General features: G+C 37.1%; 1 non-coding gene across 1 annotated transcript; it reads right to left on the bottom strand.

The window, feature by feature from the left end:
* Positions 1-35,345: 35,345 nt before the first annotated feature.
* LOC125096580 (U6 spliceosomal RNA) lies at positions 35,346-35,449 on the bottom strand. The gene has a single exon (XR_007126261.1). It is a non-coding gene; the product is annotated as a U6 spliceosomal RNA (small nuclear RNA).
* Between the last annotated feature and the right edge of the window lie 36,640 nt (positions 35,450-72,089).

Raw genomic sequence — 72,089 nt, 5'->3', positions numbered from 1 at the left:
GCATTGTTAGTCAGCCATGACAAAATTGTACTTCTCTAAGTTGTGCAAAGCCAACTGTATCAATGCTATACAAATCCTATGAGTCAGATAACATAATCGCAATGGTTAATTTAGTGAGATCATCATGATTTCCATAGGACAAAATGCTATGTCAAATGGATAGACACCCAGCACATGTCATTTTTGTAATGTGAGTCTTAAAAAAAAAAAATTTGTTTCTTCCATAATATAGGATTTAGTGGCCTTTGAAAACATGTATTTGACTATGCATTTGTTAGGTTCTTTTTCATGAATCCCACTGTGTAGTCAAGAGATTGCTTGAGTGTGGACTTTGTCACATTGTTCTAAAACTAGATGAATTTTATAAATGAAGAACTGATACCTCCAAGCAACTTACATTTTCCTAGTAGGAGTGAAATAGTATGCATGCAATTGTATGGCAACACGATGGAGGTACTGGATATGGGGAGATTTGTATCTTGGTAAGATAAAAAAGAAGACTATGGATTTATGTTAGGTTTACCAATACATGAAATACTGCATAATGTAACATTAAGGAAATTTTGTTGCTTATTTGTTTTATACCAGTCACTGCTGAATATATTTTTCTGTGCATCCTTTTATATAATCTTCATACTAAACCATGGCATGGCCTACATTTCCTTCTGTTGAGCTCTAATTCCCTACAGGCCAGCAATGGAGGACTAAACAATCCGGTGATGTCCAGTTTGGCCTCTAGGTGGCAAACAAGTCTTTTCTGTTAACCAAGAGGATGTCACCATCCTGTTCCATCTCCTCTTTTTTAAGAGTAAAATTCCTCAGGAAATATTATAGGCTTCCAAGTTTCATAAAATTCTGTGAGTAGCAATACAACTTAGATATTAATTTGGAAGAGGAAGAGTACACGTGACTGGAAAATTAATGTTACCAGGAACTCTACAATAACTGAAATATTTTTATATAGAGAGGATGGGTCTAGGAGGAGATTACATGGAACTGGGATGTTGAAATGAATATGAGCTGAGTCTGGAAGGTAAGCTATAAAAGATCAAGGACCTTTATGTCTTTTCTCACTTCAATATTCCTTGCACCTAATATATAGTAAATGTTGGGAAATTATTTGGTTGATAATCTGCTGCCCCAACTTTTTAAGACTCCAAGAGTAAATATTTTGAGTTTGTTGGCCATACTGGGTTTGTCACACCTATTCAACTCTGTTGTCATAATATGAGAGCAGCCACATTCTCCCCCGCCAAAAAAAAGAATGAACATGTCTATGTTCCAGTTAAATTTACCAAAAAACCCCCAAACCAAAACCAAACCAAACAAAAAAACCCAGGTGTCCAGCTTATAGTCTAGGTTCCTTGGTTCCTGCTGCACATCTTCTTACTTATGCCTTGGATACTCAAGAGTTTCGAAAGTTCGTGGTTTCCTGACAAACCAGATACTCTGAGAATATAGAACAGTGCCTTAAAATTTACAATGGGATCTTTTTTATGGCCTAATTTTGTCTCTTCTGAAGGCAGTGATCATTTGTGAGCCCCTCTAACTGTATTGGACCAGCCTCCCCAAGCCCCCACATCATCAAGTCACTAGTAGCTCTGGAAATGAATAATAGTTACCTATCACACAGCAGATTAAAGCAGAGGTCCTTACTATCTGGTGTATTTTCAGTGTAAGTGTTTGTTTGCCCTATAATACTTCCTTTACAATAATCACTTGAAAAAATATTAAAAATCTGCCTCCAAACTCTCAATTTATATAGCACAGCAAGAAATATCAGCCAGGGAGCACACAATTCTTAAAGAACTAAGTTTAGTAGACAGAATTGTACAAATTCTGTTACTTTCATTCTCTATCCTCCATCTCTCCATATTCCCCATCAGATCTTTACTATGGTAAGTGTCAATGAAGAAAAGACACAACAACTAACCTAACAGAGGTATCCTTGAAAAGAGAATAAAAATACACTTAGCACATGTATTTCTAATTAATCTTTGGCATATGGTGATGGTAAATTTAATGTGTCAACTTGACTGGGTCATGGGCTATTCAAATATTTGCCCAAATAGAATTCTGGGTACATCTGTGAGGGTATTTTGGAATGAGATTAACATTTAAATCAATAGACCCAGTAAAAAATGGGTCCTGACTAATTTCTTTGAACTTGGAGGTGGTCTTTCTTCTTGCCTTTGAACTGGAGCTGAAACATAGATTCTTCCTGGATTTGGAGCTTACTGACACTTTAAATTGGAACTACACCATTCATTCTCTCAGTTCTTAAGCCTTCGAACTCAAACTGGAATTAAACCACTGGCTCTCTTGGGTCTTCAGCTTGGTGACTCAACATGAAGATCCTGGGACTTGCTAGCCTCCATAATCATTTGAGCCAATTACTTATAATAAATCTCTACATAAATATTTAACATATATACTACACACATGCCACACTGGTCCTCTGGAGAACCCTAGTATATACACACATATGTATGGTTTCACTGGTACCTAGCTCCCTGCTTTCACAGTCTAGATACTCTCCTATGCTCTGAATGCTTCATCTGTGAACACTGACTACAGACCAACCTTTTCTGTTTTGACTGGGAATTCAATGAACCTGTCACTTTTTTTTTTTTCTTGGCTGCCTGCTGCAGCTGGAATCTTGATATTCTTATTTCTACAATGAATGTTTCCACTATTAAAGTTGAGTATAGGAAGGGAGCATACTTCTTCCATAGCTGGGTATACACCAGGAGAGATGATGTGCTAATATCCCAAACTTGAACATCATTGTGTTTTCCTAATACACTCTGGTGAAGCTGAATTACAAATATGTCTTTTTTAACTCTTTAAGTTTTCATAGAAAATAAGCTTATGAAAACATCTTTTCAAAATATAAAGACATTCAATTTTCCACATAATTCTCAAATAACTCTTGAAACACAATATTGATGCAATTTAGAAACCAAGAAATGCCATCATTCTTTTTGGTTTGTTGCCTAATTTCTTAAGGCTTGGATTGATTTTTTTATAAGTCTCTGGCTTGTGAATATACACTGATTTGTTTAATTTATGCAATGGATTAAAAAAAAACCAGACATTAAAATGCACTGACATTAGTGATGAGGTTGGAGAAACCAAGGCATTTGGTTTACATAAAGTTCTATTGAAATGTCTGGAACCAGAGCAGCAGTCTGTATTTCAAGGCTGTTTAGAAAACAAGACATAAATCTTTACTTGATAAGAGGAACAAATCAATAGAAAACAAAACACATTTATATGTTCCTGATAGCACTACAAATGGGGAATAGAGCACTTAGGTTAACCTATTGTTCAAAAAGAGCCATTCAACTCTGTTGTGCACAGTGAATATAATTCAGGAATTTTGATACTTTTTGAAGTAAGGGCTTCTATTTTTTAAGTACCTCTAACCCCTCTTGTATGAGTTGAAAGTTTGATAAGTTTTCTTATTTTTATCACTGTTCTATTTCCCTGCAAAGTACAGAAACAAACAGAAAAAGAACACGGTGTCTCTTAGAACTGAAGAAAATCTACGTTGACATTCACAGTTGCTAGACAAAGTCATTGTTCTTTGTTTTGTTTTATGAAGAGCTAGAAAATATGGAATAGTAATGAAGAAAGAAAATAATTGTGATCTCATATATATTGAATATTAAATCAAATTAATAGGCAAAGATAGAATTATGACCCCAGAGGTTATATAATGAAGCAAATTTCTATCAGATCTGGAACTTGATTTATATCTGTTAGTGATGAAAATAATGAAGAATTATCTTTGTGTTATATTCTTTTAACCCTGACTAATGAAGAGGGTTTTTGTCTTTTTTTTATATGATTCTACTGAAAAATCCTAGTGATTCACTACTTGAAACAGAATCTAGCATTGTGAAAAATGAATTCCTCACTATAACTTCTTGTTTTATGCTCTCTATAGACGTAAGTCTGTGTTTCAGAAAGTGATCATGCATAAAAGCAGAGAGAGGAATCCTGGATTCCTCTTCTATGAGTGAGTAGAACTCAGCCATGCAAAGCCGGGTTTCATTGTCCCATTTTAAAATGGACTTTGGACATGCCATTTAGAGATGGATTTTGGACATCCCATATGTTCTTTACACATTATAATAAAAAAAATACACTTATTTCTGGTCACACAGCACAAACTTGCTGCTTCTGCTCTGACATTGGTAGATAGTGCACTAAAGGATAATTAGAAGTATTAAAAAGTGCTGAATGATGTGGCCATGGGTCACACCGATGTTGAGAAGTTTCCCCTGCTGCAGTTTAAAGCAGCGAGTGTGATTAAACTATAAAGTAAGGTTTCCAATCTAGTACCAAAAGAAAGGAACAAACACATGAACAAATAGTCAAAGAAAGAAAACGGAAGAAATCTTTTAATTCAAATTTTGCTAAATTTTTTTTTTTAAGATTTTATTTATTTATTTATTTGACAGAGAGAAATCACAAGTAGGCAGAGAGGCAGGTAGAGAGAGAGGAGGAAGCAGGCTCCCCGCTGAGCAGAGAGCCCGATGCGGGGCTCGATCCCAGGACCCTGAGATCATGACCTGAGCCGAAGGCAGCGGCTTAACCCACTGAGCCACCCAGGCGCCCCAAATTTTGCTAAATTTAAAACTTTTTGATTTCTACCTTGGTCTTGCGCTCTTTCACTTTCCTCTGTCTACACTAATATTTAAACTGGTTCCAATTAAATGAATTATTGGACTGCAAATTCTAATTTGTTTGAGCAAGTGTAAATATTCTTCTGATAATAAGGTATAGGTGTGTGGCACTGGTACAAGAGATGAATTCATGAGAAAATCTCTTCTTATAAGACAAAACTTACAAAACCATCAAAATAGTATGTCCACAAGCCCCTGGCCTTGATCCAACTCTTAAACGAACTCTCCAGAAATGTAAAGGCTAACTGAGAGATTGTCTACCTGACCCAGACTACATACACTTCGAGGGATATCTGAATTATCTCCAACACACCAACTTTGTAATATTATTCTAAGAACATTGCTTATGTATGGCTTTTTTTCCCAAGAGGGTGAAAAATATTTTTATTCAATTTTTAACCTATCTTTATAATTAATTGCTTATAATAGTTGATTTAATAAGATTCCCTATTTAATAGGTTAAATATGGAAGAGTAGGAGAACACACAGGCCACCACTTGGTGGTAAGAAACACAACATTCACAAGTCCTCTGATACATATTAACTGCTACATCCTACTAGGGTATATAGATACACAGCCAGGGTTCATAATACTATATGAGAATGCAGGTTTCCTTGTCCCCGGTACTGTTCTTTCCCAAAGCACACTATATGTATCTACATAATTATTCACATAGAGTCAATGAAGAGTTGATCATCATTTAATAATCTCAAAACAAAAGCAAAGTTGATGGATAGATAATGCATCACAGAGGATCTGGGGCATTTTCCTGAGCATCTAATGTTAGAAAGTGTCCATTTTGCTACAATTTTCAAGTGATCTTTGGTGATACAGCCTATTGTTTTTTCCTTTGAACTTCTCTTCCTTTCTCCACCACCTCCCAAAGCCACCATGGGCCTTCCTTTCTTTTTCAAGATGTGCTCCTTCTCCCTTTTTTTAGTCCTATCAATCCTTCAGGATTAATGAATTTAATTTCTGATCATTCTACGATTCTGGATGCTCTCACAATCTGACAATGGTCATGTTTTACTATTAAATTTATCATAAAGTATTGTAATTAACCTTACATTGAATATATTTCCTAAAATTGGCCAGGTACTTTTTAAGGGAAATGACCACATCTTAGATATTTGTAGACTTCCTTTGAATCACACAGTGGTTCAGTAGAAGATCAAAGAGTGTGTGAATGAACTTGTAGTTACTTAAAAACCTAAACCTGTTCTCTGTATCAATTCTATTTGCTTACTCCATTTCTCAGAGTGAGCATAAAATAATTGTTTTATATTTAGATTGAATTCATGAATTCTACTCTATAATGTTGGCATCAGTGGATCTCAGAATATTCAAGAAAATAATTTTTTTGCCCATTCTGATGCCCATTAAACTTTCAATTAATGATTATAATAACATTGAAATAAGTAACGGGTAAATAATTAGTTGATTGAGAAATTCCTAACTTCACATTTCTTGATAGTTTAAATTATTGATCTTACTTGCTAATGGTGCTGGCATTTGACCAAGTATCCTGCCAAGTTAGTAATTAAAATACAGATTGCTTTTATGAATCAAAGTGCTTCCTTTCTAGATAAATAAATCCTCTGAGACACTGGCAATTGATATCATACATACTTGTAATGTCAAACAAGAAAAGGTTAGTTGCAATTGTAGACAGAAAACCATTAGTAGAGTTCTGGTTTGTATTGACAGAATAATTCTAAACAGAGATTCCCAGTCTAAGCACTATCATTGTGATAAAACTTGCCAGAAAATCTGCACTATGAAGCATTTAGTTGATAATAATCCCCTTTAAAATGCAGATAACCCAATCTCATATGTGTCTGTGTTTATTTGTAAATCTATAATTTCAAACTCAGAAAAATAAACACCTCTCATGATGATTATGATCCCTTTCTATCCTTGACAGGCTTATTTCAAACATAAACCATTCCTGGGGAATGAACTACTTTACAAGCATTAGAAGCCTGAGCATCATGTTTAGGGGAATATTGCCTAAAAGTTTAATTTTACAAACTCAGTACACATGTTTCACTTATATTGGGATTTTCCACCCCACCCACACCTGTTAGACAGTGAAGAAGCATGAGTGCCTTAGAGGGAGAAACCAGGTCCTAGATGGGGAGTACTAAGGAATTAAACTTAGTGAGAGTCTGGGGATGTGAGGAAAAGGAAGAAGCTGTAAATATAAGAACTGATGTAGCATACTACCTTGTGGGTATTATTGTTTTATTTCCCCTTACATTGCTGTTCCTCTTAACCAAGAACAGAATGAGAAAAAGAGGATGTTACAGTAGTAGAAGGGGGGGTTTCCCTCATTTTCAAGGATATCCTTATTGAGGTTGATTTGGTTATGAGTCTTGTAAGATTAGTGCCACTTCTTGTGATCTAGATATTTTCCCTCAATGTATCATTTAGATCTTCCTCTTTTCCTGTGGATTTTCTGAAAACCAAAGAGATACTCCAGCTACTTTTCTATTTAAATAATGAGATTCAGACCCCTTCTCCTAGCCATATTCTCCGCTGTATTCCAGCATAAAAAGAAAGTGAGAAAGCCATAGCTGTAAATGCGACACGGTGTACAAAGCTGGGGTCCCCAGGCAGTGGTTCTCCATTTCTCTCTTGTTATTTAATCCTTTATCATGTAGGTAGGACAAGGGGGCTAGAATTAAAGTAGCCACTGTACATAGTTCCTTTAGTTCATGTACATTTTAAAAATACTTCTAAAATTGTTCAGTATAAGATAAAGTGATGGGGTTCAATATTCAGCTGACTTCAGAAAACAAGAAAGGGGGATCTTGGATGGGTTATTGTCATGGCCGCATTCGTTAGCATCCCAAGTGGACATAGGCGGTAAGACATCAAGAGTAAAGTATTAATCCAAAATGTTAATTAAAATAACACATTTCTGTAGGTATTGTATGTTCATATCTTGGTCCAAGATCCCTTTGGGTGGAAAATCACCCACCTTTTCCCAGGTTACACAAATTAAAGCAGTAAGATAAAAAGCTCCATGGCTAAGCCATTCCAAGCATTTAAAATGGCATATGCCATTGTTTATATATAGGGATGTATATATGTGCCTGTGCACATACAAGTAGGTTTTGTGCAATAAAAGGAAGAGAGAGGAAAAAAAGAGGGGGAGAGAAGGCAATGAGGGAAAACAGGGAGCAGCAGACCACACTACAAGGTGATCACAGCAGGGTGCTGAAGGAATCCAAATAGGACTAGTAGGGAGACCAATGCTTGTAGGATGAAGATTGCTCTCCCTTTTCCCTCTGCCAGTTTAAATATATCCTTCTAGCTACATGAATGTTATCATTTAATACTGGAGCTTGGTTTAAAAAAAAAGAGGGAAAGAGGACAGACAGACACTGATTGGGTCTGTGGTGTAGCAAAGGTAGCTCAGTGATTTGAACTGTAGGGCTGGTGGACAGCAGGTAATAAATCATTCCCCTACACACCCAGAGAGCAAAAACAGTTCTTGTAGACTCAGGGTATAGATGCCATTCTTAGGTAACATATGTACAGATGGATGGGGGAGATGACTTGTATTATCTGAATCACAAAGAGTTTTCAACAGGCCAAAACAATCTTATTTTTTCTAATTTTAAAAGCTGTATTTGCCATTAAAAATCTTTATTATTTATTAAAAAAAATTTGTGTTCCTCAGGAATCCTGTCAAAGTCATGATTATATTTTCTTAAAAAAAAAATAAGCTTTTTTAACTCACATCCTGTCATATTGAAACCCTCAGAGTCTCAAGCCAACAGAATCGTCACAGGTGAGGAAGTGGCAGACTTCACTGGTTCTTCCAGAAAGAAGGTTTGGGAGGAGGGGAAGGGGAAAAAAATTCTTGCCCAGTATGTGATGATGCCACCCTCACTTCTTTCAAAATTTTAGTAAAATTTATTCTTAAAGAATGTTTTAAGCAAGTCATTTTTTTGTGGGGAGAAGGATATGAAAGAGTTGGTCTTTAGTTACTATAGGAGACATTATGTCAGCAAATCTGGAACAGGAATCCATGGAAAAACAAGTAGAGAAGAAATTGTATAGAATTTGAAAAATTCCAAAAGCTGTGTGGAGGAGGTAATCTAGACTAGTATATGATGTGATATTAGGAGTTTAATCCAAATTTAATAAATCTACAGGGGGCCCTCATCTAACAGGTGGTTATTATAGAACATTTGAAGTCACTTTTGGGGGGTCCAAATATAGAGGTGTATAAATATAAACTTATATGCAGTTGAGATCTTACTATATTGAGACGTCTTTTCATTTTTGAGGCTATAATTTGTTCTAAAAAAACTAAAAATGTATAAATAAACATAATTTTTATAGTATTTAATAAAAGGAACGTTCCGTATTTTATTTTAAATTTCCATTGTTAAGATTTTTGGCTTTCAACTTACTTTGGAATTACATTTAATACTATAATAAACAACCACATACTTAAATAGTTTTAAATATGATTGTCTCCTTTGGAGAAATTCCTGAAGTTTTACAATATACAACATTTTTAAAGCTATTGATACTTATCGACAAATTGCTTTCCAGAAGCTTACCACATTCTACTGTCCTCAGAAATTAGAAAATCTTCTTTTTATCACCTTTCACTGGGATGGAGCTCTATCAAATTATGATAGTTGTCAGTTTGAAAGCTGAAAAGGTTCTATTTTTTATTTTTTTTTAAAAGATTTTATTTATTTGAGAGAGAGAGAGAGGGTAGGTGGGGGTGAGGGAGAGGGAGGAACAGACTCCCCACTGAACAGGGAACCTGATGCAGGGATTGATCCCAGAACTCCGGGATAATGACCTGAGCCAAAGGCAGATGCTTAAAAGGTTCTGTTTTTGAATTTAAATAGGAGTACTAATTAACAGTATCAGCTTGTTAATTTTTTGGAGGGTCTCGGTTTTCTAACAGAGTTGTATTATCTTTGTGTAAGAATATGAATGAATAGTAAAGGTTTCAGACATATTATCTGGAGATATATTAATATACGAATTTTTGAAAAGGTTTCTTTAAACTCTGAATGAATTAACTTTACGCCCCTTGGAAGAGTTCTTTGGGTTTAGAAAGTGCTGCATATATTAGTTTTTTACTATCATTAGTACTTCACTTGCAAATCATCATTTATAAAAGATCATTTATATATTATTACAGGTGAAGATATTTTAGCATCTATGGAGAAAATTGGTAATAGACATTTTTACGATTGGATAACATCCTCTAATTATAAAGCATGTTTTAGAGAAACAAGTATAACCACTTTGGGTCAAGTGGGTGGGGAGCGTGAAGTGCCACCAACTCAGCTTTTCCTTGTCTTCAGGGTGATCCATCTTCAAGACACTTCTTAAGAACTTCCAGTGTCATTGAATATCAAATATTGTTTGATCAAATCCCTTATTTAAAAATAAGACTCAGTCATCCCTGAGAAACAAATTAAGAGTCCTTGATCATACAAGTTAAAAGAGGCGCATCTCTTATATTTTTTCTTTGCAGTTGATATAGAATCAAAGAAAAATCAATCTACTATACTCTCCAAGAGTACAAAGTAAAACAGCCCTTATTTCAGAGTCAAGATGGCGGAGAAATAGCAGGCTGAGACCACTTCAGGTAGCGGGAGATCAGCTAGATAGCTTATCTAAAGATTGCAAACACCTACAAACCCAATGGGAGATTGAAGAGAAGAAGAAAAGCAATTCTAGAAACAGAAAATCAACCACTTTCTGAAAGGTAGGACTGGCGGAGAAGTGAATCCAAAGCGACGGGAAGATAGACTGCAGGGGGAGGGGCCGGCTCCCGGCAAGCGGCGGAGCAACGGAGCACAAAATCAGGACTTTTAAAAGTCTGTTCCGCTGAGGGACATCGCTCCAGAGGCTTAACTGGGGTGAAGCCCACGCGGGGTCAGTGTGGCCTTAGGTCCCGCAGGGTCACAGTAGGATCGGGGTTGTCTGAGTGTCGCAGAGCTTACAGGTATTAGAATGGTGAACACGGCTACAGAGACAGAGCCGAGGAGTGAGCTCGCACCTTGGGGTTACCTTGAACCAGTCGCACGCTCGGTCAGCGCGGAGCATGGCCGGAGGCCAGGGTGACGGGAGTCATTGGGCGCTGTTCTCTGAGGGCGCACTGAGGAGTGGGGCCCCGGGCTCTCGATTCCTCTGGGCCGGAGACCGGGAGGCCGCCATCTCCATTCCTGCCCTCCGGAACTCTACGGAAAGCTCTCAGGGAACAAAAGCTCCCGAAAGCAAACCAGAGCGGATTATTCAGACCGGCCCCGGGTAAGGGAGGTGCAACTCCGCCTGGGGCAAAGACACTTGAGAATCACTACAACAGGCCCCTCCCCCAGAAGATCAACAAGAAATCGAGCCAGGACCAAGTTTACCTACCAAGGAGTGCAGTTTCAATACCAAGGAGAACAGCGGAATTCCAGAGGAGGAGAAAGCAAAGCACGGAACTTTAATTTTTTTTTCTTTTTCAATTTTTTTTTCTCTTCTTCTGCTAAATTTTTTTTTAATTTTTACCCTTTTCTTTTTTAACTAGTTTATCTAATATATATATATATATTTCTTTTTTATATTTTTTCTTTATTCGTTTTCTTTTTTAATTGTTTCTTTTTTTTTTTCTTTCTGAACCTCTTTTTATCCCCTTTCTCCCCCCTCAAGATTTGGGATCTCTTCTGATTTGGCTAAAGCATATTTTCCTGGGGTTGTTGCCCCCCTTTTAGTATTTTACTTGCTCCTTCATATACTCTTATCTGGACAAAATGACAAGGTGGAAAAATTCACCACAAAAAAAAGAACAAGAGGCAGTACCAAAGGCTAGGGACCTAATCAATACAGGCATTGGTAATATGTCAGATCCAGAGTTCAGAATGACGATTCTCAAGGTTCTAGCCGGGCTCGAAAAAGGCATGGAAGATATTAGAGAAACCCTCTCGGGAGATATAAAAGCCATTTCTGGAGAAATAAAAGAACTGGGCGCCTGGGTGGCTCAGTGGGTTAAGCCGCTGCCTTCGGCTCAGGTCATGATCTCAGGGTCCTGGGATCGAGTCCCGCATCGGGCTCTCTGCTCAGCAGGGAGCCTGCTTCCCTCTCTCTCTCTCTCTGCCTGCCTCTCTGTCTACTTGTGATCTCTCTCTGTCAAATAAATAAATAAAATATTAAAAAAATGAGAAATAAAAGAACTAAAATCTAACCAAGTTGAAATCAAAAAAGCTATTAATGAGGTGCAAACAAAAATGGAGGCTCTGACGGCTAGGATAAATGAGGCAGAAGAAAGAATTAGCGATATAGAAGACCAAATGACAGAGAATAAAGAAGCTGAGCAAAAGAGGGACAAACAGCTACTGGACCACGAGGGCAGAATTCGAGAGATAAGTGACACCATAAGACGAAACATTAGAATAATTGGGATTCCAGAAGAAGAGGAAACAGAGAAGGGAGCAAAAGGTATATTGGAGAGAATTATTGGAGAGAATTTCCCCAATATGACAAAGGGAACAAGCATCAAAATCCAGGAGGTTTAGAGAACCCCCCTCAAAATCAATAAGAATAGGTCCACACCCTGTCACCTAGTAGTAAAATTTACAAGTCTTAGTGACAAAGAGAAGATCCTGAAAGCAGCCCAGGAAAAGAAGTCTGTAACATACAATGGTAAAAATATTAGATTGGCAGCAGACTTATCCACAGAGACCTGACAGGCCAGAAAGAGCTGGCATGATATATTCAGAGTACTAAATGAGAAAAACATGCAGCCAAGAATACTATAGCCAGCTAGGCTATCATTGAAAATAGGAGAGATTAAAAGCTTCCAGGACAAACAAAAACTGAAAGAATTTGCAAATACCAAACCAGCTCTACAGGAAATATTGAAAGGGGTCCTCTAAGCAAAGAGAGACCCTAAAAGTAGTAGATCAGAAAGAAACAGAGCCAATGCACAATAACAGTCACCTTACAGGCAATACAATGGCACTAAATTCATATCTCTCAATAGTTACCCTGAATGTTAATGCCCCAATCAAAAGACACAGGATATCAGAATGGATAAAAAAACAAAACCCATCTATATGTTGCCTACAAGAAACTCATCTTAAACCCGAAGACACCTCCAGATTTAAAGTGAGGGGGTGGAAAAGAATTTACCATGCTAATGGACATCAGAAGAAAGCAGGAGTGGCAATCCTTATATCAGATCAATTAGATTTTAAGCCAAAGACTATAATAAGAGATGAGGAAGGACACTATATCATACTCAAAGGAACTGTCCAACAAGAAGATCTAACAATTTTAAATATCTATGCCCCTAACGTGGGAGCAGCCAACTATATAAACCAATTAATAACAAAATCAAAGAAACACATCTACAATAATACAATAATCGTAGGGAACTTTAACACTCCCCTCACTGAAATGGACAGATCATCCAAGCAAAAGATCAACAAGGAAATCAAGGCCTTAAATGACACACTGAGCCAGATGGACATCACAGATATATTCAGAACATTTCATCCCAAAGCAACAGAATACACATTCTTCTCTAGTGCACATGGAACATTCTCCAGAATAGATCACATTCTTGGTCCTAAATCAAGTCTCAACCGGTATCAAAAGATTGGAATCATTCCCTGCATATTTTCAGACCACAATGCTCTGAAGCTAGAAATCAATCACAAGAGGAAATTTGGAAAGAACCCAAATACATGGAGACTAAACAGCATCCTTCTAAAGAATGAATGGGTCAACCAGGAAATTAAAGAAGAATTGAAAAAATTCATGGAAACAAATGATAATGAAAACACAACGGTTCAAAATCTGTGGGACACAACAAAGGCAGTCCTGAGAGGAAAATATATAGTGGTACAAGCCTTTCTCAAGAAACAAGAAAGGTATCAGGTACACAACCTAACCCTACACCTAAAGGAGCTGGAGAAAGAACAAGAAAGAAACCCTAAACCCAGCAGGAGAAGAGAAATCATAAAGATCAGAGCAGAAATCAATGAAATAGAAACCAAAAAAACAATAGAACAAATCAACGAAACTAGGAGCTTGTTCTTTGAAAGAATTAATAAGATTGATAAACCCCTGGCCAGACTTATCAAAAAGAAAAGAGAGAGGACCCAAATAAATAAAATCATGAATGAAAGAGGAGAGATCACAACGAACACCAAAGAAATACAGACAATTATAAGAACATACTATGAGCAAATCTACGCCAACAAATTTGACAATCTGGAAGAAATGGATGCATTCCTAGAGACATATAAACTACCACAACTGAACCAGGAAGAAATAGAAAGCCTGAACAGACCCATAACCAGTAAGGAGATTGAAACAGTCATCAAAAATCTCCAAACAAACAAAAGCCCAGGGCCAGACGGCTTCCCGGGGGAATTCTACCAAACATTTAAAGAAGAACTAATTCCTATTCTCCTGAAACTGTTCCAAAACATAGAAATGGAAGGAAAACTTCCAAACTCATTTTATGAGGCCAGCATCACCTTGATCCCAAAACCAGACAAGGATCCCATCAAAAAAGAGAACTATGGACCAATATCCTTGATGAACACAGATGCAAAAATTCTCGCCAAAATACTAGCCAATAGGATTCAACAGTACATTAAAAGGATTATTCACCACGACCAAGTGGGATTTATTCCAGGGCTGCAAGGCTGGTTCAACATCTGCAAATCAATCAATGTGATACAACACATTAATAAAAGAAAGAACAAGAATCATATGATACTCTCCATAGATGCTGAAAAAGCATTTGACAAAGTACAGCAACCCTTCCTGATCAAAACTCTTCAAAGTGTAGGGATAGAGGGCACATACCTCAATATTATCAAAGCCATCTATGAAAAACCCACCGCAAATATCATTCTCAATGGAGAAAAATTGAAAGCTTTTCCGCTAAGGTCAGGAACATGGCAGGGATGTCCGTTATCACCACTGCTATTCAACATAGTACTAGAAGTCCTAGCCTCAGCAATCAGACAACAAAAGGAAATTAAAGGCATCCAAATCGGCAAAGAAGAAGTCAAACTATCACTCTTTGCAGATGATATGATACTATATGTGGAAAACCCAAAAGACTCCAGTCCAAAACTGCTAGAACTTGTACAGGAATTCAGTAAAGTGTCAGGATATAAAATCAATGCACAGAAATCAGTTGCATTTCTCTACACCAACAACAAGACAGAAGAAAGAGAAATTAAGGAGTCCATCCCATTTACAATTGTACCCAAAACTATAAGATACCTAGGAATAAACCTAACCAAAGAGACTAAGAATCTATACACAGAAAACTATAAAGTTCTCATGAAAGAAATTGAGGAAGACACAAAGAAATGGAAAAATGTTCCATGCTCCTGGATTGGAAGAATAAATATTGTGAAAATGTCTATGCTACCTAAAGCAATCTACACATTTAATGCAATTCCTATCAAAGTACCATCCATTTTTTTTCAAAGAAATGGAACAAATAATCCTAAAATTTATATGGAACCAGAAAAGACCTCGAAAAGCCAAAGGAATATTGAAAAAGAAAGCCAAAGTTGGTGGCATCACAATCCCGGACTTCAAGCTCTATTACAAAGCTGTCATCATCAAGACAGCATGGTACTGGCACAAAAACAGACACATAGATCAATGGAACAGAATAGAGAGCCCAGAAATAGACCCTCAACTCTATGGTCAACTCATCTTCGACAAAGCAGGAAAGAATGTCCAATGGAAAAAAGACAGCCTCTTCAATAAATGGTGTTGGCAAAATTGGACAGCCACATGCAGAAAAATGAAATTGGATCATTTCCTTACACCACACACGAAAATAGACTCAAAGTGGATGAAGGACCTCTATTTGAGAAAGGAATCCATCAAAATCCTCAAGGAGAACACACACAGCAACCTCTTTGACCTCAGCTGCTGCAACATCTTCCTAGGAACATCGCCAAAGGCAAGGGAAGCAAGGGCAAAAATGAACTATTGGGATTTCATCAAGATCAAAAGCTTTTGCACAGCAAAGGAAACGGTTAACAAAACCAAAAGACAACTGACAGAATGGTAGAAGATATTTGCAAACTGTCGTTTGCAAATCAGATAAAGGGATAGTGTTCAAAATCTATAAAGATCTTAGCAAACTCAACACCTAAAGAACAAATAATCCAATCAAGAAATGGGCAGAGGACATGAACAGACATTTCTGCAAAAAAGACATCCAGATGGCCAACAGACACATGAAAAAGTGCTCCACATCACTCGGCATCAGGGAAATACAAATCAAAACCACAATGAGATATCACCTCACACCAGTCAGAATGGCTAAAATTAACAAGTCAGGAAATGACAGATGCTGGCGAGGATGCGGAGAAAGGGGAACCCTCCTACACTGTTGGTGGGAATGCAAGCTGGTGCAACCACTCTGGAAAACAGCATGGAGGTTCCTCAAAATGTTGAAAATAGAACTACCCTATGACCCAGCAATTGCACTGCTGGGTATTTACCCTAAAGATACAAACATAGTGATCCGAAGGAGCACGTGCACCCGAATGTTTATAGCAGCAATGTCTACAATAGCCAAACTATGGAAAGAACCTAGATGTCCATCTACAGACGAATGGATAAAGAAGATGTGGTATATATACACAATGGAATACTATGCAGCCATCAAAAGAAATGAAATCTTGCCCATTTGCGACGACGTGGATGGAACTAGAGGGTATCATGCTTAGCGAAATAAGTCAATGGGAGAAAGACAACTATCATATGATCTCCCTGATATGAGGGAGAGGAGATGCAACATGGGGGGTTAAGGGGTTGGAGAAGAGTAAATGAAACAAGATGGGATTGGGAGGGAGACAAACCATAAGTGACTCTTAATCTCACAAAACAACCTAGGGTTGATGGGGGGAGGGGGGTTGGGAGGGGGGGTGGGGTTATGGACACTTGGGAGGGTATGTGCTATGGTGAGTGCTGTGAAGTGTGTAAACCTGGCGATTCACAGACCTGTACCCCTGGGGATAAAAATATATGTTTATAAAAAATAAAATTAAAAAAAAATTTTGAAATGAGGAAAAAAAAAGCAGCCCTTATTTCAAAACATTTTGGAAAAACAGAAAATCAGAATTATTTGCCTGGTTATTGCTTTGTGATACCAGTGGTGAAACGTATGTTAACTTTCTAGAAACAGCTATATTTCAGCCATCCAAAATTTTTGACTAGAATCACACATCTAATTCTAATTGCATAAGTAAAATACTAGCTCAGCAGTGATTCGTATTTAAAACATACAAATCTTTCACAGAAGCATAAATTATATGAACTTGCACGGCACGCATATAAAAAAAGACATTTAAATATCAGAAGAAATCTCAAAGACACACCAATGAGAATATTTTTCTTTTCCTAAGAGACTAACGAACAAGTATTTTATTCTTCATTATTTTACTGCCTAACTTCATTATTTTCATTACCTACTTGAAGGGTTGGTTAAAAAATTACATTACTTCTACTTATTCTTCTCTTACCAAACCCCGTCTGCCAATAATGTTTATTTCCACATTTTTAAAAAGGATGTTTAGGTGATAAGCATTTGTTTTAAGGTTGCATGCAATATACAAGAAACTAAATGCTAATGCCCCCAGTTTAATACGCTTTCTTTCTGCTTCTCTTCAGGTTGCTTTGTGAGATTATTATATCAGTTATACTTTTTGAGTGCTTGGGAATCCAAGGAGTAGTTTATTCCTTCCTTTGGATCTGGGAGTTTACTATGTGCACATAACAACATGCAGTCCATCTTTATTCAAATAGCTTAAAAGGCAGTGTGCCTGAAGGGCTGTTTTATGGCATTATTTGGTTTTATATCTTTGCAATCAACACCATATAGCTAACAGGGCCATGTAAATTCATGAGAGATTTTTCTATTGAAACCCAAACAAGGTCACCTGCTTTTGAAGATCAGAGTCAGATAAAGTGACACCGTTTCTATAACAGTACTAAAACAATGTGCACAGCTTTTTAAAAAAAACTATTAATTCCAATTTTGAAAGTATATCATTGATTTTTTTCCCCCCGAATTTGGATTTCTAATGCTAATTCTAATGAGGGAATTTTGGACGAGCTCTGGTACCAGCTTTCATATTTATTTCCTTTTACAGAATGCTCTCTAAAACACTGGGGCACCTGGGAGGCTCAGTCAGTTAAGTGGCTGCCTTCAGCTCAGGTCGTGATTCCAGGGTCCTGGGATCAAGCACCAGCATGGGGCTCCCTGCTCAGTGGGGAACCTGCTTCTCCCTCTCCCTCTGCCTGCCACTCTGCCTACTGGTGCTTTCTATCTCTCTATTAAATAAATAAAGTCTTAAGAAAACAAACAAACAAAAGACAATGAAAAAGTTTCAAGACCTGTTTTGCTTTCCATGGCTATAGTGAGCTTTTTCAGGTACATTTATGCATGGAGGTAAATGGGCATCTCATGTGTTTTTACGTGTCCGTAGGATGCATTCTACGATATATACAACAGAATATGCTATACTATTTTAAAACAGCACCTGGAAAGTATATTTAATGAGATATCTTTTTTTTTGAGGAGGGAGGGTGACTATCTTTACCACCTTTTTACACATAGTTTCATTTTTTATTAAAAATAAAAGTATTTAGAATGAAATTCACATTCACTTCAACAAGTTTTTTCTTTGTTTCTTTGTTTCTTTGTTTTGTAGTAAAATGTGTTTGTACTAAAGTGTGTCTTGCTAAATCCACTTTTTAAAAATACCATATAGTTTATTCATATTTTTAATGAGAAAGGGGAAAAAAATGGGATCTTGATACCTAGGCTATATAAACAGGATAAAACCAAAACCAAAATCAGATCCCTGGCCATGCAGTTAATTGGTTAAGAAAACACAAACTAAAGGTTTGGGTCTTTCCTTGGAAAACCTACAAAATGAATAACCAAGTCCTTATTTTTACATGCCCTGAAATACAGATGATAACCTTCCTTAAATATTTGTCACACTGTCCACTCATCTTCTGTAATTTTATCTACTCCTAAGAACACAATGTTAATTCAAATGACATTTTTTTAGTATAGTTAACACACAATGTTACATTAATTTTAGGTGTACAAACTTCCTGATTTGACAAGTCTATAGAGTATACTATTTTCACAAGTATAGCTACCATCTGTCCTGTTATATAGATATTATAATATCATTGATTATTACTTTTTTTTTTAAAGATTTTATTTATTTATCTGGCAGAGAGAGATCACAAGTAGGCAGGGCGGCAGGCAGAGAGAGAGAGAGAGGAGGAAACAGGCTCCCTACCGAGCAGAGAGCCCGGTGCAGGACTCGATCCCAGGACCCTGAGATCATGACCTGAGCCGAAGGCAGAGGCTTTAACCCACTGAGCCACCCAGGCTTCCCTGACTCTTACTTTTTATACCAAAATTTGTGTAAAACCACACAATACTCTGACTAGCCAAAGCAACCCTGAGAAGGAACAAAGCTGGAGGTATAATAAGACCATATTTCAAGATATACTGCAAAGATGTAGTCATCAGAGCAGTACGATACTGGCATGAAAACCAGACACACAGATCAATGGAACAGAATAGAGACCCCAGGAATAAATTATACGGTCAGTTAATATGACAAAGGAGGCAAGAATTTACAATGAGGAAAAAACAGTCTTTTCACTAAGTAGTGCTGGGAAAACTAGACAGCTACATGCAAAAGAATGAAACAGGACTACTTTCTGAAGCAGAGAGTAGGTAAGATTGTGGCAGCCAAAGCCCACAAAGCTAGAATGTGGTGGAGTTGAAATTCAAAGTCATGCAGAACCTTGTTCATCTATTGGATCATCTGCCCGCCCTAAATTTGAGAGCACCTGTCCCTCAGGTTTTCTTAACAAAACAAAGTATGAAGTAGGGAGAATAGAGGGGGCCCACTGAGATTTCTTTGTGTGTGTGGTTTTTTGTTTTGTTTTGTCTTTTACCAATTCTGGGTAAGTTCAGAAATTCTTTGTAAATGCCGACAGAGGCACTGCAGGAGAGCTAGAGAGGCACTGGTGTGAGTCTCTGAGTTGCTGGGAGGGAACCTCTGCTTTACCTCTTAATAATTGTGAGAAAAATTTGGGGTGCGGCGCTTTATGTCTGAGCCTCGGTGGATGCAATGAGGATAAAGACCCCTACTTTAACCCATCTGCATCACAGGGAGGTTACGAGATAATAAATATATGAATGGAGGCCATGGTCTGTAGATCTTACGAATAAGGGATCACAGGTGAGAAAAATTTCTCTCAAAATTTTTTTGAAAAGTTTAAACAATTATAGAATCATACAGAGATTGAAAGACAGGTGTACTCCTCTCCAATAATTAACTATGTTTATATTCTGTCATTTTTAGAAACCTGGAAACACGAAAGAGTAGCCTCCCCACCCCACTATTTTTTTTCCTGTCTCCAAGTTTATTTCCTACCTTCTCTCTCAGAGGCACAACCACCATAAGTTTGGTGTGTTTTCCATTTTTCCATCAGACCATGTTTGCAGACTTTAACTGAAAATTTGTGTACCCTTGTTTCATTGCTTTATGTTTTCACAAATTTACATAAACACTGTCAGTTTATATGAAGCAGTTTTTACACCAGGATATTTTTGAACTCTTCCCTGTACATTTCTGTATCTGATACAAGTGTATGAACATATCACAAATACTTACCCATTCTCCTACTGGTGGGTACTTTGTATCCAAATTTGGCCATGCTTTAATAAGCGGCTTTGCACACATCTCCTATTATGACTATGGAAAAAATTTTCTCTACATGCATCCTAGATCAGGGGCATGTAATAATTTAAAACACAGTGCCCCAGTGTGATAAGCACACCTCATTTTTAAAAGTGTTTCATGTTTATTCTCTTGTTTTGTGCACTGAATCATTTGCCAGAATCACATCTCTAAAACACACAATGAAACAAATGTTTTGAATTATAGTCCCTTGATTTAATGGTGTCTTGAAACATCTTCTCTAGATATTAAAAAAGAAAGTATCTAAAATTGTCTGTCATCTGGCCACTAGAATTCATTTTCAAAAATGCAAATGTGACCATCAAATGCTTCAGTTTAACACTTCTCAATTCAATAGATAACAAATGACTACCAAATGCAAATGGAGTTCATACCAGACTCTGAAGAATCCTCAATGATCTCATGCCCAATCTTCCCCTCTAATCGCTTGATTTGTGCCTCTGACCTAGCTTTGTCTATACTGAATCTCTTACAGTTCCCGATCTGTACCTGCTAGTTTAATACCTTCACACTTTGGTAATGCTGTTTCCCCTGTCATCCCTGAGAAGGCAATCCTTTTACGCTTGGCAAACATGGTCAATACCTGTTTGCTGAAACACTTTGTGACTACTTGCTCTTTTACTTTGCATTCTATCTGGTCCCTAATTTAATACCAGTTTGTTTCAGGATCAGAAAAAAAAAAAAAATCAAAAAAGCCTATTATATTCCCATCATTGATTTTCCTTACATGTGAAGGACTCAAAGCAGGCATTATAAGCACACACAGACAGAGAGCGGCTGTATGAGAAAATCTTGTACTACTTCTCCTACCTCCTAGGCCACTCCATGCACAGGCTATGCTCTGTCTGGAGAGACAAAGCTGAAGTGGGAAGGGATTAGAAGGGAGCTATGCCTCCTTGTCTTAATCACCACTTGCCTTACACTTGCCAGGAACCCTCACCAGGTGGACATGCCAAGCCACACTCCTCCTGGGGCAGTGGCAACTTCAGGGGTTCACAATAAATTATTCTAAAAAGCAGGTGCTGTGAATTTAGTGTATCATAATTCAGTATGTTTCAGAGAGTAGTGTTGTGAGAAGATAAAACCAGGGTATTAATCCCCAGCTGTCTGTCAACTCTGAGAGAAGTGTTCAGGTTGAATTGGGTCTTCTCCAAATTCCTATACTGTAGCCCTAACCCATCACAGCTCAGAATATGGCTGCATTTGGAAATAGACCTTTAAAGAGGTGATTGAGGGTGCCTGGGTGGCTCAGTGGATTAAGCCTCTGCCTTCGGCTCAGGTCATGATCTCAGGGTCCTGGGATCGAGTCCCGCATTGGGCTCTCTGCTCAGCAGAGAACCTGCTTCCTCCTCTATCTCTCTCTCTGCCTGTCTCTCTGCCTACTTGTGATCTCTCTCTGTGAAATAAATAAATAAAATCTTTAAAAAAAAATAAATAAAATAAAGAGGTGATTGAGTTAAAAGGAGGCCGTTTGGGTGGGCCCTAATGCAGTTTGATTGATGTCCTTATACAAGGAAATTGGATCCACAAGAGACAGAAGAGAAGATCACGTGAGGACACGGGGAAGGCAGCCACCTACATGCCGAGGAGAGGGGTCTCAGAGGACACTGAGCCTGTACGGACCTTCATCTTAGACTTCTAGCCCCCAGAACGGGGAGAAAACGCATTTCTCTTGTTGAAGCAGCCAAGTCATGAAGTATTTGGTTGTGGCAGCCCTAGAAAGCTAACCCCTAAGTGAGTTGGAATGTCATTCTGCAGCTGGAACAATGTAGTGCACGTAAGCATTAGGAGGTCTGTTTCAACACTGGGGAGCCTCAGTGATGTGTCCGTGATTGGTCAATATACAGTTTGCCCTAGTGTTTCCTGTCACTTACCACCTTTGGCAATCCAAGTTTGTCATGTAGTTGTTCATTATCTGGGACCCCGACCAACCCTTACTGTCCCCACATACAATCACTTCATTAGAACATAAGCCGCTGGAGTGCAGAAATGTGTGTCTGTTTTACTCATGGACAAAGGACCAGTATCTAGAATAGTGCCTGGCCCAGATCACTGTTAAAGAACTCTTTGTTGTCTGGAAGCAAGGCGCATTTTAAGATTAGGTCACGTTCATATTTCTATACAGAGCAAAAGCAAAGTGGGACATGAATACCTACTTTGTAGACAGTTTTTACTGAGTGAATGCAAGATTTCACAGGTTTTCTCCAGAAAGCCTAGTCACGGCAGAATTTCCATTCTTTTCATTCAGGGTTTTCTTTCTGTTAAAAAGTAATTTTATGTTTTCTTTTAAATTTAACAAACAATTGTGCAATGTTCTAGGGATGGTTCTCAAAGTTTTCCAAATACTCAGACAGTTGGCTCTCATAAGAATCCTTTGTGGATTTTATTTTTTTTTTTAAAGATTTTATTTATTTGTCAGAGAAAACCTGCCTAAGAGAGCCCAAGCAGGGGGAACTGCAGGCAGAAGGAGAAACAAGCTCCCTGCTGAGCAGGGAGCCCAATGCTGGACTCAATCCCAGGACCCTGGGATCATGACCTGGACCCAAGGCAGATCCTTAACCCACTGAGCCACCCAGGCGCCCCATGAATCCTTTGTGGATTTTCAAAAACAAATTGTAATCTAAAAAGTGGGAGAAGGTGGGAGAGAAGTGCCTGCTTTAAACCTCACCCTCCTCAGCAGGATTCCAGCGTGGATTTGGAAATCAATAGAGCCATTAAAACGCAGATCAGCCCCAAACTACTGGAGAGGTAGGAGCCATCATTGCAAGTCTGAGACCTGATTCAGTACATGGGGAAAGTAGAAATCAGACATCATATATATACATATATATATATATTTGAAATCATTCTATCAGTGGCATTTTTTGAAAATTTTATTTAGTTATTTGATAGAGAGAGAGAACACAAGCAGGTGAAATAGTAGGCAGAGTGAAAGGGAGGAGCAGGCTCCCCGCTGAGTAAGGAGCTTGGCATGGGGCTGGATCCCAGGATCCTGGGATCATGACCTGAGTCGAAGGCAGTCGCTTAACCAACTGAGCCACCCAGGCGCCCCCATCAGTGGCATTTTTAATAGTAATTTCCATTGGGTTTACCAATACGGTCACTTTATTTTTATTTTGTATTTATTTATAATTTTTTTGGTCTTTTTTTTTTTTTTTTTTTAAAACACATCGGCTTATGGTATCATTGTGTCAAAAACTGTGGAGGGTCTGAACATTTACCCAGCTTAGAAGCTAACACATGAGTCTGCACCGTTTTATATATGTTGGCAGAAGACAGGAGACTCCTATGTCAGGGACAATAAATTTTATTATGGTCTCGCAAGAACCATGAACTTTATGTTGGCATCAGTTCCCTTTCCCCTACAAGTCCATGGGGGTAATGGAAGAGCCCCGGCAGATGTTGCACGCATGGGTTTGTGCCACACCTGAGGAGCTCTGAGGTTAAGCAATCCCTGGTCTCCTAGAGGGAGACTTTAGCAAACCTGTCCAGCTTTTGATTTGGAGGGAGACATCTCTGTTATCATGGACAGCAAACCAATCTGCCTTTTGTCCTAAAAGGTGATATTTCCTCTCTCTTCCAAGGCTGTTCCTACATATACTTGAAAGATAGTCCAGAAAGAAAAGCTGCCATGAGAAGTGCAGAAATATAGACAACCCTTGAAGCATTGTCTCCCAACTTCTTGACGTTTTACATTATTCTCTTTATACATTCACGAGGCACTGAGAGGCTGCTCTCCTGCACCTGGAAGAAGGCACTGAGAGGCTGCTCTCCTGCACCTCATCCTCCTTTTTAAAAAATGTTCTCTGTGCTTTTTAAAAAGTCATATTATTTGTACAGTTCCTCCTGAAACTCACTGTGAATTCCAGTTTGATTGGCTATGCTAAAGGATTCATTCAACAAATATTTACTGAGCACTGTCTTTGTGCCAGGCACTGTACTAGCAACTAGAAATGCAACAGTGGATAAGACAGACAAAATGCCTCCTCTCCTGAAAGGTCAATTAATTAAATAGAGATTGTTAAATACTATTAAGAAATACAGAGAGCTATGTGATAGCTAATGATTTGGCAATTGGTAGCATCAGAGGAGAGGCATTACCAAAATGCCCTCTGAGGAGGTGATCTGGAAGCAGACACATGACAGATGAAAAGAGGCTGACAGGGATTAGGGATGAAGAACATTCCAAGAGAGAAGAGCCAGTACAAAGAACTTGGAATGGAAGAGGTGGCCTGCTTGGTCAGTAGAAAGAAGCCATTTGTGTAAATATTGGAGGGAAGGCAAAAGTCGTAAGAAATGAGATCAGAGGAGAAAGAGCCCCATACATGTAGGATTTCCTTGTAAGTCATAGTGAATATTTAGTTTTTATTCTGAATGTCACGGGTACCATTTGTCTAAGTAAAATCTAATGATGTCAAGGTGGACTGGTTTGGTCTAGGGTGGTAGCTGTGAAAATGAACAAAAGTAGGTTACCTTGGAAGTTTCAAAATTAGAATCAATGAAATGATTTCATGTGTCTGCTGGTTTATATGTTCAGGTTTAATTTTATATTCAAGCTTATTCTATATTCAATTTTAACTCTGATGCCTGTTAATACCAAAATCTCTACAAACATAAATAAGATTTTTGGTTATTTTATGCAGTGCAATTGGTTATAGTGTCTCAAACACATCAGAAAATAAATCAGGGGTATTGGAAGGGTCTTGCTAGGAAAAGAATATTGTTTGACAGAATAATATAATTATAAATGATATAATAATTAACAGTCTGACATTAGGAATAGGATTGAACACAACTTATCATTTCTTCTTAGTAGCATTTTTTTTTGGTTTTGCAACAAAATGACTACTATAAACATTTAGAACAGAGCCAAAAGTCTTATTTAGGCCACCAAAGCCATAAAATTTTGAATATTTCTTAAATCTTTTGGGACAGTCAGTCTCTCAACTGAGGAAACAAATTTTGTTTTGTAAAATTGCTGTGATTCTCTCAGGCTAAAATGCAAGAACAAGATTAACAAATGAGGAAACAGAGAAACCATGTAAATACATACTCATCCCAAACATGGAATTGATGAGGAAACCTTGGATTCTCATTAAATATGATCTTAAACTCTTTAATTTATCTGAAACAATTTGCTATATTTTCTCTCATCTTGAATTAAAAACACAGACGTATGTTCAGAGAAAAAGAAAGCTAAATAACTTGAACTGAAAACAATTTGTATCATTATCTAATTTGGTTCAATCTCTAAAAGTGTGACTTTTACCAGAAGAAAGGTGATTGCAGGAACTTTAAGGATTAATCATTCTAATGGATCAATATGGACCTAAGTGGCCAAACTATGCATGAGAAAGGTTTTGAAGTCATCACTTGATATGCCATCCAACAGATTTTATCTTGACACAGTTAAGATTTAATTATAATTTTAAAAAATGTAATCATAATTTAGACTTATACTTTCCAGTTTTTTTAAATTTAGCATATTCTAACATGTGATATGTGGGTCTAGATAAGCAGATAGTTATAAATGCCGGTTTTGAAAAGCTTTCAGTTATTTAACACAGATACTTAAAAAGGCAAGAGTTGATTTAATCAGTTGAGGCCACCAGCTACTGTCAACGAAAAGCATACTGTTAATACTTTAAAAAAAGAAGAAAACTTTTCACCAGTAGCTTGAGACTTTCCTGAGCAGAACAGGGAAGAAAATGGTGGTATAGTTTATCAAGAATTATTTCAGTTGTGTCTAATATTATTATCCATATAAACACATAAAATCTATTTCCATACATCACACTTTATTGATATTGTCGGGTTAAACCAGCTCTTGTACTCTTTAAGCATTAGAGTAAAAACGTTATGTATGTACATTTTCATTTGCTTTGCTTTTAAGAAAGTAAATCTTTCATGGTAAGAACTTCTCAATCTAATTTACTAATTGATTGCAAAAAGAGCTACAGTGGTGCCATTTTTACATATGTTAAAGTGGCTGAGAAACCTGGTAAGCCAACTGTCCACGTCACACTGTATATGGGTACAGTTCTTTTATTCTTGAAGCATGGGGTTTACTCTCCATTCGGTTCTTCGTCTTACTGGCTTTTGCTTAACAGTACCTTGTATATATCATCTGTATATTTATTGGGTAGCTATTCTCTCTCTCAAGCCTTTTCTCTTTTACACTGTTTTAAGGTGTTTGTTATATCCTCAAGGTTTTTTTTAGCATTCACCTTGCAGAGCATTATTCAACGTTGTGTATGACATACAATTACTATTAGCCTCCATGTAAGCTTTGTCCCACAGATTACATTGGATTAATCATCATATTTTGCTTGCAGATTGGCAGATTTTAGTAGCTTGTTTTCTATGGTTCTGTCTCCCTATTTAGCATTAAGTATGACTCATGAGTGACATTACTGAACCTGCTTATAAAGACTTCATGGCAAGGTGTTCTGAGGAACACACTATGCATTCTGCACAAACTGCCCTGTTTCTATCTTTAACCTCGTATTTTTTACTGCCCTTCCTTCCTGGTTCTATTTTGTATCAAAACCTTTCACCACCTACATGGTTTTTCATGTCAAAGACCACCTCTCTCTGTCACATTTTTCTACCACTGAACCATTGTTGTTTGTTTTGACCTCCAACAGTTTCTAACAAATGCCATTCTATCCCCTCTCTTATCTAAAATAAACCTTATTTTGCACCAGATTCAACTGAATTGCATTTTCTTGGCTTAGTCTATAGAATTCCAACTTGCTAATTGTTTTATATATCTTTCTAAAAAACAATTTTGGAGAACAGATGGCTACAACTGCCCAGAATCCACAGCCAAAACCACTAGTCAACTACCAACAATCTTTGGCACCTACACTAATTTCTTGTTATTGGATCCCCGGGAACAGGTTGATAGAGTTAGGATAATGCCTCTTATAGTCCTGACTATGTTTTCTAAAATAAAACACAGCCACAATGTCCATAGTAACGGTTACAATTTTAACGTCATTATGACCATTTCCACTGTGAGAGCTGTCAACATGAATCTTTGATAAGAATATGGAGATTTTTACCATTATTTTCCTAATCATAGATAATTACAGTACCAAATAAACGTTCACAGGGAATTGCAACCTAGGTTACATCATATTCCTTTGGTTTTCTGTGATATGCTTCCAGCAAAATAAATTGCTTTCCACAGCAGTTGTGATGTAGCAAAATCTCTACACATGTACCCCCTTTCTATTATTGTTATCAGATTCTATTTTTCAATTGCTCTGCTTGTATTGAGAGCCAAACGAAATAAATTCCCCTTATCAACAAACATTTATTGAGCGCCTGTCTTAAGAAATGTAATGGCACATTATCTACGATCATTAAAAAATAAATAAAAATGTCCACTGTTCTGCTAAAACATTTCTTTGAGGATTAGTTCCTTTATATTGATGCAAGGTCTGTTATCTTGCATCCTTCTTCAAGTGGCATATTTAAAGCCTAGCTAGGATATTCTTTAGACTCAATGTTCTTCAGTTTGGGACATATCCATGTGGATTTTCTTCTAGAGTGAAAATGTGATTGTGAGAAAATTTATCAGATACATTCAAACAATATGGAGCTGCACTTTTTGTGGTTTTTTTTTTTTTTTTTTTGAGACAAAGAGAGCACATGAATGGGGGGTGTGGGGCAGAAGGGAGAAGGAGGGAAAGAATCTTAAGTAGGCTCCATGCCCAGCGTGGAACCTGTGACGGGGCTCATATCTCCTGGCCCTGAGATCATGATGTGAGCCGAAATTAAGAGTCGGATGCTTAACCTACTGATCTACCCAGGCATCCCCATGGAACATCATATTTACACTACACTTCACCAGAATGATGTGTACATGATGGCAAGTGATCAAATTCTGAAGTCTTCATGAGTTTTCCTAAGTATATCATTGCCTTGCCCTAATACCACGAACACTTCAGTTGCTCACTGCCTTTTCCTTCACCGTATGCTCTCAGAAATTGCTGTACTTTAATCCTATTTATCTCTTGAGCAATAACCATTTTGCCTTACCTTGAAGAAATTATGTGCTTTATATGAAAAGTGGTGAGAACAAACAGGTTCTTCCTATCTTCATCATGAAGTTGGCATTATTTTCTTCATTAGTTCATTAGTAGTTCTCTGTTCTAGAAAGTAGATGTAATAGGCATTTTTTTTTTCCTAAATAGAATCCCTTTTTTCTTTTGTTAAAAGTACCCATCCTGGCTCACTCAAGATGGGTACTTTTAACAAAAGTAAGAAGGAATTCTATTTAGGAAAAAAAGAAATACCCATCCTGCGTATTTCATGGTTCTGGAAGAACTGCAAATAAGAGAATTCAGCACCATGGTCAGATTTGGACAATCAGATTATCCCATTTTCCAACAAAGAGTGATAAATCCAAGCAGTGTGCATGTGAATTCTTCTCTGGTATTGACATATGGAAACTGAGAGGAAAAATCAAAATTTTCTATCTTTGGTCACAAGAAAGTGTGTGGCCTAAAATAGATTCCCTGACACTTAAAGATTTAACCACAATAGGTAAAAACAAAGGCAATATATAAAACTGGCTTTGTGAAAAATAAGCATATGAGAGATGATGCATACTGTATGTATCTCAGTGGCATTGAACTCAGTGTAAGGTCACGGCCCTTTGATCTGTGATCTCCCTACTATCTTTCCCACTTTCAGGAATATCACCCTTTTAAATTTCTCACTAAGTTATTTTGAGTTACTGGTCTATTAAATTGCATATAGAAATTATTAATACAGTAAGTAAGGTGGTCCTATTTTAAGGTACATAATAACAATTATAAGAGCTAATGCATATTCCAAGTTTTTTGTATATCTGAGACTCTTCCAAATGTTTTATACATATTAGCAGCTTTAACCCTCTCAACAACTCCACAAAATATTTAAGGTGCAGAGAAGTTGAATAAATTGCCTGAGGCTTTGAGGGCAGAGTCGCCATCTCTTTCCAAGAGGTCTGACTCAGAAACTGACTTTAGACATGTTTATATACTGAAAAGGAGAGATGAGATCCATAGCAACTCCAAAGGTATCAGCTTTGGTGTTGTAAGACCTACAAGTTGTTGTGTACTTGGCTTACAAGTTGGGATTTCAGTACTTTAACTGGCATTATCAAAAAATGACAAAAATTTTATATATTTAAGGCATGCAAGTTTCACCATAACCCTGTGGTGTAGAGATGATTAGCAAAATGAGGAACTAACTCTTGAATATTATGTAACTTATTCAATCCACAACTAGTGAGAAAAGGGGATGGGATCTAAATAACCACCTGAGGGGCACCTGGGTGGCTCAGTGTGTTAAGCCTCCACCTTCCATTTAGGTCATGATCTCAGGGTCCTGGGATCGAGCCCCACATTGGGCTCTCTGCTCAGCAGGGAGCCTGCTTCCCCTCCTCTCTCTCTGTCTGCCTCTCTGCCTACTTGTGATCTCTCTCTCTGTCAAATAAGTACATAAAATCTTTAAAATAAGTAAGTAAATAAATAGCCACCTGAATCTGAGAGTTGTGCTCTTTGCTTTGCTTGACTGAACAGAGACATGTAAATGTTAGCACCTGAGACTTACTTTAGGTCAGGGGTCTTTTTCTGTACATAACCCACTTTTGGAGAGAAAAGTAAACTCTCTCTATAGAATGGCGCTTATAACAGATCAGATGTAACTCTAAATTCCATTCGATCTTACAAGATAGAAATAAGTGTAAGGTGCTAGGCAAATAAGTAGAGGAAGAAATGTTTGGGACAGGTTATAGAAAAGAGAGGACAATGAATGCAGACAAAAGAATAAGAAAGCAGATGTTTAAGGCAGATTAGAATCTCTTGAGCAAGGCAGAGCAGAAAAGAGCAAGAAAAGAGTTGTTCATTATGGACTGAGGGACTGTGAAGACACTTGAAAACTTGTCTGGGGCCAGGCTGTTAGGTGCTATTGGCTTAGATAAATCAAATGCAGTCGTCAGTGGAGAGTTACCATAGGCTTTTGTAAAAAGGAGTGGTGTGATTGGTTCATTTTCCAACTATTTATGGAACATCCAAAATGAACAAAATACTGCACAAGCACTGTAGGAATCAATGGAATAAAGGTGTATCCCAATGCTGTCATGAGGGTAGACAATAGTCATGCAAACACACAAGACGTGGTGAAATGGGACCTTTACAGATGTACAGGCAAAGCTACAAAGCACTATGCAGAGTGCGCTTGATAGCCCCAAATGCATCTAGATAGCAATGTAACTGGGCAGGGAGGCTTGAGATGGACTTTAACGAAAGTAAAAAAGCATGAGGGCAGAAACACATTAGATACAATCAGCTGTAAGCTATGTCCTTTTAGCTTTTTTTTTTGTTGTTTTTCTTTTCTTTTTTTTTTTTTTTTAAAGATTTCATTTATTTATTTGACAGACAGAGATCACAAGTAGGCAGAGAGGCAGGCGGGATGGGGGGGAAGAAGGCTCCCCGCCTAGTGTAGAGCCCGATGAGGGGCTTGATCCCAGGATCCTGGGATCATGACCTGAGCCGAAGGCAGAGGCCTAACCCACTGAGCCACCCAGGCGCCCCTAACATTGTTTTCATGATTAGCTCCACATTTAAGAATATGTCCCATCCAATCATCCCAACAAATTACCTGCTGACAACTATGTGGAGTATGTAAAGAATAGGTAGAAATTTGGAAGAATCATGCATATTACCAGTTATCATTCTGAGTTTAAAAAGTGAAATTAAAATAACGTGCATATAATGTTATTGTAATGCAAATAATGTTATTGTCTTGTCCACGTGTCTGCATATTTTACTTTCTAATTTTCACTGGAACCATGTAACATGCATAATAAGCACATGGTAACTTCTCAAAAAATATCTGTGGCGTGAATGGATTTGGTACATATTTTTTCTCTAAACAACAATGCGCTTAGAATCATTAATGCACATGCCAATGTAAATGTTTACTATATTTAAATTTATTTCCCTTTATCTCATGCTGTACCCAGAGTTGATTGCTTTTCAGCTTATAAGTGAAAGGTCACCATGTATAAGTAGAGGAAAATGAAATTGGTGACTTATAAACACATTTATTTAAATGGAATCAGGGCAGCAAAATCTAATTCCATATATATAGTATTGTGAATTATTCATGTTTTTCATAGAAGTGGGCCACAAGCATTTGATGACATTTTGTAAATTCTAACATTTTTATTATGCTGAGTCCTATTGTGCTGCGGATTTACAACCTTACAGGTGTCCTAAAAAAATATACACTAATGACATTACCCCCTCAGTACACATTGTTTTAATTGCAATTGTATTTACAAATAGCCTAATGAGTTGACACATCTTTGAATTACTCAGAAAACCAAATAGCTGGATTATTTTTGGTTTTTGGCTTAGTAGGAACAAATAGTGATTGTAAAGACTAAAATGCTAAGAGAAAATGGAACAGAGCTGAGTTACAATTGCTGGTTTATATTCAGACTGAGCCAGAACTGTTAGCGTTACTAAAAAACAGTATCAAGGTTCTAAAATACTCAGAGGTTTTTAATTACATAATTGACTTTTTCCCTTAATATACAGAGGTGCTAGTTCCCACATATACCTATTAATTTTAAATGGAAAGCAGAATGTGACCAAAGAAAAACAGAGTCATTGTAACTTAACTATTCAAAAGAAAACCTCTGTTTGCCGCCTTGGCCTAATTTAAAATATTCATCCCTGTGATTCTGGAGCAATACCATTTTCTGGCGACCTTCACCTTCCTTTCTCCATTACTGGTAATAGTTGGACAAAGGGAGATAGAAGAGTGGAGTGAGATGCTCCCTAAAGGTAAAGGAGAAGTATAGGACTTAAAATGTCCCTATGACAAAATATACATTCAACAATAATGACCAAAATATCATATATCAGTTATGTTAGTTTAAAAACTGGAGCAATTTAATGTTAGCTAAGAAACTTGAAATTCAAGGTCTTCTCATTCAGTAAGGCTTTTTCTGGTGTATAGGTTGAACTAGTGATCAATAAGTATATTTTCTGTTTCCTAATGATGATAACTGCACATATTTATTCAATATGTAAGCCTTGTTTTGTTCTTTTGTGTATAAAAACAGAGGCATTTTTGTAAGAGTGTAGTTTAGAAAAAGAGCATGAAATTAGAGATTTTGATTCAATCAAGTTAGGTTTCTCTATCACAAACCTAACTTCTCTCAACCTCAGATTTTTAATCTGTAAAAAGAGAGCATAATTGCCATACTCACAGGGTGGCTGTGAATTAATAGATGTGAAACCACTTTTAAAAACATTTTTGTAAGATATGCAAATCCAAGGTGTTAAGAGATTGTTGTATAAAAATGAAAGATTGGTCTACAATCCACAGAAATGATAAATTTTAATGTGAGTTTTATGTAAATGATCTTTAAATGCTTAGCAGGCAGAGGTATAATCTTTCTGACCCATTAATGCCTTTCTTCATGCCAGCCTAAAATAAATTTAATAAGGCTTATATAATTAAAAAATGTAACCTTGACCTTGTGTTACCTTTCTTTCTTGAACTTTAAGGTTATCATGTGACATGTCTTTATAGGATAGAGCCAACTGATGTTATTTTGGAATAACCAGGCTATCAGACACGTTTTCTAAGAAGTGGAAGTATTGGCAGCTCTCATTTCAAAAGTTTAATCTACTTGTTAAAGAAGAAAATAGCCTTATGAATCTTGGGCTAATAGGAAAGGAAGCCATCTAAATTCAAGCAGAAAGTCTAGTGAATAAAGCTTTATCTTATTAAAAAAACAAAAGAAAAAGAATGAGGATTGGCAACAGTCTTTGTTAAGAATTATTTAAAATAATTGTAGCTATAAAGAAAAGTAGTATTTTTATGGCATCATAATTTCTTTTTCAGTGAATACTCAAATACTGGTGTAGTGCTCCAAAAGCAATTGAATATGCTCACAGAATTCAAGTTGCTAATGAGTTTTCTTGCAGCTTTAGTTAATAATCCCAAAATGTCAATATTTACAAAATTTTACAAAAGTGTAAAATATCTTTATGAAGTCCAAATTCTATTGGTGTTTCAAATGACATTCTAACTAGATGATTTTGTAACAGTTACTTTTATGGCACTAATCTAAAGAACTCTGAACCCTGGGTCAATTTGCACACTAGTTGTCATTTTATGGACACATCAGCCTGTTCCTTCAAGTAAGTGAATCCTTTACTAAGGGTTCCCCCTCAAGGTTTACAGAAAGTTTATGTATTATTATCAGATCACATATATGTTGAAAAGTTGGTAAACGTTTTAGCCCCACCCCACAATAAACACCCACAGGTACATCATTCTGTTTGTCATTTCAGTGGTCACAATCCATAAATCAAGTTTATGGATGCTTTAAAGATGTGGTGGGCAAATCTTCCTGTAAAAGGCTAGATAATATTCTTGGCTTTGTGGGCCATATGGTATTAGCTGCTCTACTCAACTCTGCTGCTATAGCACAAAGGCAGCCATAGGCAATAAGCAAACACATGAGTGTGACTCTGTTTCAATAAAACTATATTTACAAAGGTAGGCAGTATGCCATATTTGGCCACAGGTCATAATTTACTAACCCCTGTGTTGGGGAACCACTGGCACTAGGTGAACGACTCTTAGAATATGACAGAGTTGTAACAGTTAGGACTTCAACCATCTGATGTTTCCAGACTTAGTATAGCTCACTTTTCAGCTCCTTACCCAATAGGATGTCCCTCAATATTTCATTCTCTATTATTTTTACCTAGACCTGTGGTCATCCAGATCAGGGACAACAATCCTGCCATGGCTGAATGTGTCCCCTGAAATTCATGTTGAAGCTCTAACCCCCCAGTGTGATGATATCTGGAGATGGGGCCTTTGGAAGGTAACTGGGTTTTGATGAGGTCAGGAGGGTGGGGTTCTTCAAGATGGGATTAGGAGTCTGGGGTTTCACAAGCTTTTGTTTTTTATCTAGGAATGAGGGAGAAGGACCAGTTGAGCTATTCTACTACTTGAAGTGCCTTCTTTACTTAAACCACTGCTTTCTTCTGTTTGCTGAGATCATTCCATGTCCCTTCCTGGTACCATGCTTGGCTTGCTAAAGCCAAAAAGCAAGAGCTCTGTTTGAGCCATTTTAGAGAAAAGATGACTTTCAAGTTGAGAGGACTGTTGTCATTTCTCTTGGATCTACTAGTGGCTTGGATGGGCCAGAATGGCACAATTTCATGGAGTCCTTGGTAGCAAAGATCGAAATAAAAACAAAACATAAAATTAAAAATATAGAAAACCGGGGCGCCTGGGTGGCTCAGTGGGTTAAGCCACTGCCTTCGGCTCAGGTCATGATCTCAGGGTCCTGGGATCGAGTCCCACATCGGCCTCTCTGCTCAGCAGGGAGACTGCTTCCCTTCCTCTTTCTCTGCCTGCCTTTCTGCCTACTTGTGATCTCTCTCTGTCAAATAAATAATCTTAAAAAAAATTAAAAAAATTAAAAAAATAGAAAACCTAGAATTAATGTCAGACTATCCAAAAAATTCTCATATCCGTTCCTATATGTTAGTAGTTGTCATTAAGTTCCGGTGAAATTAAGGTCCTATTCCATTTTGGTTATTGTTGGTTGTTAACTGGGCCGTTTTGGGTAAGAAAAATGTCCATGGGTTAAAGTTAAGAATATTTTCATATACTTGCTCTTTTAAAGCCCATCAATCTCTCGATTATTTCTTCTGCTTAAAGATAAAATAAGAGGTGAAATTCCAGTTACAAGAACACACTCTCAATATCAATGGTGGTGAAATGAGTTGTTTTAAAAATATGGAGCATTTTATCAACTTGCATGTCATCCTTGTGCAGAGGCCATGCTAATCTCTGTATCATTTCAATTTTAGTATATGTGCTGTTGAAGCAAGCATGAAATGGATTTCTTAATCAGCAGCAATAGGAGCAGGGATCCCAAATGCCAAGGATAGTTAATGAGTAACCCAGCAACTCACACATAAGGGATTCTTCAAGACAACACACTACTTGTTTTTAGTCCTACTGAAATATCCAGGAATGGATACAAATTTATAATTTGCATATAAGAGCATCTTTCAGAGGCTCTTGTTCTTATTTGGCTAGACTACTTGTGTCTTATACATCCCCCATCCTCCTAGAATTTACTTCAATATAATCTACACTTCCTTACAATCAGTACAATTGCAGGTACAGTCTAAGCAAGGATGGGAGAGACCTAAGAGAATTATCCTGAATAAAGAATCCTCTTTAACTAAATATCTTTAACATCAAACATGAACCCTTAAAAGACCATTCCTCATTTATCATGGTGGGTTTATGGAAGCAGTCAAACCTTTGGATAGTAGGAAGCCATGAGCCAAAATCCTAAACCACAGTTCAAACTTCCACTGTAATTTCCTAAAAATGTACAGGCCATCAGATACCAAGAATTCTTACAGGCAATTTCAGGTTTCATTCTTAACCATCGTCTCCACTCACTCTCATATTAAGTCACATCAACATGACAAACCCTTAGGAGTATGCCAAATGAGGTAGGTGAGGCTCAGAGGGTTGATCTGGGCTTAGGACTAACAAGGAATCATTGGATCCAACTGACTTCCACTTAGTTTTAATACTTAACCAGGAAATAAGCAACATAATACACACCTGGTCAAGGCAATGCCTCCCTATACTTTTCAGGTTCCTCCTCACAGCACACCTCAGGTTTGGAGGTCTTGGTACTGTCAGTGGAGAGTGGGAAGTCACCCTGATGAATAAAGCCCAGAGACTTGGACTTGTCAGGTCCCCCCCACCCAAAGGCCCAACTCTACTCTATGGACCATCATTTAACAACAGTAACCATCTCTTGCTATGGTACATGTATATACCTGTTTCATTTCTTCTCCATCCGAAGACACAAGATAGCTTGGGAAGTCTGGCCATGGCCTATTTTAGAGACTGCATGAAATTATATATAAAATTATGGGTATTCCATTACATCTTTATTTTTCAGAAGGGAAATGCTGTTCCTTTCAGCTAAGTGGCCTGTGACCCAAAATTTAAGAAAACAAAACAGGGGGGCACCTGGGTGGCTCAGTGGGTTAAAGCCTCTGCCTTCAGCTCAGGTCATGATCCCAGGGTCCTGGGATCGAGCCCTGCATTGGGCTTTCTGTTCAATGGGGAGCCTGCTTCCCCGCCCCCTTCTGCCTGCCTCTCTGCCTGCTTGTGATCTCTGTCAAATAAATAAATAAAATCTTTAATAAAATAAAAAAGGGAAGAAAACAAAACAGGGGCACCTGGGTGGCTCAGTCATTTGAGCATCTGACTTCAGCTCAGGTTATGATCTCAGGGTCTGCACTCAGCAGGGGGTCTGCTTATCCCTCTTCCCTACCCCCTTGCTTGTGCTCTCTCTCTCTCAAATAAAATCTTTAAAAACAACAACAAAAAATCTCACTGTTACAGAAGATGCCATTCAGACAAGGGAACAAGTGATATTGTAACTACAAGACAGAAAAAATACCAAGTGTTTTATCTTGGGAAAATATTCTAACATAATTCTAATTTATGAAGATATAAATCACCCACATTAGTGAATTTTTTTAAAATTTTATTTATTTATTTGACAGACAGAGATCACAAGTAGGCAGAGGCAGGCAGAGTGAGAGAGAGAGAGAGGAGGAAGTAGGCTCCCTGCTGAGCAGAGGCCAGATGTGGGGCTTGATCCCAGGACTTTGGGACCATGACCCGAGCCGAAGGCAGAGGCTTTAACCCACTGAGCCACTCAGGCGCCCCATGTTAGTGAATTTCTAATCAGAAAATTAGATTTTAGCTACTTAACTAAGTCAAATTCCAGCAAGTATTTCTGAGAAACATCCTATCTGCTGGACACTAAAATTAGGTGTGAGATGCGAAAAGTGCATCAGGGATTGTTTTTTTCCCCTCATAAATGTGATTTTTATTGTACCTATCATACCACGTGCTGTAGTTTTAGAATCATCATTATTTCCACAAAATTAGTTCCCAAATTTACTGAAGACATAGTAGTTATTCATTAAGCAAGTATTTATTATTTACTGAAAGTTAGATATACTTCCCTGTCCACCCCCCACCCCCATACCCACCCACCCACCCACCCCACCCCAGGAAATTCAGTGCTAAACAAGGTAAGTCTCTGTTTTTATGAGTGGCAGACTCTTAAGGTAAATTATTTATTTGGGAGAAAGAGAGAAAGAGAAAGAGTGAGAACATGAGCATGAGGAGGGCCAGAGGGAAAAACAGACTCTCTGATGAGCAGGGAGCCTGATGTGGGGCTTGATCTCCGGACCCTGGGACCATGGCCTGAGCTGATGGAGCCACCCAGGTGAACCGGGAAGCAGACTCTTAAGGTAAAAGATTAGAGACATAAAATGTTCAAAGATAAACAAATAAATGACAAAAGTTATTTTGGGCTATTAAGAAAATACAGCACAGTAATATCAACTAAAAGAGTAAAATGGGGAAGTTTCTCCTGTTGGTGAGGTAGTCAGAAAATGCCACACTAGGTCAATATATCTATATATAAAATAGCAGCTGGCATAGAGTTAAAAGATATTTTCTCTGTCCTCAAGAAATAAACAATATGGAAACAATATGTGAAAATAAAATAGTATAATGAAATTTCATAAATGCCATGATTGGTAATATGGACAAGGAAACAACAAATTCTATCAGTGCAAGAGACCCAATTGTCTGTTTGTCTGTATTAGCTTTTTGAAATGAGATTTGGAAATAAACAGATAAAATGTGCAATATAATCTTTTAGAATGCTGGTGTAATATAATTAAGCTTATTATTTGTCATTATTTCAACTTATTTATAATTAATTCATCCTACAAACTGCCCCTTATGAATATACTTACAGCTAAATTTAGTTGCAGATAGATTATTTCATTTCAGAAAGATTAAAGGTCATGAAGAGAATGATAATTATTCAGAAATAGGAAGCAAGATCAGTCTAATAGTATCATATAATTGGATATAGTTTGGGTTTGGAGAACATGATATATGTTGAAAAAACCAAGAGGCAGGTACTTGGTTTGGAATAGTTATTGATGGGCTAGAGCATGATAAGCCTACACAGGTCAAATTCAAATCACAGAATTGGTTCAATTCTACACTATGGAGTATGATGCCTCCATCAGAAAGGATGAATACCCAACTTTTGTAGCAACATGGATGGGACTGGAAGAGATGATGCTGAGTGAAAGAAGTCAAGCAGAGAGAGTCAATTCTCATACGGTTTCACTTATTTGTGGAGCATAACAAATGGCATGGAGGATAAGGGGAGTTAGAGAGGAGAAGGGAGTTGGGGGAAATTGGAAGGGGAGGTGAACCATGAGAGACTATGGACTCTGAAAAACAATCTGAAGGGTTTGAAGAGGTTGGGGGGTGGGAGGTTGGGGGAACCAGGTGGTGGGTATTAGAGAGGGCATGGATTGCAGGGAGCACTGGGTGTGGTACAAAAACAATGAATACTGTTATGCTGAAAATGAATTTAAAAAAATGATTAAAAAATAATTCTTGAACACACACAGATGAGGAATTATTTAAAACTTGGAGATAATCATGATACTATATTTTTACTCTAAAACATTCAGCATAATGTTAATAGCATAATCTCTATGATCAGGCTCCCCAGGTTGGAATCCAAGTTCTATGACCTACAAATGTTCTATACCTCAGTTTCTTCATCCTTAAAATACATTTTTTGGTAATTTAAAAGGCTACAGGAGATAAAAACTGAACAAAGAACAATTATGAAAACTAATAATTATTAGCTAGCTATAATGTAAAAAGGTATAATCCCAGCTAGTGGGAGAGACGCAGGGCTCTGTAAAATTCAAAAATGGGGAGACTGCTCTTGATAAAATGGATCAGAAAAAGCTTTTAATGAGTTGGGATTGAGCTGTGCCTGTAAATAAGTAACATCCTAACATGTAGAAATGGAGGGAAAAAAGATCAAAAAGAGGAAGACTGTAAAGGAAGCCTCTTTTAGGAGCAGTCAGGTAAACTCATTTTTCTAGAGTGATGACACTTGGCTTAAAAAAATACGAGTTTAATTTATTCACTCTTAAATTGATGTATTTTTTATGAAATGTAAGAATATGTTATATTAGGGACAAATATTCTAACATAACATGGTGACCTACATTATCTGAATTGATTCATTTATTAAACGTTTTTGTTTTCCAACTCTGTGTGAGCTATGAGGATGTAGAAAGAGAAACAAAAATCATGCAGGATAGAAAGGTGTTTGGGATATAGATTGTAGGTTTTCTGGGGTACCTGAGGTTCAATATTATCCATTCTCTAGATGAAAAGGGACTCTAATCCACATGACACTGAGGATGAGAATATTAAGCAGTAACATAATGAGAAAAAGTTGCCTAAGATGTTTAGTTCCACAAAAAGTACCATCCCAGGAGGGCATGAAGAGGCTCTTCCAGCCAAAGAAATTCAAACACATTCTCACCCTCACAGTATATGTAACACGTTAGAATGTTTAAAGGAAAAAATGATTAAACTCTTACTGAAATTTAGTATCAAACTTTCTATCTCCAACCAATATAAGTGTTTGTTATGCATTTCTAAAAAGGATTTATAAGAGATGAAACATACCCTGATAAGAATAAATGTAAAAGTGAGCTTACTACAGGTAGGTTTACTGAAGCTTGCAAAGAAATGATTCCAAGGAAGACAGGTTAGCTAAGTAGGCACAGCCTTAGAAAGACTATACTCATAACATTATATTCAGATAACTAGCATGTCAATGAATACATTATTGCCTAATATGATCTATGTATTCAAAAAGTATTTCCTACAAATATAAGACACTATGTTGGTTGAAAAAAGGGCCGTCATATATTTTTTACGTAAATTAATGTTACCTCTATTCTAACAACAACTACAGCTATGTTCAAATGCCCAAGAGTATGGAAGAATAACTAGTTGCATGTTATCTTAGAAGGATTTGATTTGCAATACTGTATTTAAAAAAAAAAAACAACAAGCTTAACTGCAAAGAAATAAAAATCCAGTTGTATAGGAACTGAAATAAAATGGCTGGAAAGACTTTTAAGAACTTGAATGTTTAAACGTGATTATTTCTAACTAGAACATCTTCTAGAGATTTCTTTTAAGCAGCAGCATTATCTTAAGAAACACTTGTAAGGCCTCCAATTCATCCCCAGAAAGCTGATGTGCTAAATGAACAACTGAGGCCAATTGAGTTCTACAGGGACATAAAAAGAACTTCTCGGAGAAAGCTGGTTATTTCTAATAAAATATAGAAGATCTGCTAAGGGGAAAGATTAGTGAGACAATAAAAATAAGAGAAGACAAGTTATAAATACAAAATGGCAAAAGAAGAAATAAATGTCAACATATAAAAAATACTCTCCCTCAAGCAACAGTGTACTTTCAAATATATTCAAGGAAACAACACATATACTCATTTTCCCCTTTATAAATGATAGGGAAACAGGGAGAATGGTTTAGGAACTCATAGATCTGACACGTATTTGGCAGCCATGTATAAAAATGCTGTGTTTGGTTTCTGATAGGGAACCTTGTTTTAAGTTTTGATTCACAGTTTATGGGAATATGGAACATGTTAGCTTTGTTCAATAGTTAGGAAAAGAAAATAACCTTTTGTCCTAGATTCAGCTCTTGCAAAAATCCAGATCTTACCAGGAAAAAACAAAACAAAAACAAAAAACAAAAAAACAAACAAAAAAACCCAAAAACAAATATAATGTAAAAGCAGGAAATAATTGACCAAACACAGGTATTTAAAGTATTTAAACAAATTCTGCATTTCTTATTCACTTCATCTTACAAAGTTTACCTGAAAGCAAATTTATTCAGAACACAATAGAACTACTAAAATATTCAAATTACCAGAGACTCGATTTATAAAATAAAAAGAACACATAAATTTAGCTATCAAGATACTACGCAGTGAATCATTTGAAGTAACGATTATTGCTATTTTGCCCATGAGACTTCAGGTACTAAGAAAACCATCCATCAATTTACATAATATGGTGAGTGCTGAGAAAAGGATGTTTGTGACTCACGCCACTATTATTTGTTTAAACAGGAGCCACATTCATCAGTAGACATATTTCAGGCTGTTAAAGCAAAACACTATTCTGTTGTACAACTTTAGACATATTGATCAAGTCTCTGTGCAGAGTACCTCATATTTCTTCTTTATCTCTCTCTCTTTTTTTTTTAAAATATGGGACATTTAATATCTTGCCTCGACTATGGGACCGTAATCTTTTCTCCACTCCATTTAAGATCTCTCTTAAAACTAATATATCATAATTGGTAGGCATATATATGTATTATATTTCAATTCCTTAAAAACATATTACAGTGAATTAGGTTTTTTTAAACACTAAATAAGATGAAATCAAAGGCAATGTATGGGAAAGGCAAATGGGAAAGGCAATCCTAAATGAATTGGTAGCTCTAGCCATGAGTTTGGAGACCTCTGAAATAAAATGATGCGTCTGTATGTTCTCTTATCACCAAATTGGGAATGACTTCAATCAATTAACCAAAACCTATAAAACTGTACACTCAGTATAACAAGAGAAAGGGACTCATGTACCCATCCATTTTTCTCTTGCTCTTATTCTCATACTTGTATCATCTCTTTATCATATATATATCAACACAATCATGTATACCAAGCATGTTTATAACATCATGTGTGACTTAAGGTCCCTTCTACATGGAACTACATAATTCTATGATAGATACTTTAAGAACCAAAATAGAGTGAATAATTTTGAATTTACATTTTCTGAATCATTCTTGCATTTTAGGTTACATATACAATTTGTTTCAAGCAAATGGTACCTGCATATTTTTTTCCAGTGGTGCTCCAAACTTGCTTCTACTTAGGAAAATATAGGTAATGACAGTACTCAGGAAACATATGATTTCCTTTTTAAACATAGGAATCTAAGCTATTTTATAAAGAGAAGGATAATGATGTTGTTTATGAATAGGCTATTATTTATAAAGGATTGACCTATTCACATCTCTCAAAAAACTTTATAATACGAAGTAAGTAGTAGCGGGTCATCTTTTTATCCTCAGTTGATGATTTTAAAGCACAAGTAATCTGAATTGTTGGTCATGGTTGGATCTATTTTCTTTAGAAAACAGATAAGCATAAATCTTGTATGGATGGAGTCATTCTACTTCCCCAAGGAGGGGACCTTGGTAGGCATGAGGGAAACTGCATAAAAATCTACATATTTATCAATAATGTATTCTAGGTCTACTGATGTTTTATTTCTATCTTTTCTCCCCAAAAAGCAAAAACAGTCTGGGAAACTTGACTGGTATGTTGGTGTAAAAGGTGAAAGATTTATATGGTCTGAAGAGAAACCAGAGTACTGAGGTCTTGCCATCAGACCTCTTTGTATTTCTCCACATGTGGTGGCTCAAGGGATTACTATACATATCCTCCACTTGTCCACTAAGAATTATCATTGTGTCACTTCAGAGAAAATAACTCTGCAATAGTTAAGTACCATTTCTCCCATGGTTTTCCTCTGGTTTTATATTTATTATTTTTGTTTGTTTCAAGTTTTTATTTAAATTCTAGTTAACATATAGTATAACATTGGTTTCAGGAGTTGTAACACCCAGGAATTCTCACAAGTGCCCTAAAATTATGTCTACATGTTTTAAGCTCCACAATATTATAACTTTATATTTAAATGGTTTATATCTTTGGAATTTATTAATAAAGGAAAATTATGTATTTCTTCTGTCACTTTATTCCTGGTTTCTAATATCATTTCTTTCAGCCCAAAATGTCTGTTAGAATTTCTTATAGCACAGGGATTTATCTTGCTCTGTATTCCCTATGTTTCTTTTCTTTTTTTTTTTTTAAAGATTTTATTTATTTATTTGACAGAGAGAGATCACAAGTAGACAGAGAAGCAGGCAGAGAGAGAGAGAGGGAATCAGGCTCCCTGCTGAGCAGAGAGCCCGATGCGGGACTCGATCCCAGAACCCTGAGATCATGATCTGAGCCGAAGGCAGCAGCTTAACCCACTGAGCCACCCAGGCGCCCCCTATGTTTCTTAATTTCTAAATTTATTATTCATTAAATTTGGGAAATTTCCAGCCAGCATTTTTCTAACATTTCATATTCCATCCTCTATTTTTTTTAAAGATTCTTTTATTTAGTTGACAGAGATCGCAAGTAGGCAGAGACACAGGCAAAAGCAGGCAGAAGCAGGCTCCCTGCTGAGCAGAGAGCCGGATGCGGGGCTTGATTCCAGGACCCTGGGATCATGACCTGAGCTGAAGGCAGAGGCTTTAACCCACTGAGTCACCCAGGTGCCCCCATTCTCTATTTTTAAGATTCAAAATATACACAGGATAAAATAACTGATATTACCTCATGTTTATGGTTCTAACTTTCTCTTGCTTAGATTTATTGACTTTATCCTTTGATCTTCAAATTTAATTTCTCCGGTCTTTAGTTTACTGATATTTTTCTCTGCAATCTCCCATTGGCTGTTAAAGCTATCCATTTTTTAAAATTTAGATATTTTATTATTTATGAATATAGAAGATATACCTTAAGTTTTTATAGATACTTTTTGTGATTGTATTTCATTAAAATATATTTCCATTTGTATCATGAACTAATAATCTTGACATTTGATACTGAATGTAAAGCCATTACTTATAAAAATGTACAGATATACTTAATGGTGAAGGTGAAAAATAACACTGGACTTTCAACTGATTTTCTTTTTGATCAAAAGTGACTGACAGAGTTAAATTAGTATTAAACAATTAGAAGCAAAAATATTTAATAGTATAAGTCAATTAACAAAAGTTATGAAAAATTATGCCTGATTCTAATATTCTCTAATAGGCAAAATTCAGCATAATTTAACCTTACATTTTCTTTTTAACATAAATTAACAAAGTATGAAATTTGGTAAAAACAATCAGTTTGGGGGGCATATGGATGGGTCATTCAGTTAAGCATCTGCCTTCAAGCTTAGGTCATGATCCCAGGAGTCCTGGGATAGAGCCCGCATCCCTGCATCAGGCTCCCTGCTTAGCAGGGGAGCTTGCTTCTCCCTCTCCCTCTGCCCTTGCTCATGTACTGTCTCTTGCTTACTCTCTCTCTCAAATAAATAAAATCTTAAAAAAAAATCAGTTTTCATTGTTAATTTATCATGAATGGGCAGCTTTTCTCCATGTATTTTTTTGACAAATAAACATTGAGTGTGTGCTCATATTCAATATTCTTCTTCTGTCACAAAGCACTCAATGACTAAATGCTAATAATCATGTTGTTGTAAACAAGCAAAGAGTGTATCCTCCCATTATTTACCATTCAAGTTTATTACGAGTGCTGTATATACATATACATTATTTGAAAAGCAGATGGAAAATAGGGTATTTTTTAAATAAAATTATTTTAAGAGCAATTATTCTCATTTTAAAAATGATAATAATACATATTAGTATATAGAGACTACTTTAATGTTTCATACTTTCAATAAACTGAAATGTAATAAAAATGATTTTACTTAAGGTCAGTGGTACACATTGCACATACACTAAATTAGTAGCCATAGGGTTAAAATATAAGCATTCATTAAAATTCAGACTATTCTTACATATGAAAGACCATTATTTTTTCATTGCCTTCTTTCTTACTTAATGGTATGCTTCACTTAAAATGACAGTTTTTTACAATGGAAAGAAAACTTAACAATGCTCTAAGCCACTCCTTTTTTAAAAATGAGATAATTGCTATGGGTGGATGTCCCCCCAAATTTTGTGTGCTGAAAACCTAACGCCCAAGGTGATGGTGTTGGGGGGTTAGGTCTTTTAAAAATTTTTTAAATTGTTTATTAACATATGATGTATTATTAGCCCAAGGGTACAGGTCTGTGAATCGCCAGGTTTACACACTTCACAGTACTCGCCATAGCATACACCCTCCCCAGTGTCCATAACTCAACCACCCTCTCCCTACCCCACTCCCCCCAGCAACCCTCAGTTTGTTTTATGAGACTAAGAGTCTCTTAGGGTTCGTCTCATTCCCAATCCCATCTTGTTTCATTTTTTCCTTTCTTAGGGTGGGTTAGGTCTTTAGGAGGTGATTAGATCATGAGGATTGAATCTTATTAGTGGGACCAGTGTTCTCATAAAAGGGACACCAGAAAGCTAACTTTTCCTTCTTCCATAAGGAGAGGACACAATGAAAAACTGGCACTCTGCAGCTGGAAAAGGGCCTTCACCATAACTTGACCATGCTAGAACCCTGATTTAGGACTTCCAGCCTGCAGAATAGTGAGAAATTTCTGTTGTTTCTAAACCATCCAGTCTGTGGTATTGTATTATAGCAGCCTGAGTGCTGCTAACCCAAGACGTTAACCTAATGATGCTATGCAAATTGCCTGTGTTCATAGATGGGAAGTGGCAGATAGGAGACTGGAATTAGGTCTACATAGAGCTAATTCCAGAATATCTTACCTTTCTAACTTATATTGAGCTTTTAAAAGAAGTTAATTGCATTTTCCTAGTCAGGCATATTAAAATTTTCCATACAAATTAACAACACCGTTATACATAGAGAAGTAATGGTCAGTGTTCGAATAGAATCTGGCAAATGGGTGGTAAAAATAAATTTAAATTTCCATTTAAAACCTAGGATAAAACCTTCATGTGTATGTGAATGTGTATTGTTTTCTTGAAACAGTCAATATTCATATATATTGAGAAATATAACACTTCTTTTTCTACAGAACATTATGGTGATAGTTTTTAAAGACTTTTTAAGTTTTATGCCATGTACACTTAAATGTAAGATTATATTCACAAGGTCCTAATTTTAGGAAGAAGACTTTGTTTCAATGTCTGTCATTAGATAGAATACGGTCTGCTTAACTAAACTAAACTAAAAGTAGTAGATGTGAAACACAAAAAACAAAGATAGACAGATGCTGTAAGCAACCTCTAAGATGGCGCCCAATGATCCTAGCCTTCTGGTATTCTTACCCTTGTGCAATTGCCTCCAGTTGAGTATGGAGTGCATTTATTGATGAACTTCTAACAAGGAGAATGCAGAAGTGATAGGATTATCACTTCCAAGATTAGGTGCCCAAAAGACTTGTGCTTCCTGTCTCTCATCTACAGCAGTCATATTGTGAGGTCACTCAGGTAGCCTACAGAGAGGGCTATGTGGTAAGGAGACAAGGCCTCCCAGTAGCCATGTATGTGAGTTTAGAAGAGCATTATTCTGCCACAGATTAGTCTCCAGTTGCCTGAAGTCCAGGCCAACAGCTTGCCAGAAATTTCATGAGATTCTGAGCCCCAGCACCCAGCTAAGTTGTGTCCACATTCCTCACACACAGAAACGATGACATAATAAGAGTTTGTTGTTTTAAATCTTGAGATCAGGGGTAACTTTTTACATAGTTGTACTTAGCCACCATAATACAATTGAACAGAAGCAAAACTAAAACTCAAGAGTATCATCATTATTTCCTTTCCTGTTCCCAAAATATTGCTTTTGAGAAATAGCTTTTAGCTAAAGGTCAAAATCAATCTTGGCTTTCCTTTTAAAGACTATCTTGGTGTTTGCTTCCCAAAAGAGTATTTATATTTCCATAAACTTTAAGGCCACACTAGGTTTCATGTATGTTTTAAATAACAAAATCACTCTGAAAATTACATTGCTTTTTACTTCTTCTAATCACCTGGGATAATGGAAGAGAAATTGTTTGCCAGTTGAGTTCCCTCGAAGTAACATGCCACAGCTAATCAGCACTCTGGCTCTGTAGTTACAGAGAGACTGTTAGCAAGGGGTTCTGCTTTATGATGCTGTGGGGCCACCATTATTCACCCCTGGTTTAACACCATGTAGAGGTGGCAATAAGAAATCTAATGAAGAAACCATCAAGCCTGGAGTAGTAATTTCAGGAGAAATCATGCATGGTTGTTTGAATAAGGTTGAGTAAGAATTGACATTTTATGTTATTGACTGTTGTATAGGTGCTTTAGCCTCTCATCCTTTGTACGTTTATGCCACTGTGATTCCTTCTGTTTTAGTAAGCAATAGAGCGTATTATCACCAGAGTCCTATCATTGTGCCAGACTTCTCCACAGCTGTTCCAGTAATAATTTTTTTACTAAACAACAATCTCTAAAAAAGATTATGAGAAGCTGTGCTACTCTTAGACTGGTTTTGTTTTAAATTTTTTATTGTTTTTCTACAAAATGAGATTGCCTAGCTTAGAATACTTGGGAATTCTTCCTTCTTCTAAACTTGCCTGTTTTCTTGCTAATTGAAGTAGAACATTTTACATATTTTATTAAGGTTGTGATATATACAGAAAGTCAAATGCTCCTCTTTTATGAAAGATAAGCTCAGGCTTGTCAACAAAATTGAAGCAATGCTATTATAAGCACATAAAATCTGCACTGGGTAATTTACAACATCTTGTCCTATTAAAGAAATCTATATACTTGAACTTCAAAAGTAATCTAAGTTTAGTTTCTTTAAACAAACTTTAAATATTGAATGTTTTGACCTAGCTTTTAAAACTTTTTGAAGTTCATAGAAAAAAAAAAGAACTACCACATTGATCGATTTATTACACCTTTGCTATCTGATACAAAAAACAATATTTCCATTACTTTCGTGTATTTTTTTACAAATACTTACAGAAGATAGGAATTTATTCTGTTTTATCAAGCTAAAGAGGATATTTCTATTTCGGGGATTTAAAACAGTGAGTCACTGGCATAAATGTTGAAGAGAAGTGCTTAATCACCAACTGAAATTTAACTTTACTATTTTTAAAACTATGATTCATCATTCTTGGTTGAAAATCTTTAGCTAAGGTAGCTATTGTTTATTTCCCTGAGTACTCTAGTTCAATGCTAACACAGAATTTTTTTTGAAATGAGCAATTTTTTGAAACAAATTAAACCACAAATCACAAACCAAATTAAATCAGATTTCTCAAATATCTAAAAGCAAAATTGTTCTAATTCTTTAGGATGTTATGTACATCTGAAGCATAACTTCTGTAATTGTGCTTAAACTTTAGACTCTATTGCCCCATGGCAAGGACACTAAGGCAGTTCATTTGGCTGATAGGTCTCTGAGAGACCAATTGAAGCTATTCAGTTCAAATGGTAGAAAAGAATTCAATCCAGGTGCCTTATTGAGTGATTTCTTAGCTTAATCAAGAGGGCTGCAAAATGAGCCTGATGATATTTCATCTGAGATATAATTGTTGAAGAAAGAGACTCATGGGTGGAGATGAAAATACACGGGTAGAATACTCTAATTTCCTTATTCTGTCATTTAAATATGTCTTTCTAATTGCAGCCTGTGTCTATCAATAACTGTAACTTACAAACATTCCCAGATTACTCTTAACAGTGATGCTAAATGGAGTATATTGCATAATGAATCTGTGCCCAAATTTCAGTAGCTTTCTGACTTATAGAAATAAACATTTTAATTTCAACAGTCTCAGAGTTTCTACCTGTTGAACGATATAAAGTCCAAAGTCTATTTTTCTACTAGTCTAATTTCTACTAGAAATTACTAGTAATTTCTACAAAGTCTGTTTTTCCCTTCCTAAAAATTTTCCACATGTTACTGAACAATGCCTGCCTGTTCTACAAAACTCTCCAGGTGATTGCTGACCTCTTTGAGAACAGTTCCTGCAGAACCTTACAGGCCCCTGAAGTCAACTGCATGTTCCTTCCGTAGGTGTATGTTCCCTCCAAGCCATAGACCATTTCCTCCCTCAACTCAACAGATCACATGAAGTCCAGACTGGGCTCTACATGTGATCACAAAAGACATGGAATCCATGACAATAAGAGAGACATGATAAGAGTACGGTACACACTAGTTGTAAGTGGTTACTTCTTCCAGGCTATTCCTTGATTTGCAACCTCAGCCCTGAATCCAGCATACCCTAGATACGACAAATAAATCTTCCTTTGCCCACTATAATGTTTTAGTAGTGCAGGAGGGGGATGATGGTGGCTTAAGCACACGTGTGTTTCTGTGTTTCTATAATGAAGGACTAGAAACATTTGGGATGTGTTTTTAAGTGAGTATCGGATTTATCGACGGATTGGATGTGTAGGTGGTAGCAGATGAGGTTAGCGTACAACTCCCTGATGGAAGGGATGTGGGAAATCAAGAAAAGCTCTTTTGCCAGTTTTGAAAATCTGGAAATCCTCTCTTCCCACCAGTCAGTGCACAACGATTCCAGTGTTCCCCTCACACTCTACAGGCTCATTAAAGCCTGGAAGGAAATGGACCAGGCATCACCCACCTCTTCATGGTTATTCTATTCCCTTAAAAGCCCAAATGGTTAAACCGTAATAATTCTGGTTTAAATGGACAGGTTGTAACTTGCTTCCTTAGATTAATAACGTTGCCTAAGTAGAGAGATTTTAACACATAAAAAGTCAATAGTTGGATGCTTGTTTAAATGGACATACAAAAAGCACAATATAGAAAGCACAGTGAATCAGCCATGAAAACTCAACAGTATTTCGCCTGTTATTACATTTTGTAGAAAGGCTGGCCAGATTTTCATTGAATTTATTTATTTCTTTATTTATTTTCCATTGAATTTAGAAGGCAGGTACAGAAAAAATATCTTTTGGTGCCCTTAGGATTCCCTCAAACACAGAGGCAGACATTCTTCAGCAAAGCTAACACTGTGGGATAGGAGAGACCACTATGACACACCTTGCTAAGTAAGATGTCTTTCTCTCAACGAGGATGGCCTCCGAGGTCTTCCTGACCACGCTTTGTAAACCACCACTGCTCGTTCTAGCCTCTCAACCTCCTTCCTCTTTCTTCACAGCTCTGATCACTATGTGGCCAAGTTACATATCGGCTTCTTCACTTTCTACTGCCTGCCTCTCTTTCCCCAGATCCAGAATGGAGGGCAGATTTTCTATGCGTTTTGCTTACCACTGTGTCTCCCGCCCAGACTAGCAACTTATACACAGGAAACAAGCACCTCAGAGGGTTTGTGAAAAGTGCACATGGAGGCATAAATACTCCAGGTGTGATTCTGGCTGCGGTCACTAGCAAAATCTGTCATTTAGCTTCTGTTCTATTCAGCCTTGCCTTTCAGAGACAACACAGGGAAATGTCAACCTCCTTGTCATTTCTGACATCCCTGACCTAGTAGGTGATCTATGATGATGTTAGCACACAAGCTACCATCATATCTCATCAGTAACACAACATCAGGCGTAGAGACATGGAATGAATAACAAAATATTTACTTTTTTTTAAAGGAAAAATTAGAGATGTAACTTACAGTAAAGAAAAAAAGTCACCTTATGTGTTTTAAAATTCTTCCATTTAAAAAGCATATTGTGTGGAAAATAGTCAATAGTCAATGATGGATGTAATGGTCATTAGCTATAACAAAGCAATTAAAAACTTTCAAGTATTTTAATAATTAGCAAAATAGATTAGCGGTTGATAATACTGTAATAACTTTGTATGGTGACAGATGATAACTAGCCTTATTGTAGGGACCATCTTGTAATGTACAAAAATATCAAATCTCTCTGATGTACACCTGAAATAGAATACCGTCTGTCAATTATACTTCAGCAAAAAAGAGTTTCAGTTACATATGAATTTGTTATGGATAATTTCAGTAAATTCACTTAGGCTTCTTCTGCAAACTTGTGTTTATAAAAAGCTCAGAGATTATACTAGGCACAAAATTAAAAATAACAATTTAACTTCCACATCATTTACTTCCACATAGACCATACTTGTTTCAAGAGAAGTCCTACTGAATATTCTTCACATAATTGAGAATGGAATAAAGTTAAGACAGGAACTTTGCCACCTCAAACTGCCCAGGGGAGCAAAATCTCCAAGATCACTTAGGACATCTATAATAAATCATCTCTCATCTGGTCTGAAGAAGAACATCAAAGTACAAAAAAAGAGAAGTGTTCAAGTAAATGAGGTATCAGCAACATATTTTGTTTCTGCAACTCAGACTTCATAATAACGGGCTTTCAAAAATGCATTAAGTGTAAAATATGCTTAACAACAACAAAAGTAAACTTGTTCTAAAACAAGGCAATTCCTTAGAGTGTTGAGTTTATGGACACAAAAGCTTTAATCAAATTTGCTGGAATAATCGTGTCAAAATACCAAATATTTTGACTAATTAAAAACAAGTTGCTTTTGAGAACTACCCAAGGTACAAATGAGAGAAAAACTTTTCTTAAAAAAAAAAAATCTTGTTGAAAAAAATTTTTCTTCTAAACAATATCTTCTGTAAAATATGGTTAATGATATCTGTTGAGCCAGTTGCAAATAACCATGTATTGAGATGTGCAACTGAGAAAAAAATAGCAAGAGTGAACTAGTGGCTGGCAATGCTAAGAACTTAATTCCTGCATTATGCATTCTCAAACTCTTAAGATTTTGCTAAAATTTCAAAGAGTAAAATTGGATTTAAAATGTGCCGAGAGTTTTAAATTCTTTATCACACGTCTTTCTTTAATGTGTATGTTAAGGAATATATTGATTGATTGACTTTAAGAGGCAAACATTCATCTGTCAGCAAAATGTCTATTGGGTAAATCACTGTTATGTGATACAAAACACAAAGAGGACTTTGATGCTTGAGCTCTCAGTTCTTAGCACAAGGCAGATGCTCTGAGTTTTATACTGAACTTTGATAATGTGGCCTCCCACCAGGACAACTCTAGAGGGATTTGTGGTGAGGAGTAGCACATGAAATTTATTTATTTAACAATGCTTTATGAATCTTTATTGCGACAAAAGTCATGCCTACTTGACCATAGCCTTGAGTGTCCTTTTCAGAGCATTAGCTTGACCCATGTTATTGTCACAATAAGAAAATCTTAGATACTGGGTTGTTTTATATAAATGTGCTATGAAATGGCCTTTGAAAATCGCACAGCTTCTTTGATAAGAGCACAGGTTTCAAAAAGTGCAGATCTTAACTCATTTTCATATATACTATGATGCATGGTGAGCATAAACGTTTTAAGAGTAAGAAATTTGCATGAGAAAACATTGAAATTAGCACTTTATCAAGTAAATGAATTTTGCTTAGCTTTCTCTTGATCACTTTTCTGTTTTTTCTTTTTGCAAGTTTTTATTTAAGTTCCAGTTAAATTCTTGTTAACATAAAGTGTAATATTAGTTTTAGGAATAGAATTTAGTAATTCATCACTTACATGTAACACCCAGTACTCATCACAATAAGGGGCCTCCTTAAAGCACCCCCATTTAGCCCATCCTCCTACCAACCTCCCCCAGCAACATTTTGTTGCTTTATAGTTGAGAATTTGTGTTTTGCCTCCCTATTTTCATTTTTCCTTCCTTTCCCCTGTGTTCATCTTTTTTGTTTCATAAACTCCACATATGTGTGAAATCATATATTTGTCTTTCCCTGATTTTTTCACTTAGAATATACTCTAGCTCCATCCACATCATTGCAAATGGCACGATTTCATTCTTTTTGATGACTGAATAATATTTCATTGTACACACACACACACCACCTCTTCTTTATCCATTCATCTGTTGATGGACATCTGGGCTTTTTCCATATTCTGTTTTTATTGATAGTGCTGCTATAAACATTAGGGGGGCATTTGCCCTTTTGAATTAGTATTTTTGTATCCTCTGGATAAATACCTGGCAGTATAACTGCTGGCCTATAGGGTAGCTCTATTTTTAACTTTTTGAGGAACCTCCATACTATTTTCCAGAGTGGTTGCCTCAGTTTGCATTCCTACCAACAGTGTAAGAGTTTCTCTTTCTCCCTACATCCTTGCCAACATCTGTTTGTCCTGTGTTGTAAATTTTAGCATTCTGACAGAAGTGAGGTGGTATCTCTTTGTGGCTTTGTATTTCCCTGATGCCAAGTGATACTGAGCATTTTTCCATTTGTCTGTTAGTCATTTGTGTTTTTTCTTTGGAGAAATGTCTGTTCATGTCTTCTACCCATTTCTTAACTGGATTATTTGCTTTTCATGTATTGAGTGATAAATTCTTTACAGATTTTGGATACTAGCCCTTTATCACAATATCATTTACAAATATCTTCTCCCATTCTGTAGACTGCCATTTAGTTTTGTTGATTCTTCCTTTCAGTATGCAGAAATTTTTATCTTGACGAAGTCCCAATAGTTCATTTTTGCTTTTGTTTCTCTTGCCTCTGGTGACGTGTCTAGTAAGAAGTTCCTGTGGCCGAGTTCAGAGAGATTGCTGCCTGTGTTCTCCTCTAGGATTTTATGGTTTCCTGTCTCACATTAGGTCTTTCATTCATTTTGAAGTGATCTTGGTGTATGGTGTAAGAGAGTGGTCCAGTTTCGTTCTTCTGCATGTGGCTGTCCAATTTCCCCAACACCACTTGTTAGTGATGTTTTTCCATTGGACATTCTTTCCTGCTTTGTCTAAGATTAGTTGACCATAGAGTTGATGGCCCATTTCTAGGTTCTGCATTCTGTTCCACTGATCTCCATGTCTGTTTTTGTCCCAGTGCCATATTGTCTTGATGATTCAGCTTTGTAATAGAGCTCGAAGTCTGGAACTGTGGTGCCCCCAGCTTTTTTTTTTTTTTTTTTAACATCTCTTTAGCTATTCAGGGTCTTTTCTGACTCCATACAAGTTTTAGAATTGCTTGTTCTAGCTCTGTGAATAATGCTGGTGTTATTCTGGAAAGGATTGCATTGAATGTGTAGATTGCTTTGGGTAGTACAGACATTTTAAAAATATTTGTTCTTCCAATCCTTAAGCATCAAATGCTTTTCCATTTGTGTCATCTTCAATTTCTTTCATAAGCATTATTTTCTATAGTTTTATCTTCTATATCACTTATTCATTCCTCTGCTTCTTCCATCCTCACTGTGATTACACCCAGTTTTGCCTCTCAGTTATAGCATTTATTTCAGTCTGACTGGTTTTTAAGTCTTTTATCTCTGCAGCCAGGTTTTTTTCCATGCTTCTTTCAAGCCTGGCTAGTATTTTTTTTTTTTTTTTAAGATTTGATTTATTTGACAGACAGAGATCAGAAGTAGGCAGAGAGGCAGGCAGAGAGAGAGTGGGGGAAGCAGTATCCCTGCTGAGCAGAGAGCCCAATGTGGGGCTCGATCCCAGGACCCTGAGATCATGACCTGAGCTGAAGGCAGAGACTTGACCCACTGAGCCACCCAGGCGCCCCCCAGCTAGTATTCTTATGATTGTTCTAAATTCTTGTTCAGATATATTGTTTTTATCTGTTTTGAGTAAATCCCTGGCAGTGTTTTCTTCTTGATCCTTCTTGTGGGGAGAATTCATCCATCTTACCATTTTGTCTAGGTTTTTGTCTTTTGCATGTTATGAAAGTTTGGTATGGTTCCTGCTCATAGTCCTCTGTAGAGTTCTTCCTTGCTTGCAGTAAAAAGAGTTTGGACCTTTACCTAGGTGTGCTTTGATTTGTTAAAATAAACCTAGGGTGGGGGTTGGGGGGAGCCTGATCTGAGAAAGGAGAAAGGAACCAAAAAAACTCAAACAAACAAAAAACTGTGAGCCTGATTCCAAAGCAAAAGGAAAAAAAAAAATTAAAAACTGCTCCTATTTCCACCAGAACTAAAGTTGATGCTTTGGAGCATTCTATGATCAGTAGACTTGGTGCCTGCAGGGGTCCTGTGCTAGTATTCTGGGAGAGAGGCCTGCCACATTGCCTCACAGACCTGTCCTGGTAAAGATGCACCTATTGGGGCGGAGGGGATCAGCAGCTCTAACCTCCCCTGGGGACACAGTGTTGGTCACTGAAGTCTGACCCGTATGGTCAGACAGGTGAGTGGGAGGGAAATGGCATCACTCCGCTCTCTTATCCCCTGAGAGAAGAGAACATACCTGCTGCTACTCAGGAAGTTCTCATAGAAAAGTGAATGATCTTTCCTCTTGTGTCCCTGGCTCCCGTCAGATCCTGTCCTCACCCTGTCTGTGCCTGGGTCTATTGGCAAGCTTGCTGCCACAGTTCTGTGTTTTCTCTCTGGCACATGGCTGGGATTCAAAACTCCCAGTCTTAAAGGACCCAGCAATAGTGTGGACCTGCTCCCCTCCTCCAGAGAGCCTCACTGTATTATGTGCTGTGCAACCTCATCCCAGAATAGTCACATGGCGGCAGAAGTGCTTGGAGTTTATGGTAAAGCACAGCACAGAAGCAACAACCAGGTTATCTGCCATCTACAAACACCTCTGTCCCCTGACAATGAACAGATGCTTAGTGGCGGCGACTAGGTCTTTTGTTTTTGGAGAGGCAATGTACTCTTTCAAATGTACTTTCAAATATATGCCAAAAAGGGGAACATTCTTACCCAGTCCGACCCAGGGGAGCCCTACATCATGATGTCCTGGGTCTCTGCTGTCCTCCTCCCCAGGACCACCACCATTGCCACCCAGCTCATCTCAGGCCAATGGAATGTACTTTCAAAGCCTGAGAATTTAAGCTCTGCTGCTTGCAAAACCTTGGTATCCTTCTTGACTCCCCAGTCAACAGTTTGGGGGAAGAGCTTTTCTTGCACGAACCTGATACATCGGTCTCTCTCTCCTCCCTTTCTTTTCTATCTCCACAGAAAGGGCTCCCTTCCCTCGTGGCACTATGGCTTTTCTCTCCAGTTCACGTCTCCATACCTCATACCTGCCATGTTCTCTACCTTTAATTCTTCAGCTTGTTCTCTAATCCTCAGATTTATTTCCTAGGTGCTCGAAATATTTTGATATTAATCCAGCTGTGTTCCAGGGACAATGAAAGCCCGGGGTACCCTACTACTTTGCCTTCTTAACTCCCTCAATGCTTCTCTTCAACCTGACTGATGAGAAAGGTCTTAGTCACCAATGTAGTGATTTTTTTGTATACCTTTGACTTCCAGCAAAATGAAGAGAGATGATCTTGTTTAAAATTAGAATTCTTGTTTGAAAACATTTAGTGAGGTGATAATGTTTTTGCTGGCTTTGGTTTAATGGAAGATATAGATACATCCAATAGTATTTATATGTTTTTTACAGAACTAATTAAAAATAGCTGGAAATTATGCAAATATAAGTATCTTTATTTCTGTATTTTCTATGGAAATATAATGATATATTGGCTAGTTGAATTTAAATTTAAAAAACTAAAAAAAGAAATATATTAGAAAGCATCTATAATTATATAAAAAACCTACAACATTGTTTTTATAGAATATTTTATATATTGAAATCTAAAAAAATCTCAATCCACTGTGTGAAATTTTTTAAAAAAATTATATTGGCTGTATCCATTAATATATTTGTGCCCCCTCAATTTTACATGTTTATGAAAAATATCTAAATAAGAGAGTCTTAAGTTTTGCCCCTTATTACACATCAAAATCATAGAAAAACTTAAACATATTTTTGAAAATTACTTATGTTTTTGGCAGAGCATGCCTCAGGCATCATTTTCACCTACAAATATGAAAGAAGTTTCCTCTACTACAAAAAAAGTTCAAAATTGTCTCAAAGTTGTGTCAGACTGGGTTTGGTTAAGAAAATAAAACCACTACAATTATTACGGGGTAAGGAGTTTCATGTAGGAGTCAGCATTTCCACCCATGGAGAAGGAGCAGGATGGGGTTCTGAAGATTAGGAAGGGGAGAGCCAGCAAGCAAATAGCACAACCACAACGTGCTTCAACAGCAAGAGATGCTGGAGCAGGGGAAGGCAGGCAGGCCCACAGCTCAGGGAAGCCTGCAAAGTGCATGGCGGGAAGCCCTCTGGGAACATGCCCCAGGAGTGGGGGGTGTGAGACTCTGGAAATCCTAGCTTCTGCTTCACTTCCACCTTGCAAATCTCCCACTGCTTCTGCTCAGCACATAGCCCTGAGGAGCACAGGAAGGGAATTCTGAGAAGTTATTGATGGTACTAAGATGACAACCACCAGGGCAGTGTCAAAAATACACTAACGGTGCATTTTTAGTGTACGAACAGTATATCAAAATTGAAGTAAAAATGTTAAATTCCTCTCTTGCCTAGATTTTGTACAGAAGGAGAAGGGCCTGGAAAGGGAGTGGCTATACCAGAGTCCTGCGGAAAGGGACAAGCCTTGTGCCAGGTGCTTGTGAAAACTTTAATTCGAAGTGGATACACACAGCAGGATTCCAGAGAAACTGGAAAAATATCCCAATTCCCTTCAAATGCTGGCCTACTAGACAAACACTGCACCTTAATCCTTTCAATTAAGTGTTTTTATTATTCCTTTAAAATTAAAGTGTCCTACAGTGGAGAGTCTTAAGTCGGAGTTGACTCTATAATCAATTAAGAATCTGAGAGGAGGTTTCCACTAGGAAAAGAGAAATCATTTAAAAGCAGAGGGTCACTGATGGAGAAACAGAGAACAGAGACGGACATCTATGTATATCTATTTCTTCTACTTGGCAATCACGTTTGCAATGTGTCCTAAGGGTTTTTCAAATGCTCTGACTTTCAGAAGCACTTTCCTGTTCTTTATTTTGGTATAAACAACTTCCAGATTAACCATATAATAGTAGCATTCCTGCCCTGCCTTGTTGTTGGCAATGTATATGTGTACCAAAAAAGGCATCATGATTAAAAAAGTGATAGTGCAAACAACATTTACCAGCAAGGAAAAACACACTTGTGTTTTTATTTTTTAATTTATTTGATTTTATTTTTAAAATATTTTATTTATTTACTTGACAGACAGAGACCACAAGCAGGCAGAGAGGTAGGCAGAGAGAAGGGGGGAAGCAGGCTCCCCCATGAGCAGAGAGTCTCATGTGGGACTGGATCCCAGGACCCTGGGATCATGACCTGAGCCAAAGGCAGAGGCTTTAACCCACTGAGCCACCCAGGCACCCCCACACTTGTGTTTTTAAAGAACAGCAATAGGTTGTGGTCCTGAAGAAGGAGATCAGCTTTTATACCTCCTCCAGCATCAAGTTAAGCCTAATAACCTACTTATGAGGCCATAATAGTGTAGTTTCTTCAAATTAGGTGGAAGGTTTGTGGAAACTTTTAGCAATGCATCTCAGCAATACTAAAATTGTATTACCCATTACAAAATATTCATACCTGGAGGAGCGATAGAGGACACAGTTAATTGAACTGTATTTCTAAGTGGTGCACATTTATGGAACATTTACCTTCTCAGAACCCTGGAAAATGCATGTATCTAAAAACAATTCTACTAGTCATAAGGAGAAGTGGAAAAAATATAAAATAGGATCTGTTCCATATATAATTAATGCATTTACATAATTGAGTCATCCAGTTCCAAAATTTCATTTCTCCTTGAAACTCAGTCCAGGAAAAAAAAAGGGGGGGGGGCTGGGAGAGGCAGATATGAATAGGTCTTCCACCTGGGTCTATTTCATTTTACTGAAGAGAAAGTCTTTGTTTCTGTAATTGCTTTACTGGTCCCAGATAATGTTGCATCACTGGTGAGTAATTTGAGTTTGGTGAAAAGTCAAGGATTTTTTTTTAATGTCAATTACATTCGGGTTTTTATAGTCACTGTCCTTAGGTTGAAAAAAATCTATCAAGTATCTACTTTGACTCGTGGCTTTCCTTAGTCTCCACAAGGCTTTGTCATATGGTCTCTTCAAACAATGCAGGGACAGAAAACCCCAGCACAAAATTGGAAACTGTGAGGCTCATCTTACTTACCATGGTATATGGTAGAAAGCTACCAGAATCAAAGTTAGCAAGTGCACATTATCTCGTGCTAACTTCATGTGTGACTGTGAGCATTTAACTACTTTGAGCCTTCTCTTCCTTATTTGGTAATTTTTAGATCGGCAAGAGATCCTTTTTCAGGCAGCATTTTATAATTCTGTCACTTTGTGTTATTTGTAGAACTAACACTTTTTGTGTGAGAAAGACTTTCAGAAGACTGTGCTCCTAAGCAGAGAAGACGGTAAATCAGATGCACCATTCCTGATGGGGCCCCCCTGAAGAATAAAGGAGAAATTATCCTAGGGGCCTTTAAGGAAGAGATTTCCTAAGGATTTACAAAAAGGAATTGCACTATCTCCCCCTGGGAATAGAAGAAGCCATATAGTGCCTTCATATAACAGAAACACAGATGTTTACTAATCAGTTAGCTTTTGGTGATGATCCTCCTCACATTTGGAGATGACTAAGAAAAATCTATTAGTGGTTAAGAACTCTGGAAGCCTGACTTTCCAGCTTTGCAATCCCTGCCAAAAAAACCACTAACTGAGCAAGCATGCACCAATTATTCCACCTGTTTCCTCATCTATATCCTGGGGGACAATTCTCTACGATGTTACCACACCTCTTGTAGCAGATCTTGTCCTGGCCTAACTTTCCGCAGATGTCTGGGTACCAAACAGTCTTGAAAGATAAAGAAAGGGTCTCCCTGTGGGTCACATGGCAGGTTTCTTTTCTGATTTGGATCATACAGAGAAGATATATATAGATCTCTCCAAGTCAGAGGGTGGGCAAGTTCACTAGCATTATAGGTCGGGGTTTTAACTAAGTTATTGTTTCTTACTTGTGACATAAACACACTGGGTACACGTCATCCACCTGGCCCACCTGGATATCCCCCACTATGGGGACCGGAAAGACCAAGGGGATATGAAGTTCATGGTGCTGCTACACCATTAGAAATGAAGTCTTTTGTCTCAAAGATGCATGTTTTCTGTCAGCATCTACCCAGCTTTATCAGGTTAACCAATGAGCTAGAAATAAGGTATAATCTCCAGCCCTTCACAGTTCCTGATGCTGTAAAAGAAGGTCACATGACATTCACCTCTTCAGATATTAAGAGGTTTATGGCACTAACATCTGTAAAAACCTCCAAAAGGTAACTTATACAGAGTCCACAAACAAAAAACCTAATTTACATAAAGGATATAATTTCATTTTTTCCAAGCATCTTCTCTCACGTGACCCCTAGGACTCACATGTACATATCCTTATATTCAAAGGGACCCCAAGAATACATAGGAGTTTAAAATGTAGCTGGCACATCTGTATTTTCATTATTCCCATATGAAAGGCTCTATTTTGAAAAGAAAGGACTTGTATGGGAAATCCTTCACCATTTACCAGTTTTGTGGACTTAAGAAATTTATTTAACCTCCATAAGGGCCCAACAATAGATTTAATTTTCTATAGCTGAACTTAATTTCTTTTACAAGATCCATTCCATGAGATGTTAAAAACAAAATAAAACAAAAACAAAAACAACCATCCTTGCATGAATTCAAGTTCTTTGCCACCCTTGTTCTTCAATTGCATCTGAGAGCTGGAGAGCGCTGCAGTGTCTTGCTAAGGGTTCTGCACAGAGAAGGTCTTCAGCTCTAAGCTGCGCACACAGACAGACTGAGCTCTGTGTTACCCAGCAGTGGATCCAGGTTTTGTATGTACTAAAATGTGTGCATTTGGTGGTGGGCAGGGGAGGCTTTAATGAAACCATAAAATTACTGACACTGAATTAGGTACAAAAAACAAGCATTTACTTAGAATGAGAAAACACATGGCTATTTACAACTGTAACAATGCTCATCACCACTATGCCTATCAAACTCCAGAGAAATAAAAACACACTTAGCTAATCCTTTTTCCTACACTTTGGCTATGTTTCATGTCCCTCTTCCAATGACAAGAATTTTTTAATTATTGGAGAGAAAATAAATAATCCATTTCCCTCTTGATCAAATTTTATTATTGACAATTGAGTTCATAAAATGTGATTTCACATGAAGACAAACTCACTGTCTATCATTCAACTGGAAGAATAGGACCTGCAAATAAAGGGGTTTTGGTAAATTCTATATGGTGTGATTCTTACATTATCTTTATGTATGACAATAATAATTATACATTACTGGAAGTTATAACTTCCTGACAGAGAGGACTAGAAAACAGTCACGGATTATCTTCTGGTTTTCAAGATGGGAATGGAGGGAAGTCAAAGGGATAGAGGAGCCAATTGAAAGCGCTCTCAATGATCAAACCTAAAATAATCTGAACAAAAATAATAAATATCAGATTAAACCCAAAGTGTGTGAGTCCATAAACAAATAAATAAGTAAGTAAGTAAAGGAGATAATCCAAATCTTCCAAGCAGAACTCCAAAGGATTTATGCAGATACTTTACCCTAAGGACATGGAACACAGCCCTTCATTCCTAGAGTAGGCAACTCATAGTGACTTCCTCACAAAGAGTACAGTTTAGAAAGGGGGAGAATGTTTTCACAGAGGAGAAACATGGTGAAGCTTAACTCAGGACCCTGGCAAACATCAATAATGAGAAGTCATCTTGTGGGCCAGAGAAATTGTCATTACCCTGACAAGAAATAGTAACACGGCTACACAGAGGTAACTCTGTGGTCCTCCTGGGTCATCAAACCCATAGCCCCAACCTAATCATAAGGTAATCATCAGACAAAATCCAGTTGAGGGGCCTTCTAAATAATGCCCAACTAGCACTCCTCAAAACTGTTGAGATCATCAAAAAACAAGGAAAACAGAAATAGTCACAGCCAAGAGGAGTCAAAGAGACACAAGTAAATGCAATCTGGCATCCTAGATGGGATTTTGGAATAGAAAAAGTACATTAGACAAAAGCTAAGGAAATATCAGTAAAGTATGGCCTTTGATTAATCACAACATATCAGTATTGAGTCATTAATTATAAAAAATGTTACCATACTAATATATAAAGCAGATCAGGTAAGCTAAGCACAGAACATAAGGAAACCCTCTGTACTATCATCACAATTTTTTCTGCAAATCTAAAGCGGTTTTAAAAATAAAGTATATCAAAGGAGAAAAAAACTCTTCTGGTTTTGAACATGTCACATCTTGTTCTCACCCACTCCCCATGTATTTCTTGTGTTATAACCTCCAGCACTACACAAAGTTATTATATCAGCAGAGAAAGTGTAATGGGCAATAAGAATATTTCTGGAAGCCATCCATTTACAGAATGCTAGCAATAATCTATTTGAGAATCACCTAATATCCCAATAAATTCAAACTATGTGTATTGCCAACTCTGTTTTTCCTTGAACAGATCCCTAAAATGCCTGCAACTACTCTAGGCCACCTTGAATAAATGAAGTGTGCTAGAGTGCAAGTCACCATAGAAAGAAGCAGTGCTCTTAACAGAATGCAGTTAAAAATACATTATTTCCATGAATTTTTAAAAGGAGAGGATAGGTCCAGCTTCTGTAAATACTAGAGTCTCATATAGGATATTAAAACATCTTTCAAAGACAATTATACTTTCTGACTAGACAAACTTTTTCATTTTTTAAGTTAACTGTCAAGATGCTGGAGACTGAACAAAACTAATCAGAGACAAGAGGTTATAGGTTTCTTGAAAGAAGAGAAAGAGACTGGGTAAAACTAGGTCTGCCCAGCTTTTGTCTGCTAAACCATGCCCATGAAATAGGTTCTCATATAGTGAAGTCCCAACGGACTGAGAAGTCAGAGGCCACAGTCGAAGGTCAAAAGCAGCTGGAAAGTGAGGGGTAAAAATGCTATTTAAAATGAGTCATAAATGGAAGCTCCCAAAACCTGCATTTGAGCTTCCTCAGACTCTTGGCTGTTTCTTGAACTATGCACACATTGGGTGAGACCCCAAGCTGCTCAGAAAAAAGCAATAGCTAGAAGGCTGAGAGAACAGGGGATCAACAGGCACTGAGTACTAAGGAGACTGAATTTAGAATTTAATTCCTGCTAAGTGAAAAGTCCTTTTGAAGAAATTATAAGGAGATTCTAAAATTTATATGAAAATGTATACACTGAGGATGGCCAAAACAACCTAGGGAAAAAAAAAATTGAATAGGAAGAGCGTTAGCCTCTGAGTGTGGGATAAAATGAATACCTGGGGACACAAGAGAACTTTCTGGCGTGATAAGAACGTTCTATATCTTGATACCACTGATGGTTGTTACATGAGGGTACACATTTTTCAAAATTCATTGAACCCGTTTTTTTTTTTAATTTTAAAAATTTATTTGGCAGAGAGAGAGAGAGAGAGAGAGAGAGAGGTCACAAGTAAGCAGAGAGGCAGGCAGAGGAAGTGGGGAAGCAGGCTCCTGGCTGAGCAGAGAGCCTGATGTGGGGCTCGATCCCAGGACCCCCGAGATCACCACCCAAGCTGAAGGCAGAGGCCTAACCCACTGAGCCACCCAGGTGCCCTGAACCCATTTTATTTTTTAAAGATTGTATTTATTTGACAGAGAGAGGCAGAGAAGAGGGAACACAAGCTGGGGGAGTGGAAAAGGGTGAAGCAGGCTTCCCACTGAGTAGGGAGCCTGATGCAGGGCTTGATCCCAGGACCCTGGGATCATGACCTAAGCCCAAGGCAGACGCTTAATGACTGAGCCATCCAGGCGCCCCTTTGAGCCTATTTTAAATCTGTATATTATATTTTTGCAATTTAATCTCCAAGTTTTGGGAAATAATAAGGTAATTTCAATGTATTTATGTCTTTAGAGGAACTTCTACAAGTTAGGAGCCCCAAAACTTAAGCTTCAGTAGCTTCATGAAAAACCTGTCTTGGTGGTTATCCCACTGTGTCCTCCAGTTTCTGCCCACTGGTGTGGACATTTCCAGTCTGGGCAGCTTTCTCAGTTAATTCTGCAACTTCCATCTCTTCTCCTCCCCACCTGAGAGGCTCTGTGGAGATTGAACTGGTCTTGAGCTCTTCTGGAGCATTAAGAAATTTAACAGAATTGCAACATGCTCCATCTCTGTGTTTGCTACGGATCAGGAAAAATCATACTACTTTACTTGGAATGCTGAAGACGCATGAATATGGTATGAGGTCAACAAGTTGCATGGGCCATCTACTTAGATGTACCATGCTAACCTTTCTTCTACTCTGGTTTGATGGTGAGCTTAGAGGAACTCTTGGTTCTTGCAATTTCTCCAATGTCTAACTGCATTACAAAAGCACAGGTGCACTAGATCTTTGGACCTCCAACCTGTACTTTTTAACATCATCTCCTCTTTAGTTGGGCTCATCTAAAAATCGAAGAATACAGGGTGTAAGACCCTCACCAGTCTCTCAGGTCTTTCTGGGTGGGTAAAGCTTAGACTTTTGAAGCCTTATTCCACTTCTTAACTTCTAAGTAACCTGGAAAAGATACCCTATTTCAGATTTGTGTAAGGTTTTTATAAAACCACAGATATGGCTTTATAAAATGTGCATCATCATAGCACGTATCTCCTAAATGAGATAATGTGAGATTTTTAAAAAAGAGTTTAGAGAGAAAGAGTGCATGCAAATGAGAGCACGAGCGGAGGGGAGGGTCAAAAGCAGGAGAATCTCCAGCAGGCTTCCTTCTGAGTGCCTAGCCTGATGCAGCTGGATCATGAGCTGAGATCAACGAGAATTGAAATCAGGATTCAGATGCTTAACCGACTGAACCACCCAAGTGTCCCTAATGTGAGGTATTTTTAAAACTCCATATTATGGAGTAAGAAATCAAAATAAAGTTAACTACTACTATTATTATTAAATGAATTAACTACTATTATTAAATAAAATAAAATTATTAACTATTATTAAACTTTAGTTTTGAAAGAAATGAAGATTTTTTTTTTACCACAATTATGAAATTCTGTAGTGACTGAAGCACTGTTCATAAAACATCCTAACTATGGATGAATGAGAAACCAAAAAAATATATATAAGGGAAAAATAATAATTTCATTTATAAAAATATTACCCTGACTTACTACTTCAGGCCACTGTTCCCTATGTAGAGAAAAGGACATCCTTATAAAGTTATTGGAAGGATTACACAGGAAAACAATGCATTCAAATTTCCTAGCACAATGGCTGTTGTACACTAAGCACTCAATAACATTAAATGAAATAACCTGTAAGGTCATTTTTTCTCATGAACCCAGAAAGGAAGAACACATATTGGAAAACATTTATCAAGAATAAAATGTAACAAGGGCCCATAGTTATTTCCAAAAATATTGACCTGAGTAAATTAAGCATTTAATAAGAATACTAAGTCCCTACCTTTCTAACTTAATAACTTACACTAACATACTACAATCTTTTTCAAAAAGTCTTATTATACTAATTATCTGAAATAGTCCTCTGAACCTGTGAGATATGTATTATCTCTTTAATGAGAGGTTACAAGTCCTAGGGAGGTGACATACAGCTAAATGTCAGAGCTGGAATGAAAAGCCATGAATCTTGATTCAAAGTCTCTGGGCTCTTCCACCAAGGCAGAAATTTTCATATGCCAAAATAGAGCAAGCTATTTCTGTTCCTGCCCAACTAGTCCCAATTAGGACTCCCCTGAGAGCTCTCTTTTAACCATCTTTTTTCTGGTTTGTTCTTCCATGAAAGTTTTTGTCCCTTATTTTCCTAATTAGTTTTGAAACAGAATTATCTTGTGCATTCTTTTCACTAGGTCTGAGCTACTGCCGAGACTAAAAGAAAGGTGACAGTATGTTGTGGGGATGGGAGGTATGAGCACTTAAGAAGAGAAATAAATGGAATTTAAATGGGTATGTCGGTTCAGAAACGGGCAGGAAAGAGCCAAGAAAATAGTTTTCATTTATCTTCCTTTTAATCAAAGCCTCCATTTGAGAAGATGAGGTCCATCATTCAAGACAGAAGGCTAAGGGCTCTGTAATCACTAGATATTAATCTATGGTAGAACAGACTCTACTGTCCACATCTTTCCTAAAATGGGGAAAATTTATCTTTTAAAGACATATCTTTAGTTTACCTTCTGGTTAGATGGAATTCTATATCTAGTAACTCCAATATTTATTAGATCTCATATTTTGTCAACGTTCAATTGTTCTATTGTATACAAATGACATAAATTAACCAAGATATCGACCAGTAATGAAAATCTGTGAAAATGGGGAACCTGTGAACAAGAACGAAAATAGAGTATTTGATAATGTAAAAAATATTTTCTGTATCAGTGTTGATATAAGAGAAGTTAAAATGGATTTTCTACCATTGTTACATTGAATTTTAAGATTTGATCAACCCATGATACTGCAATTTGGGGTGAATTTTAATAAGTTCTGTTGGGTCCCCAATGTAGGGTCCCCCAATAAAGGGTCCATGGTCAAAGGAGCAAGACTGATATAAAGCGAAGGTCAAGCAAAGCTTTATTTCGTGCCAAGCATCAAGAATCAGACCAGCCATCAAACAGAACGTTCGGGGCCGCCCCTTACAGAGAGGACGACCCCTTCCTGCTTTCCAGACTAACTTTTATAGAGCAAAGGCCATGTGGTTGGGCCTGGCCACACACAGGTGGCTAACTGAATTACAATTCACCCCATAGTAGCTATGGAAACTAGGCTATCACCTTGGTAGCTAGGGGACAGTATGGGCCCCCACTGATTGAATGTCTCCACCTGACCTGATCCACCCTTGTATTTGGGCTGTTACCTAGGACAGGTTTCCCAGACTTGCTTTTAAATAAGTTCCCCTTGGTGGGGGGGGCAGGGTCAGTTTAAGTTTTACTGCATAAACAACAAAATGGCTGCTCAACTGAGGTGGGGCTGCTCTGCTAAATAGGCCCTTACTGTTCAAGTACTCACTAGGATAAACTATATTTATATGAAAGCACACTGGTTTGGTGTACCCTATTGAGTCATGTACTTGTGAAATCAAATACAGAAGTGGGTTATTGTTCTTTAACAGCATTATAAACATTCATGATTAAAGAATCATGTAGCATCATATACTAATGTCCTGGCATTTAAATACAAATTTAATTATTTCTAACATCTTTGTAAGAGGGGGTAATGTGAAGTGTTTGAATGTGGTCTTGATGTGACAGGAAAAATTGCATCTCAAATCAGGTTTTAACAAAACCATGCCTCAGTCAACAGTAACATAAAATAACAAGGTGAGGAGATTTAAATCATATTATAAAACACTGTTTTCATTGGATAGTATTATTTAAAAAAAAAGCAAAAGGAAACCTATATACCAGAGCCTTAAATAAAAAGAACTAAGTGAAGTTATAGTTCATAATAGGTCTAATTGTAATGAATTCAACTATAATCATGAATAAGACCAAAACCAGTGCGCCTAAGAGACACATAAATGTGAAATGTGTTACCTGCTCTCTAGGAATAAAATTCAATTTTTTTCAGTCATGAGTGTCAGTTTCAAGAAGCTTCCAACTGGCATAGGATTTCATCATCAGGGTTTACTGTTTCTTTATCAAAGTGGGAAAGAACACTTTGTGTCCTTCTTGGTCTGACCTGTGTCCTCACTGGCGACAACTAAAGCATGATGAGTTCTCACTGGCATTTTGGAGCAAAGAGCTGCTACCTGTTTTTGGAATCTGAGTCTGAGCCATCTGCCTATTCTCCTGGCTTCCAGACTTTGGCTGCTAACAACTCTGCATCACCTCACAGGGAGCAAGGAGAGGCTGAGGGCCACCTCAGGACCACATGATGTGACCATAACCATTCTGGAGCCCCTCAGGTCTCCTGCTGCCTCATGTCCTAGGTCAGTGGCAGAAGAGATATCTTTTCTAGTGGGAAAATCTCCATAATTTGTTTCCCCTGAAGCCTGCCTTTTGATAAATCCTTAGGAATTCAGAAAAATATGTTTTTTTTCACAAAGCCTGGTAATTCAAGAACTTCCCCACTGCATACTCAAAAATCCCATTTTGGATGCCAGAGGTTAGAGAATAAATGTTTTGCTCCAATAATCCTTATGCCTTGTCCTTCAACCTGTTCCTTCACCTCTTCTCTTCTCTCCACAGGTCAATATCTCAGGAAGCCATGGAGAACTGTATATAAAACTACACAGAGAAGTAATATACTAATATTTTTATATTACCTTTTTTACACATATGTAGCAATTCCTTATTAAATGCCTTTGCTATTAATATTGGCACGGATTTCATGGAGCACTGGGTGTGGTACAAAAACAATGAATACTGTTATGCTGAAAATAAATAAAAAAATGATAAAAAAAAAAAGAAAAACATTGTCCATATTATAGTGACCTTTGTAACATTAAAAAAAAAAAAGTTATACTGAATTGCAGGAAGTTTGTGTGAGCCAGACTGAACTTATCCTTACCAACCTTATCTTGGCCAATCAACAGACAGAGAGGTATTGAGAGAGGTTCACTTTATTGTATTTACATAAGAATGAGTTGAACATTGGCCTCCTCCCCGGGTTCATTATTCACATTTTTGTCTATTCCTGACTCTTGACAAGAGTTTTTGTTCTTTTGTTATCAGCTTTTATGAGCTCTTTATACATTAAAAATCTTTGTCCTATTTATTACAACCAGTTTTAGATTTTACTTGATTGTGTTGCTTAGTGCAATTTCCATAATCCTTTTAGACTAAGTTCTGCAAGAAAATGAACCACAATTGTTTTATTCTTTAGTTTATTATCTCAAGTGCTTTAAATTGATGGCTATATTTGTTACTCAATAAATAATATTGTTTAATCAGTAAATGTTTGAACACTTTCAAGTCCTAGGAAGCTTTGATTGTATTAATCTAATTCCTATAGCAACCTATGGAAAGCCAGAAGAAGTAAAACATGAAAAAAATATTCAATTACTGCTACGTAGAGTGATTTAGCTTAAATGTTTCTTTTCAACTGTAAGAACAATTTATACGATTCATGTAAGTTACTGTAAATTTAAAAGGAAACTGAAAAGGACTGAATAGTTTCAAAATCCAAACATAATTACTGATTTTTAAAAATCTCTCCTTTTCTCTATGGATGCAATCTGCATTATGTTTACGTTTTTAAGTAGCTATGAACATACTGAATGTGTCAACTATTTTCCTTTTTAAAACTAAATATATCACTGATTTGGGAACTGAAGGGAGTAACCTTCATAACACATGCCAAGAAGGATTGTTTCATCTGACTATATTTTGTTTACAAGTTTGTTTTGACAACTCTTTCCTCGAGCTCTGTAACCCTTCAATATAAGCGCATGTGGGGGCGCGCGCAACACACACACACACACACACACACACACACACACACACACACACACACACGAGTCTTGCTGGGGGAGGGGCAGAGGGAGAAGAAGAAAAAGAATCTCCTGTAGACTTCCCGCTGAGTGTGGAGCTCAACTCAGTTTCCCTGGCTCAATCTCATGACTCTGAGATCAGGACCAGAGCTTCAAACAACAGTTGGATGCTTAACCAACTGAACCACCCCGCTGACCCGTGTAATCTCTCAGTTCTTAATTTCTGTATTAGTTTTAGATAGTGGTAAAAAACTAAGACACATTAAAATTTTTAATAACTTATTTAGCAAAACTCCAGTCAAATCAGGCAGCTCCAAACCGGAAGTGGTTGACAGCAGTCCATGAAAGGAACCTGGGGGAGAGGCTTTTACACAGAATAGGCAGAAGCAAAGAAAGGAAATTATTGATTGGCTACAGCTTAAAGCATCACTGGCTGTTTGTGATTAGTTGTCTTTAGGTTTTAATTTTGTAAACTAAAGGCACTTAGAAGCTTTATTTTATGTAGGCCATCAAGGCATCAGGGCCATCTCAGTATAATTAATTTTTTCTAACAGCAACAACAAAAAAGAAGGTATTCAACTGATGGCAGTTTTAATTTTTGTACCAACAGATTAATTGGTAATGGCAAGCAGCAAATGAATTTTACTGTATTTATTGGCAAAGCAATGTAAATATCCGCCTACACTTGAAAAATGAGCTATTCAATCTGTAATCATACATCTGGATTCCTAGACCCTTTTCAGCGTCCTGAATCCCCATTGTCATCTCCCACTTGAGCCCCTGTGGCTCTCACACATTATGAACCTGTTTGAAGAGGATAAATGCATCTGTCAGTCACACAAAAAATGTATAATCCCATTAAATAAACAAATGTCACTTAAAAAACGGTTGATTTGTCTACTTTTTTCCTCAAAGCATAATTTCCTCATCCCCAAAGCAGACATTTTAAAAGTCATTTCCTAAATATGTCTATCATTCAAGATTTTTTAAAAATGGCATTACTTTACTTTACAGCAAAACCCAATGATAATTTGAAAAATTATGGGCTGACTTCTTCACCCCAGATGGAGGTAGGATACTGTGGCAGATGTTCCTTTGAAGAAGAAAGTTGGCATTTTTAAAAAACAAAAGAGCATTTTGCTTTTTCATCAAAGAGGCACTTCAATATCTTAAGTGCTCATTTGCAACCTCATAAAATGTTTTCTTTTCCTTTAAATGTCAAGGTGATGTTTCAGGATTAATATAAAATCATTCTTTGCATTTAAGTGACATTAGCAGGAGGGACACAATTTTAAGTAGGTTTCCCTAAGACTAAAGCTAAAGCACCCTTACCTTTAGAACTTAAATTCTTACGTAAGTGGTAATAATTTAAAGAGCATTTTCTGCTCTAAATATTTTAAGATGTACAATGAAGACTAATACACCAAGAAGGCAAAAATATTCACGCACTAACAAATTTAATTGCATATCCAGCAGAGAAGCAGCTATATTTAAGTGTAACTATCATTACTCAAATAATCAGATTTATTTTAACTGCTAAAATTACACCAGCAATAATAGATCTTATATTTTACCATTCACATTTCCAAATTACAACATTATCAGAGTAATTTTGCTCACAAGAACCCTAGGAAGAATGTAGATTAAGTATTATTGTCTTCATAAAAATTCCTAAGCAGAGAGAATAACAGGCCCCAGCCAAAAATCACATGCTTAATGATTAAGATAAATCGATTATCAAGAGAAAGATAAATCAAAAATAGAAATAATTTCATTGTCTGCCAAGTTTTTATTCAACTAGAGTAATCTCTATTGGTAATAATATTTATGAAATCTTACTTCTGTAATTCTATGTAAAAAAGATGAAAAAATAGATTGTGCACAACATTGCCAGGAAAATATCTTATCAATATTGATAGAAATTACAATATTCTGCTGGGCAGGGGATGCGTCCCATAAGGCTCTGGGCAACTTTGCCTTTTTGTGGCTTTAGTGTCAGGCTGACCTGAGGTGGTGGCCCTAATGATACCTGCATCAAGTCCAGGGCCATTCTCCCCTTTTCTGGAAGAACAGCACAAGTTCACAACCAAAAAACTTCACCATTTTGTCCTATAGAACCAAGAAGTCCAGCAGCCTTCCTACTTCCTTCCCATTTAGCTGTGTTCTCTTTGGTCCCAGGCGGCAATATTCTTGCTGCTTTAATCCCTTCTCTATTCCTGGCTTCTATTAGATGGCTGATTGGGTTCCTGGATTGTAACCACTGTAATTCCCTTATTAACATAGGCAGTCAGTCACACTCTGAGTATTCTCTTTGGAACATGCTCTCTCTTTTTTTTGGCAAAAGGCTGAAAAAATGTCAAATCTCTAAATTCCAGTTCCTCCTTGTTTATTGCTTAACAAGTCCTCCAGTTTTTTTTCTCTCTTC

The sequence above is a fragment of the Lutra lutra genome, chromosome 3 (assembly GCF_902655055.1).
Source record: "Lutra lutra chromosome 3, mLutLut1.2, whole genome shotgun sequence".
In the NCBI taxonomy this organism is placed as follows: domain Eukaryota; kingdom Metazoa; phylum Chordata; class Mammalia; order Carnivora; family Mustelidae; genus Lutra; species Lutra lutra.
This window is presented reverse-complemented; position numbering and strand designations above follow the sequence as displayed.